General features: G+C 42.5%; 2 protein-coding genes across 3 annotated transcripts in view; both read left to right on the forward strand.

Annotated features, from left to right (window-relative positions):
* The first annotated feature begins 7,245 nt into the window (after positions 1-7,245).
* Positions 7,246-47,733, forward strand: LOC116942583 (uncharacterized protein C8orf34-like). Of its 2 annotated transcripts, XM_032954659.2 has the most exons (13): positions 7,247-7,525; positions 10,893-11,055; positions 13,191-13,322; positions 13,833-13,964; positions 17,278-17,306; positions 17,632-17,840; positions 24,017-24,201; positions 31,694-31,829; positions 37,567-37,637; positions 39,112-39,185; positions 40,878-40,923; positions 43,683-43,976; positions 44,559-47,733. In XM_032954659.2, the coding sequence occupies exons 1-13, from the start codon at positions 7,466-7,468 to the stop codon at positions 44,756-44,758; spliced, it is 1,731 nt and encodes a 576-aa protein (XP_032810550.1). In that variant the 5' UTR covers positions 7,247-7,465; the 3' UTR covers positions 44,759-47,733. The 2 variants fall into 2 exon arrangements, with proteins under 2 accessions (XP_032810551.1, XP_032810550.1); XM_032954660.2 differs by lacking the exon at positions 40,878-40,923 and having other exon boundaries at positions 7,246-7,525; positions 44,559-44,736.
* Positions 47,734-55,724: 7,991 nt separating this feature from the next.
* The window catches only part of LOC116942584 (scavenger receptor class A member 5-like), a 19,201-nt gene continuing 2,836 nt past the window's right edge, over positions 55,725-72,089 (forward strand). Inside the window, exons 1-10 of the mRNA XM_076067215.1 lie at positions 55,725-59,827; positions 60,051-60,127; positions 60,576-60,686; positions 61,715-61,852; positions 63,724-64,368; positions 65,402-65,491; positions 66,168-66,257; positions 67,580-67,651; positions 68,551-68,748; positions 69,313-72,089. The exon at positions 69,313-72,089 is cut by the window's right edge and continues 2,836 nt beyond it. Coding sequence (XP_075923330.1) covers positions 59,778-59,827; positions 60,051-60,127; positions 60,576-60,686; positions 61,715-61,852; positions 63,724-64,368; positions 65,402-65,491; positions 66,168-66,257; positions 67,580-67,651; positions 68,551-68,748; positions 69,313-69,449 — 1,608 coding nt within the window. The 5' untranslated portion in view covers positions 55,725-59,777 and the 3' untranslated portion in view covers positions 69,450-72,089. The remainder of the gene's footprint in view (positions 59,828-60,050; positions 60,128-60,575; positions 60,687-61,714; positions 61,853-63,723; positions 64,369-65,401; positions 65,492-66,167; positions 66,258-67,579; positions 67,652-68,550; positions 68,749-69,312) is intronic.

The following is a 72,089-nucleotide window of genomic DNA, read 5'->3' on the forward strand; positions in this document are numbered from 1 at the left end:
GCGATTTTCTGAGTTAAAAGTAAAATTCATTGCACCTAAATATTTGTATCTCATTTGCTGCCAAGGACGAGGAGAAACAATAACACCATTCTCAGTGTTCTCGCGGCTCAATTTGTTTCTAACGATCAGCTCGAGAGTTGAACGCTTCCTCACTCGTCCATCACATTGACTAATAACAAGAATCAGCACGGGGCTTGAGAGGTGAGTGAACGCGGAACATGGTATCATTAATAGAGAAAGTTCAGTTTTCTACGAGTAAATAGCGATGTCCCTTGTGTTTGTTGTTAAATAACACATTTCAGACAACACATGGCTAATCGCAAGCATACGTTTAAATTGCTGCAGAATTGAATGTTAGTTGTGAGCACCCTATGCTCGATCGCCACAGCCGATGCCACGGTGAGTGGATCCAGAGCTTTTGGGGACTGGAGATCGTGCATTAAGGTGAATCTGTAAAGCCGATGGTTTGACCATACTTCACCATGCTGGTGAGTACGGATTGGTGAAGGTAACAATTGTCTCGCCTCTCTAACCTGGTATGGGTGCTCAATATTTAACATAAGACGTTTCGGGCGCAACACAAGCGTCCGTCATCAGGTGGGAAAGCGACGGACGCTTGTGTTGTGCCCGAAACGTCGTTATTTATTATATTTTATACCCACGTGACTTTACCGAAAGAACCAAAGAGTATGGGTTCCTGCAGTCACGAAAGCTTCAAATCAAGACGGAATGGTTGACGTTTTACGTAATGGTCTCGTTCATTGCACATAAATAGAGAGAGCCAAGAAAATTCGTCGATAAGAGCTGGAGACTGCAATTCACAGCACGCGAGGCATGTTTAGAATTACATTTAAAAAATGCTTCCTGAAATACCGTTTGTAATAATTGGCAGATTAATAGATCTTGACTTAAAGCTTTCGTGACTGCAGGAATTCATATTCCTGGGTCTTTCGTTAAAGTCACCTATCTACGTGACTTTACCGAAAGACCCAAGAAGATTCATAATTACCTAATTAATATACATAAAGTAACAGGTAACTCCTTCAATTGCAAATGTATTGCAAAAAAAACACATTTGTACAGTATAGCGCTTCAGATCCTCAAGGGACTCACGCTTTTTCATCACGCCAGGGTAGTGCCCTGCTGAAGATAGTTGGAATAATGATCATCAATAAAATAATAGCAATCTTTATTTGAAGCTTTCGTGACTTCAGGAATCCATACTCTTTGGTTCTTTCGGTAAAGTCACGTAGGTATAAAATAAAATAAATCACGACGTTTCGGGTGCAACACAAGCGTCCGTCATCAGGTGGGAAAGCGATGGTCTGCTGCTGAGGCAGACTGTTTTAAAAGGTTTGAAATGGGTGTGGCCCAAGGGTTATAAAGAAGTGGCCGGGGCTAGTGATGCTAATGCGAGAGATTAGCATGTAACTGTAAGATAGAAGAGCAGCCTCCTAAACGAGGGCACGGAAGTGGCTATGTTAAGGTGAGGAATTAGCATGATGTTAATGTGAGAAATTAGCATGTAACTGTAGAAAAGAAGAAGAAAAAATTAATAGCACTTTGTCAATCAACTGCTGAATGAAAACTTCCCCATACATCACCACTCTGGTCGGCGTGGTTTGGCAGATTGTGGCCAAGGACTTTTTTTTCAGATTTCACTCGTACATTGATGTGAGCCATGGTCAGGAATCAAACTCCGGTTGCTGAGCTTGTAGTATTTGGTGTATGTACATTGAAATTCTTTCGCACCGTACGTAGCCAACCGTGCTAATCGTGGGTGCTAATCGGAGGCACCGCAGTGCATAAATTGCTGAGACATCAAACCACCCTATTTTAATTGCCACCATCGGCCGTTATTTATCCAATGCTTGGTGAAGGTCTCAGCAGATGTCTGTAATCTTTTGCATTTATGGAAAGCCACAATCCATCTTGCTTCTGCACATGAGTTGATCTCATCACTCCACCTCCACAGTGGTCGTCCTCTCAGGCTTGTTCTCTCCTGTAGCTGCCACTCCTTCACCAGTCCCACCTTATAGGTATTTATCCTCGTTAACAATGTATTCTGTCCAAGACCCTTCATTTTCTGAACAGTGAATATGGCATCTCCAACTCATGTTGTATGATCTATGTGTTCATACTCTTTGTTTTTGTCGGTAAAGTCACGTAGGTAAAATAAAATAAATGAAAACAACTAAATTAATCTTCTTTGGTTCTTTCGGTAAAGTCACGTAGAATGAGAATAAAATAATAAATTGATAAAATAAAATAACACAATAATATTTTATCAATTTATTATTTTATTCTCATTCTACGTGACTTTACCGAAAGAACCAAAGAAGATGAATCATTGCAGTCACGAAAGCTTTAAATTGATATTCAACTAAATTAAATCACGACGTTTCGGAGGCAACACAAGCTTCCGTATTCAGGTGGAAACCGTCACAGCAAAATTGCTGTATCAAGTGAAACAATTTTTTAATGCAGCAATTTTGCTGTGACTGTTTTCACCTGAAGAAGGAAGCTTGTGTTGCCTCCGAAACGTCGTGATTTAATTGAGTTGTTTTCATTTATTTTATTTTACCTACGTGACTTTACCGAAAAAAACAAAGAGTATGAATCATTGCAGTCACGAAAGCTTCAAATCTATAATCTATGTGTTTCTTTATGTATTTTATTGTACTTCCAAGCATGTACCTGTCCATATTTTTTTTGCACTCCTTCTAAACGTTTTGCGTAATTTTGTTTGTCAACATACGTGTTTCTCATCCGTTAATCATGGAGGGTAATGCACACTGATTGACTACTTTCTTCATTATCAATAAAACATTTTCCAAAAGTACCCCATACTGACCTGACAGTAGTTCATCATTACAATCCTTCCACCATAAATAATTGCCCTAAATACAAGGTTACATTTTCTGACACGATATACTACAGAATGTTGCTAGGCTGGCATGTAGTAGGGGATTATCGGTGCAAGGCACTACCACTATAGTATAAGGTACGCCCATCCATTATCCGATAAAATTGTACCATACATTCCTATAATCCCATGAACAGACTACAGACAACCCGAGGCATGATGGATGTGGCGTGTCAAAATAATTCCTTGGAGCAGCATTCCGGAATGTTCCAGCTGAAATTAGGCACTGCCAAAGTACGTATACGTTTTTGTGGTTTCCTATTCGTGTCCCTCCATTTATTTATTTTGTTGTGTTCAGGGAACTTGTTGAACATCACAATCGGAATATTTATTTATTCTGGAGGAATCCGATGAGCTTTAAATATATATTTATTCTCCTCACAAGCATCCTGTATCTTGAAGTAACATCTTGAAGCAGCGAAGCTAGCGGGAGAAGCAAAGTTAAGCGGCGCTTGCACTCGTGCTGGGAGGTTGTTTTAAGATGATCGCCCACAGCATCGCCAAGCTTTAGCACGTTGACGGGGCTTTCAATTAAAACATTCGTTTGAACGGGCGCATCCGTTGACATGTGGTCAGAGTGTAACGTCACTGTCTGCAGATATTAGGTGCTGGTATTATTCATTTGACATGTAATAGTCGCAAGGGTTGGCTCCGTACGGTGCAAAAGATGTTCTATACACAGTAGATTATCTATTATAATCGATGATCTACACACAGCCGATCATCGATTATCCGGCGGCTTCGGGGGGTAGGGAGCGTCGGATTTTCAAAAATCGCCGGATAATCACTACCGGTAACCATCGTTATTTAAAATAGCTTATTTTTGTACATTCTTGCGTTACGTTATGTTTTTAATTGTTGTTATATGGCGTTTTTAGAGTTTTAAATGTATTTACTATATGCAATTGACATAGATAAACATACAAAAAATAAATATCCTACTTTAAAAAGTTACTGTACTGTATCTCAAACACAACTGTCGGCAGTGGCAGAACATGCTTGTCAACAAGGACACTCAATTGATTTTGACAATGTTGCAGTGGTGTGTAAAACGAATTATTACTGGCAAAGACTAATTAGAGAATCCATTGAAATTGAGAGGAACAAGAATAACTTTAATCGCTCTGACAGCTACCGGCTTAGTGCGGCCTGGAAGCGTATTATTAAATAATACACATTACATTTAAAGAATTACTAATCTACAACTCATTACTAATCATAACCAATGACTGATTACTAATCGATTATATAATTACAATACCCCCCCCCCTCCGCCTCTAATCAATGCACCTGATATGAGTTAAGTGATGACGTCACCCTGCTGCTCTATATAAAAAACCGGGAGCAAGCGAGGGCTTTACCATTCTGGCGAATTGCTTGATGATGCTGGATGTATTTACCAGCGAAACGTCGTACTCAAACTGTAAATGTGGATTAACTCTTCAACACACCGGTGGGCTGAAGTAGTGAATTATTTGTCTTTTGTCAACGTGACACTTTTTTTGCTGATTGGCCGTGTCGGGTGGTGGAGGGTTACGACACATTTATAAATAAACGCGATCTAACCCAAAAACCTTTATTATGAATTACTGTACCGTACTTACAACTCAGATATCGAAGACTGCATGGGGTGATATATACCGTATGCGTGCAGTTCTTTCATTTTGTAAGTTGTATGTAGTGTATAATGTCCTGTGCATCAAACATTTATCACTGAAATCAAGCACAGCTACTTTTTTCGTCACGCACATGGTGCCGATCGCGAGACTGTTTGCAGCATTTGGAGTGGCTTTGCCGAATCGAACCACTGGATAATGTTGGAAACCGAATAATCGCGTGCCGGATAATAATCGATCAACATTAATTATCACCGATGATTGCATTGACAGCTCGTGTTTGCGCGATTTTTGGGAAGCTGCTTTCTGCGCTGTAGGTTAACATCCTCCACAGACGCATCCTCTTAATATCGTTGGCAGGATTATTGATCAATTACTTGTCACATACTTCCAGTCCCGAGGACATCTTCTCAGCTTTCGGCCGATGGGTTTGGTTCAAGGACTTCAAGGGCTTGAGTCTCATGATTTCAAGCTGGTCACGTGTCACTTGTCACAACGATAACATTCATAAAATGTCTAAATAGTGATCGATTGCTGATTTTTATTTGGGGAAAAAAATATGTTTTCCCAAGAATCTATATATATTTTTTCTCCTCTAGGTTAATTAGGTGCAAGTTATAAATTTTATTTCAGAGTGTTTCACACTTTTCATACTGCAATGTGAGCTTTTATCACTGTGGCTAATCAGCCAGCAAAGGTGACCCGGCATTGACTGGCTTTGGTACTAGTGTCCATCCACACAAAGTTCCTCGCTTTGGCCTTGCGTCTCTTGGCCTTGGCCTCTTGAGGCCTCGTTTTGAATCCAAGACTGCGTATTTGAGAGCTCTATACGCTTTGCAACAATGCACCGCACCTGCTACCGTGTAGCTCGTCACAGCTGTGCTGCATTACTCTCCGATGTGTTTTCTGATTGTGACCACGTGTCGTACAGCACGATGTCCGATTTTGAATATTTACTTACTTAAGCATCTGCCAGCATGTGGAGCGAAACGTCGGACGTCGCGCCCATCAACACGCGGTACGACCCGACAACACTACGGGTCAAGATGTACCATTGCGTGTGTTTGTTCTTAGACATCTCGCAATTCTGGGAGGGTTGCACATTTAATATGTTATGTTCTGCAGCCTCGAGACTTTCTGCTTTCATTTGAATCAGCCTCAACATTGAATATAGTCCCCGCATGAAATGTACATCAAAGCAGTGGTGTTACATATTTCGACATTCGTGTGAGACACTTGCAATTTCCATCGGTGTCTGAAATAGCTTCCTCGCCGTAGCCCCGGTACCCTTTTGTTACTCCTTGAAATCCACCCCGGGTGTGATGTGATAGCCGTCCGTAAGGTCAGCTTCTCTTTTAAAACAGTGCAGTCCGTTGGTTTGATTAATGCAAATAATCTCAGAAGACTTGCCACTAGCCAACCCCACCTCCGTACCCCTATAAAATATACAAACCCCTTCACTCTCGTCTTGAATGTTCCATTTGGTTTCAGTTTGGCACGTGGCCACAGAAGCGTCATGATCATCGGGTAAAGTGCACGCAGCGTCGGATGCGCAGTCGTATTGGCAAAAGCACTGACGGTGGTGTTTCAAGAGCTCCGGCGTCAGGAAGAAGGGGGGAAAAAGGAACGTAGCCCCCATTTCTGTCCGTAATTACTCTCCTTATGGGCTTGTGAGACCAAATTTGAAATAAATTGGGCCTCTGAGCAAAACCATCACCCCATTACCACGGTGTAATCTTGTTTTTTATCATCCCAGGGCTATTGAGTAATGCCGAGTTTGCACCTCCTGCTGTTTCCTGTTTGTTAACTCTGTCACACCAGAACCCACACACACAGTAGGAAATCAATGCATTTGTCAACAATACTTAGAATACTCACTGTGCTTATCTACTATGTTTACAATGCCGTAGTGTTTTTTTTAATATCAAGAGCTGCATCGAAAGCAATCTCTGTAAAATGAAACGTTCATTATATATTTTTGACTTGTGTCATTACACGTTCAATGAATATTCGCACAGTGAAGCAGCGAGTGGCTGGGAATATGGGCTGTATCTCTAGCGGGCTGCAGTACGTCAGGCTATTTATAGATCTGTATTCTTCCAGCAGAAAGCATGATCTACAGAAGTCGATGGAAGTGCTTCATTTATATGGCACTTTTGTCTTATTATTTTGGCCAAAAAAAATACATATATATGTACAGATGTATACATATATACGATGATAAAGATATTATTATCAAATATAATAATATTGTGATAGTCAAGGTATGGAACGTGGGGATGCCCGCTGTGTAAGATATAGAAGTGAAATAGTTCTGTGTTCAGGCGCGATGTGGATTATTGCATCGCAAGATCATGCAAGGCAGTGGTATCTCGGGAAAGTCTTCATCCAGCAGTGGTTTGACCATCGCTGATATCATTGATAACAATAATGACGATGGCAACGACAAAATATGTACACGTGCAGCATCAATGTCAAAATCGTATTTGCCGAACGGATGTCATAGTCATATGCACTCGTCTAATGAATAATAAATGAATAAATAACGCATAAACATATTCTTGAGCAGTGGAACACATTGCTCATAGGAAATTGTATTGGCATCTGGATAAATGATGTTCTTCTAAGCGCAGCATGCTTAATGAGCACATCACCTAAAGGTACCCCAACCCCTCCCCACCCCTTCAACAGTCCGGCAGCTGCAATCTTCATTACCAGCTCCGCCCGAGCGGGGCGTCTGTGCGCGCGCGTGTGTATGTGGGGCTGCGAGCGCGGTGCTGTTTGCATCTCTCAGGATGAACGTGCAGCAGCAACGGCAGCAGCAGTAGCCGATGCTTCTGTGTGTTTGAGCCCCAGTGATTCCGCACCCAGCCCTCCCCCCCCCCCCATCAAATGCAGGTGATCGCGAGAGTTGTCGGAAGAGATGTCACAGGAAAGGTTGCGAGCGTACTTGCAAAGGCACAGGATCGGATCGCTGTTTGAGGTATGGTCGCATAATCTGTCTGGTTTACCGGCGGAGCGTCGCATCCTACTGTGACTGTGCGTGCGTGTCTGTTTCATTATTATACAGGAATTATTATTGTCAAATAATGAACGCTTTTTTTTGGTGGCATATATTATCTGTATTATTGCCGGTCGGTACAAGACACACAGAGATATACACTGTGTTGCTTGCAGGCATGATTGCAGAGTGTTTAACTATTCAATGCAGTTTTTTTTTCCCTTTGTGATTTTTTTGTAAATTTGCGGCTTATCAAATGCAACTTTTGCTTCGGGTTTTGTTTTAATTTGAATGCGTTGTGAGGCCTTACTTTGAATTAAAGAAAAACTGGCTACGTTTTAAACGCCACGACTCCTTAAAAAGATGAAGAAATTCGTACGATTTCCGCCAAAAGCCACCATAAATAATGTACCATTGTTTGAAAGGCGCTTGCCTTATGCATGGCATTAAGGCAACACGGTTGTGCCAAAAGCCATCGCATTCGGTTTAGTGTACATTGCGCATTAATTTAAGCGTGCGGTTTTGTGTTTTAAAGAGTCGAGGTGAACGTTACGAATACTGCGAAATTGAGATGATTGATGGGTGGCGTTGTCACGTCTCAAATGGCCATAACATCCTCCCATTCACATGAAATGAGCGGCGCGGACTTGAGTTTTTCCATTGTCACTTTGGTTCCGCCGTCGCTTGCACATCGCGCTCTCGCACACTTTGTAACATGGGCATCCTGCGGTCAACAACTGGGTGCGAAGTGGCGGAAGGTGATGCTACGGCATGACGGACATTGGCAGAGGTGGTGTGTCACTCACGTGGAGGTGTGATGAGTGTGTGTGTGTGTGTATTTTGTTGTAAAATGTTTCTGCGTGGCTATTGCCCGTTGCGTTTCAAGGTGGCCGTGCAAGGAGGAACGATATCAATTACACGGTCGTCCAAACAGATTCTCAACGTGACAAGGTTCTCATTCGAGGTTAAAATATGTCGATCTGTGTCATTGATTAACCATCCGTTTCACCAAATTACAACTTTACCAATACGTAATTACGCCATGTTATGTATGAAACCCCCTCCGAAAAAAAACCCATCATTATTCAAATGTATCTGGCACCATTTTATGAAAGAAAGGTCAAACATTGACCTTGGGAAAAAAAGATTCAAATAATGGAACTTTTGTAATTTTTAAGAAAAACGTGTACTTTTTAGTCAAAGTGCAGTTAGGTTATGGTAATCATACCACACATTAAACCAAGTAAAGTTAAAATGTAAGTAACTAAATCCACATATACTTATAATTCGTTCAAGTTTGTTGTTGTTGTACTTACTAATCATTTACAGCACTTTGTCAATTCACTGCTGGATGAAGGCCCTCGCCATGCCATATTGGGCATGGCGGTCCTTCAAGCAAACTTCACCCAGCTGGTCGATACGACTTGGTGACGTAAGGGGGTTCAGATGCCCCTCCCACGTGCCCCCACCCCCCTAGAAACTACCCTTCTACCGATCCCCAACCATTAAAAAATATTTTCAAATGCCACATCCTTCATTGAGTTGCGTTGCATTACAATCCGATGTCAACTCATGATGTCCACAAACGGCAAATAATGCTTCACTTCTCCAAAATATTTCATATCATATAATTGTGTATCACTTTGTATAGTTTATTGTAAAACATAACTATAAAATACAAGCTTTGCTTTCACAAGCGCTTTTCATCAACATCGCATTTTCCTAAATGCAATTGCCCTCACCTAACGGTGAATTTATCAAGATAAATGTCTAAATTTTAAAATACTGCTCCACCAAATACCAAACCAGTTTCATACTGAGCGAAGTCTAAATTGCAACAGCATGGGTTGTGTTTCTAATTTCTGCTCAGGTCGACTCCGGGATTTGCGGAATTTTTAAATGTTGAGCGAAACATTGGTGTATCGCTGCATGTCGAAGACCAGTGCCTGTCCACTGGAATGTAAAATTAATGCGGATTTTCGACCAACGGTGTGTGCATGCTAATGTCCCACAAGGATACCGCAGATTTCACAATGATAAGCAGTACGTGAGACAGACTTAACACGTTTCAGCATCATTTAAAAGATGCCCTTTGTTGAAACTGAGATGGCAGCATTGAACTGTGCTACACACCTTTGCCCAAATGCAGCACGACAAATGTTGACACTCAGTTCAGATGTTTCCATTCTTCCTCTAGACTCTGAGTCGTTGTCTATAGAAGTCTATATGCATTGTGTGTGGTGTGTGTCCTAGGCAAAGGTAAACTTAATTATGATGGTATTTTAAAAGTCTGCATAGCGCAACACTAATCATTCATCAGCGTGGATACTATGCATCCTTTGGAGCTTTGAAGTTATCTGCATATTGGGGTTTGCCTTTAAGCGTTAAATATTTTCACAGAAAACTTTTATGGCCACCATTGATAATATAGTTGTAAAGTAAACTTAGATTTGTGCATTTCTTATTCATATAAATATTATGCATTATGCTGATACTGCACATTTGTGTGTGTGTAGGAAGTGTGTTTATGTCTTGCCAATATAATAACATGTACCATTTATTATATAGATACACATGTTTATCAACTATATATTTATACTAATAGGAAAATGCCATATTTCCATTACTTCCTTGTATGTAAAGCACGTATTAACAATGTGTGGCCTTTTTTGTGGTTCTGAACAATTTTTTTTACAAAATGGTTTTCACATAAAATGTTCTCACGTGTGAGAAAATCGGTGGAGTATATTGTATTGATTGCCTCAAAGCCATTCAAATAGAAATATACACTCGCTTATTACACACAATGGACCGTTCCACAACGTGCCCTGTGACTTTTTCATCCCAAGGTGATGGCCCGTAACAGAAAGTGGAGCGTCTATGAATAATTTCTACGATTGTCAAACTGCACATCTTCTCTAGGGAACGCATGCTTGTTGTGTTCGGGCTTTTTCTGTGTGTCCGAAGCAGACTTGTGAAAACCATTATCGTGGCTTTATTTGGACATTGGCCAGAGCATGTATACTTGAGCTGTTAGCCAGTATATGGCATGCACACTGCCTGCGAAATCCAACTTAAGACGTAATATAACCCTCTTTGGACATTTTACAACAGCTTCCTGGCGATGTTATTTGTTTTTGAATGAAAAAGAACCCAGTGCATCACTAAAATTATATTGTCCAAATCACTTGTAACAATATTACATTAAAAAGTGGCTTTATTTTGAAACCAAAAATACCTTTGGTTTTGTTTATGGATGGTGTGGAGGGGTTAGGTTAGAATTGAACCAGACATGTTCTGTATTGATGGAACAGCTGGCGAGAATAACTCTGAATCTGACTGACTCCAGGACATGATGACGATGTTGATCACGGAGACTCCGGAGGAGCCCATCCCGTGCCTGATCGAGCACCTGGAAGGCAGGCAACACAAGAGGACGTTCACAGAGGAGTCTCCACGCCGAGACCTGGCTGGATTTGCTGCTCTCTGGGCCGAAAACAGCCGCCTGCCAGGCAATCAGTGCTTATCATATCACGTCTCTGTGCACTACTTCACAACAGTGCCTGTATTCATGTGTACCCATACAGCTGGATTCACGTAATTTACCACTTAGAGAGGTGAGCTCTGCAATGGCTTGCTCACACCATTGGCTGGTGGAAGGGCCTCCACTAGGAGGAACTCATTGAGAGCTTTCATCTTCTTTGGTTCTTTCGGTAAAGTCACGTAGAATGAGAATAAAATAATAAATTGATAAAATAAAATAACACAATAATATTCTCACGACGTTTCGGCCACAACACAAGCGGCCTTCATCAGGTGAAGGGGGCGAGACTGTCACTCCAGCGCTGTCCTACCAGACAGTCTCGCCCCCTTCACCTGATGAAGGCCGCTTGTGTTGTGGCCGAAACGTCGTGAGAATATTATTGTGTTATTTATTTTATCAATTTATTATTTTATTCTCATTCTACGTGACTTTACCGAAAGAACCAAAGAAGATGAATCATTGCAGTCACGAAAGCTTTAAATCGGGAATTCATTGAGAGCTCCCTGTAAGAGGGTAGTTTGGCCTACTCTTCCACCCTGTGGCCCAGATGTCTTGGAAGATGTGATGTGAGATGTTAACTCCCTCGCCTGGCATGCAGGAGGTCGTGGGTTTGATTCCGACCCTGACGCCTGTATATTTGGAGTTTGCGTGTCTCTCTCTAATCATCATCATAACGGTGGCCAGGAGATGTTAACTCCCTCGCCTGGTATAGAGGAGGTCGTGGGTTTGATCACGACCCTGACGCCTGTATATTTGGAGTTTGCATGTCTCCCTCCCCGTGGTCACGTGGATTTTTCTCCGGGTCCTCGCGTTTTTTTCCCCATCCACATTTAGAAATATTCGTTTCATAAACAGTATTTGGCTGCTATAATTTTGCACGTGATAAGCCACGTCGTTGAGCTATCGTTTGTGGCCAGGACTCTTCTGAAATGCAAATTAGTTAGTTAGTTTAAAAAAATACTAAGTTAATTTCCCCCCTTCGTAAAGTCCTGCCGTACCGAATTCAAGATGCTTTTGGTGGTGCTTCTCTCCCCCTCCGTTTACGATTGGTGCATTGTACTGGGCTCGCGTTCTGTTGCAAGACGAAAACACTTTATTTTTTCAAACTACCACGCCAAGGGATCAAAACAGCAACCTCTGCATTGCAGGTCCAGTGTGCTCACCATTACACAATGGTAGTGCTAGCTCTAATGCCCAAACATAATAGTGTATCCCCACTTTATTGTGCTATAATGAAATGTCTCTATCCTTCTGCTTTTCAAAGATAAACAATTAAAGGTTCACAAAACCTCGCATGTTGTCGGGGTCAAGCTAACATTTAATTACTTTAAAAAAATGGAGAAAACGTTGCATAAGTCACGTGTGCGCATTAATATTTCATCGGCACCGTTATTATTATGCATACATCAAACACCCCATGGTGCTTGCTATGAACGAGCAGGGGGGCATGAACTCCAGAGGCAGTTGTAAGCTCTCGTTTGCCTTGCAAAAGGTTCTTTCCTGTGTCTTCCTGCTTTCGGAGTGAATTTTTGAGAACCAATAAAATATTTAATAACATGTCGCGTTGAGCCGTAATTTGTATTTATGATGCCAAGATAATTCTAAAACGTAACTTTTAATTTGCAAATCTGATTAGTTGGCTTTTTGTGTACATTTCAAGAAAAAAGCCACTGTTTTCTCTGCTCAAACGAACACGGAGGCAGAGATCATCTCTCGTTTACAGCCCTGAGCCAGTGGTGGAAATTCCACATTACCTGTGGCAGGGGAAAGCCTTTCCGTAAGACAACCGCTCTCAATTGCCCCAGCGCAATGTGGCTCCTAATTTTTTCGTATAAACACCTGATGAATAAAGTGCCGTAGTCGAGTCCCAATCGCAAACCCTTCCCGTTACCGCTCAGACACGTGACCTGGTGTGTATGACTGCCTGATAATTAATTAAACGTCTTAAAGGAAAAACGAGAAACTAAAAGTTATCTTAGCCTGAATTTTGCACACTGATTTGCAGTACAGAGTAAGGAATATTTGTTTTACTCGGAGATAATTCAAGTGAACGTGATTGAAGGCGTTGAAATATTGACTCAAATTACTTTTTTTTTCTTCCAGAGAGCAGCCCGAAAGGAAATCCGTTCAGAACGTACGTGACGCTGTGTGTGGACCACACGAAAAAACCCAGAAAGTCCAAGAGTGAACTTGCCGTGTCCTGCCTAAGTCCTGCCTCTTCAGAAGCCAGACCAAGTCAGCACATTCCGTTTCATATCTGATGGTTGTTTCTGTAATTTACTTTAATAAAGTACACGATCCTTGTATGCCAGATTTTCATAGCGCTGGCAAATTGCGTAAATGGGTAAAAACACGTGACAACATCACCCCTGTGCCGAAACTCTTGCCGACTATGCGCGCCTGTAAAATATAGTGGCTGTTGATAGCCTTTTCCCGATAAGAATGGCACGATTACCAAATGTACTCATGTTATACTTATCTTTTATATCTCAGCTATAAAGCAGGCCATTACGCGGGATGTCAGTTATTGTATCTTTTATTCCTCTTCATGCCAGAGTTATGCACAAATGTGTATAGCTGCATTCGTGCTCGTGCACGAATTGTCAACTGCAGTATCACAATACGAAAAAAAAAACGGACAAAAAATCGTCTCTTTTCGGTTTAATTCCCATTCACACATTTAATGATGCATGTGTGCGCGCGCGCGTGCGTGTGCGTGCGTGTGTGCGTGCTTCTTATCCGTAGTGTCCCAGTCTCTGGAGCCATCGTCCTGGGATTGCAGCGCTGCAAATGAAGGGGACATGGCCTTCACTGAGCTGCGGCGTCTTCTGAGAGAGTGCCAGTGGCTGGACAAGACCCTCCGAGAGCACACCTCAGGTCAGCGCCAGCATTGACCGTGTTAAAAGGGGAGGGGGGTCCGTACACACACACACACACTTGGGGGGGAGGGGTGGTCACGGCACAGTCATTGTCAAATAAACATACGAAAGCACACCTGTGGTCAGCGTCAGCAGCATGAACAACGAAATGTTACAGTGTCAGATTCACATTGTGCATCACACTATGTAGATAATATGGAATCCTAATTATCCCTGGTACACCGCATCAGGACATGTACGCATGTATGTTGAATTTCGTTCGCACCGTACGTAGCCAAACGTGATAATCGGAGGTGCGGGGGAAGGACAACAGACTAAACATAAAAAAGCAGTTGTAAAGAAATGAGTTTTCAATCTCGATGATTTGAAAGTGCGTAGCTCCAGTGGCTTCCTAATATGGGACTGAAGAGCGTTCCAGACGGCCGCAAACGACGGGGGGTGAGGGGAGGGAGGTTGCTGCTTCTTGGATGCTGCTTCACTGAACTGGAGCTCGTAATCACTTGAACGCCGTGCAGTTGACACTGTTGTGGTTTAGGTCTAGACTGACGACGTACTTGTTCTATCAGGCCAGGGACACCGAGGAGTTGGCAAAAGGAGCCGTTTGTTCTAAATCCCACACAAGCGGTATTCTTCCCCGGGAACTCCAACTCCACCAACCCTCTGGGCGGCTCTGTCGAATAACGACATCCACTGAATAATTTCCCACGCTGTGAGCACTGCGTTTGTGCACAACACACTCTTCTCAATTTTCCTTTCATTATAAAGCTTTCGGAGATGCGGCTGCATATAGATGCTACATATATGAAAACAATAGAGATGAGTAACGATGTGGTCTGCTTTGGGCTATGGGGAATTCTGGTTTGCTGAACTGCCGAGCTTTGAAAAAAGAGCTAGCAAATGGTGGTAAATATTATCCCGTATTTTTTTGTTTACGTTCATAATTAGAAATTGTAAGGGGGTGTTGAGCCTTCAGCAGGGGTGGGGGCTCCTCCAGCCCCCCTCCGACGCAGGGAGCGGGGGGCTGGGGGGCGGGCAGTCAGAGTACCTTTCTTCATCATGAATAAATGCAAAACTCCATGGGGCAGGGGAGAGCAGGATTATTAAATGAGAGCAGATCGGAGGCATGAGAGGACACGTGCTTTGGACGACCATAGGTTGTACTTTTGCAGGGCTCGCATATACTCCATTAAATAATCAATACGTACACATTATTTATAACCAGGTGAACCTCTATTGGTATGCATTATTTACTTGGCAATTTAGATTATGCATGCAATGAAGGGGCAATTACGTAATGCATGGAATGTGCCCACGATGCCAATATTCCGCTTTAAAAATTTTGAGATTGCTCTCCACTTTATAGCTGACAGCACATGTCGGTAATGCCTCAAAAGTGTAGCACTCAGAAATTAGTATGACTTGAAATGCTATGAAGTATACACATTTAAACGGGAATCTACAGTATTTCAAACATATTTTCAAGGTTTGTAATATTGTCCTTTGTGGCAATTTCAAACGTACTTTTTTTTCACACGTGATAGTAATTAATGCGCTCTAAATGTTCCCATTTTACCGTTACCATTGGGCGCATTTCTTTCTTGAATAGCCACACAAATATATATATAACGTACAACCTCCTTATGGACAAGCTGTCCCCACTGAGAGTGATGTATGACTGCAAAAAATGTGGAGTCTTATTTTGTGTGTGTGGGGGGGGTGCTAGTATTGTTTAATCATGATAGAAAGCCCTTTGAAGTAAAGCAACTGTCATGGAAAATACTCCGAAGGAAAGCGTGTGTGCAGGAAAAGCTGTATCTATAAACTCCAAGAAATATTTAATTATTTCAATCTTTATAGGTAACGGTGGCATCTGATGAATAAATCATGCTGCACACAACAACTCGCTTCACTTTTGCAAATAACACACACACACAAATTATACGTGTCTCGCGAAAACAAAAACGAGAGCACTTTTCTCCGAGTACGTTGTTAATCATATGTGAACATCTATTTTCGGGGTGGATGGGGTTATTGTGCAAGGATACCTGGTGCTCTGTGTAAATATTTCCCTTGCATCGGAAAGCAAAACTTGAGTGTGGGAATGCAGTGTCGTGGTTATTACTTTAAAGTGTGAAATATTAGCGGTCGGAATTCGCACGGGGGTCACGATAAGTGAAGATGCCACGAACTTAAACAGCCCCTTGGCAGTTTAAATAGACCGCTTGCTTTTATTTTCTTTAAGGAATATTAATATTGTACACACTATGGTCTACCTCTTCAGGCTCCAGAGCATCATTTCCATTAAACCTTGACCATTGCCTTTACACCGGCATCTATTAAACTAAACTATCTTTAACATGGGACCTTCTTTGCCAGTACCAAAATATGATAATAGGTTTTCCCCTTTTTTCTGGCAAAAAAACAGTTTGTGTTAAGATGTTAAAACACCAAACTGAAACCTTTTTCAAGGAATCATGTCTGCATTAACCACAATGCTTGTGGTCAGAATGCAAACAAAAAACACACTCTGATAATATAATGCATTGTCCTTGAAACGGATTGGTCCACACCAGAGACAGCTTTATTTTGAGCCTCGTCTTAAACGGTGTCAGACCAGAGGACGCCGTTTGAGACGATGCTCAAAAGAAAGCTGTCTCTGGTATGGACCAATCAGTTTCAAGGACAATGCATATATTATCAGAATACGTTTTTTGTTTACATTACGACCACAAGCATTGTGGTTAATACAGACATGATTCCTTGTAAAAGGTTTCAGTTTGGTGTTTTAACATCTTAACACAAACTGTTTTTTTGCCAAGAAAGAAGGGAAAAAACCCTATGAAACTAAACTAGAGTATATTTATTTTACCAGGTAAGGTCCACTGAGCTATGTAGCTCTTTTTTCAGAAGCAACCTGGCCAAATGATAGCTCAATCAAGTGATAGCTCAATCAAGTGATAGCTCAATCAAGTGATAGCTCAATCAAGTGATAGCTCAATCAAGTGCATTATTGTGTGGAAATCTATAGAAGCCAAATAATATCAAAGCAGTGCTCTTTCCCATCTCCCTCTGTCTGACACTGTCTTCCAACCCGTGCAGTGTTTCATGTTTGACATCCAGTCACATTGTGGTCATCATCGTCATCATTTCAAAATTATTTGCATAACCTCATGTGACATACCTATATTGTCATGTGACATTGGCACAATATGCATTCATATTATGGATACGTTTTACATGAAACTTGTTTTTTTTCTCAGACATCGTGAAGATATCATAAAATATAATCATGAAGTGTTTATATTTTACAGGAATTATTGCAGATGACACCGTTGGAAAGGTACGCGTTCCATATCAATTTCCTGCAATTATCGTAAAAGATTGCAACTCGCACAAACTGGCTCTTATTCTAAAAAAAAAACCCAATATAAGAGATTGGCGATGTGCTGTTAAAGAAGCAAGCAAAGTGTTCAGAAAAAAAAATACTTTAAATACTCCGTCGTAATGTGCGTGCCGCGTGCTGCTGACTCCTGCAACCGCGCGCCTTACAGCGTGGGCGATATTGATCGTGGAGCCTGCAGCCTCCTGAGGCTGCCTCGACCCTCATTCTGTCCCCATGCGGTCAGAATGAGCTCTCTTTGTGGGGGGCTATTGCTGCTCGTCAGGTGTCTGATTATGGCGAGAGGAGGAGGAGCCCCGAGGGGACGACAGCCGAGCCGGGTCCGAGGGTGGCACGGGGACGCCCACCCCGCAGGGGAGGGCGAGTGCAGGACGGGGTGGGGGCGGACCTGCTCGCTGCCGAAGTGTTGCTCCTGCCGACACGCAAGCAGGGAGGCCTCGGGGGGGAGCCCGACGCGCAAGCCCCCAACATAGGGTGAGGTCCGGGTTGTTGCCCGTGAGTTGCTTTCGGCGCGAAGTCCCGACGTTTCACAGCCTCTCACCGCAATTGAATGTACGCGTTGTTTTTGGGAGCTCCTCTCTGTGCGCTTCTCTCTGTCTGAAGTGATTTTCCCGATGAGGCTCGCAGCACGTTCAGCGAAACGTCGGATGTCATTGCAAACAACAACAACAACACGTGGTATTACCCTTGGAATTGCATTTGATGTATATCCTCATCTGTTTATATATGAGTACTACAGTCAACCGATTGCCTGTTTAACATGTAATTGTTCCATAGTTTAGCTTTGTCGTTTGTGTAATAATTAATCCATATAAATTGAATAATTCAAGTAAAATCTTACTTCTAATACTTGCTATTCGATGCACGTATGATGAGTCAATTCCGTTTTAGGGAAGTTCAGAACCAGGCTTGGTGAAGATAATAATAGTGCTGATTTTTCTAAAATATTGAAGTAAGGATATTCGCACACAATGTACAAAGCTTCTTGAATACATTCTTCTAAAGTAAATGGAGAAAAGGGGATTTAATGCAAACACGGATTATAAAAACAATGCTGGGATACACACAAAGGAAAAAAAGAGGTGCCTGTTTGACATGTTCAATGGCTAAAAATGATAACAAAGGACAAATGAAATCCTTGCAACTGCTGAGACCCAAGTCTTTGTCCCCCGCCAAGATATCTGCATGAAAAGAAATGAGGATTAGCTTTCCAGCATAATGGAAATATATATAGGAAAAATAAGGCTCAAGGTTCAGCCCTGCAAATTCTTGCTCATGCCAATGCTGACAGAAGGCACTCCACTCGAGGGAGCTCTAAAGAGTCCCCTGTAGAGAGGGAATTTTGTCTACTGTTGCACGCTGTGCAGACGTCTTAGAAGTGGGAGGCACCCACACTTTACCCCAGTGTCCGATGTGCTGATTGACTAACTCTGGTTTACCCATCCGTACTGCGGCGTGAAAGACAGGTTGAAGGATTTGACAAACTAACAAAAAGGCCACCGTTTCAATTACTACACTCAGAAGAAAAAAATTACCCCCCCCTCCAAAAAAACAAACAAACAATTTCAACACTTTTGCTCAAGATAAGCTTCAGATAGCGCATGAATTGGCTTGCGGGAAGCAATTACCACGTGGTCCCCACACAAAACCCCCCTTTGGGAGCCCTGCTGACCGTGATTGACAGCTCTGACTCCGGCGCTTGCGCTCACGAGTCTCTGAACGACGTAAAGCGCGCAAGTGCGGAGCTGCTTCGCCGAAGCTGGCGACGGAGCAGGCGAAGCGTGCCGGCTAGCGCTTGATTGGATTGTATTGGTGTTGCGATCGGTGTTAGTTGAAGGAACTGGCCCCCAACAACCAGCGACGGACTGGGACTAAAAATTGCACCAGGCATTTGTAAACACACCGGGCCCAAATTTGCTGTGCGATCTCATTGGTACCATTTGGGATGGTCCCACAAAACAAATGTGCCTGAGAGGAAGAATCTTTGGGGCTGCCGAAAGTGGGGACTTTAATGCCAACTGAGAGCGTAAAGAAGCAAAGAAGCGCGCACATCAGAGGTAATACAATATTTTTTATTTTTTTTACTTTGATCACATTTGCAATTGCCCGGACTGCTGCCCTAGAGCCAGTCCGGGCCTGCCCACAAACATTCCAAGTGACACGGATAGCGACAAACCATGCTTTGACATCGGCTATCTACGTGGTTGGATACATACGGCTCGTAAGAAGCTCAGCATACATACATACAAATGGGTATCCATCAAATTAAATGAATTTGTCAACTCCTGGTAGTCAATCCGTCCGCTTGTTGTCTGGAAGTCATTATCGACCTTCAGTGATTCCTGTGGCAGATCGTATTCCCTGGTCTCATGCCCTTGGCTTTCCTCCTTCAACCTTGCCATTTTGTCCCCAGGTAAGCTTCTCTACTCCATCATCCAGTCACTATCTAGTTTCAGAGTAACCTCAAGCTCATTTCCATTCAATTATATGCTCGCATGACCAATTTCTCCAGGTTCTCTGTGACTCTTCCAGTTACATACACAACACAGTTACTGAAATTGATTACGTTGCATACGCACTCTGGGTCTCTTACTTGCCGTACCAGTTTGCGTTCAGGTTTCCTCTTCTTTCAGTCCAAGAACTCCAAAGCAAATGCCTCCAGGAGCACAATTCAAATAATTAGTATTTCTACAATTCTCTTTTAATAAGTGATCAGGGTCTCACTACCTGCGTATTCCGTGTGAAGCCTTTGACCAAATCACCCATGACGTTGCCCAATCTCATGAGATCTGGGAAGCTAAGCAGGTGTGAATCTGGATAGCGCCTGGGTAGTTCTTTGATGACCCATCTCCATGTATGAAACAGGTGCTGTACGCTGCTGTGGAGATTGATTGTCAACAGAGCACAGTGCAGCAAATGACATTGTTGTACTGTTCTATGCTCCGCCATCTAAGATCCTGTGTTCGCCAAGCTAAAATGACCAGAGTGTTGAAGTATTGTCAAATCACCCCCAATCAACAGGCCCTCATCCAGTAGTGGTTAGAAAAAGATCTGAATGTGATTCATTTCACAATCAGTAATAAGTACCTCGCGTATACATTCGCAGTATGTTATCTTATAGTGTTGCAGCAGCAGCAATTCATTTCAATGCTGTTTTATGTGCATGTGTGTGCGGAAGGAGAAAGGACGACGAGTTAAGTGCGTGTGTGGGAGTGGGATGAATTGTGGCATTGTAGGGCCATGAGAGATGGTGACGGTGAAAAGTCTTTCATCCAGCAGTTGATAGACAATGGCTGACAATGACGACGATGCACATTAATTTAATGAATATATAAACGCACTGCACGTTTATGCACAGAAATCATTTTTGCGTAAGTAATCGTGGAAAGAAATTCATCTGAATCATGCATAAATCAGTGTATGCTATTTAAAAAAAAAGAAATGCACTTTATTGTTGTGGACATTTTTCATGACCTCATATCAAATTCATACATTTTATAATTTCTGTATTAATAATTACGCAAGCTACTTTGATAAGCACATTTTACTGTATTTGCTAAATTATTTATTTAAGAAGAAGAGACAAAATCAATAACTGGATCGTAGAACTTAATATTTTGTCCGGTAAATATTTTATCTTTATTTGTATTGCTGTTTTCCTAGGCCCGTCAGATTGATTCCAATCAGTATCGTAGTTTGTGCCGCAAATGTCAATGTTAAAGAAACCCTTGTTTTTATTTTTGTTATCATTATTATCAACTAGCAGCGTGCTTACAAAACAGTGAAGTTCTTGCTGTCATGTAAGCGTGTTGGCAGCTTCTCAGAAATGTGTGCTGTAGGGGCAATTTGCTTTACCACTGCATGACCAACCAACATACATTTTTTTTTAGCGCATTCTTGTGTAATCTTGCAAACATTGTCTATGTAACATTTAACCAGATGCTACTATCGTCTGGAATTTTAATGTACACCACTGGCATAGGCTGTCCACGAGGTTTTAGTCTGGCCATGTAAAACCCCATGAAAGAAGAAGAAATAATAATGATGTACGACCCTCTGTCGACCCACTGCTGGATGAAGTCATCTCACTGCTGTGTCACTGCCGTGTCAGGCATGGCGGTTGCTCGGCCATACTTCACCACGCTCGTCGGTGCGAGTTGTGGTGAGGGAGGTAGGGCACCAGTTCAGATATCAATAAAATTTGGCGTGGCCAGGGGTTGAACTCATGTTATCAAGCTAGTGCTTATGTAATGCTGTGCAATGCCGCTCCAAAACAGGTGCTGGATGTGTGAGTGTTTACCCTTTTTAGTAGGCACGAAGCATTTGCAACCTTGATCGCATGAAAGCAAAAAAATATCCTCAACAACAGAACATAACAGGAATCCCAGCATGTTTTGCATGTTGAGATTAGATCCTATCAAGTGTTTATTCAGTGGGTGGATTTACACTTTTTTTCCCCAAAGGATGGATGAAAGCCTCTTTAATCTAAAATAGTTTTTATTCTACACCCCACCTTTAGCATTATTAGAAGCTAAAACCTTTTCCCCCCCATTTAATTTTATATCACACACATGATGTACCGAATTGTGTCAGAGGTGAACACTGAAGGCAGTTGGTTAAAAAAAAAACAACATTGAATTTTCCATTTCAAACTGGTTATTAATTACAGCCGTAAAAAGAAGCTTTCTGTTACTAATATGGGCTCTTAAAAATGTCAGGTTTCCATTACCCCAAAAAGGCTCTAACACTGCCACATTGGCTGCAAAATGTTTGCCCTTAACATAGAACTCTGGGATCATTCATCAGGCTCCCGCTGTGCAGTGGACCTGTGCTGATGAACGGCAAGGTATTGGTCAACAGAAGCGCTCATTCCCATGTATGGCGATGATTAACAGCAGCTAAGGCACGTGACCCAAAAGATGATGCATATCGTCGAGAATTGAATCCAATGCACTGAACTTGCATCATGTATATATATACACCCCTCATCAGCGCATTATAAATGTGTACGGTTGTCCCTTGGACACTGCTGCGAGGTTTGCAGAAAATGTCGAGCAGTTAACGCGTGAAGTTTCAACAATGCCCTCTTGTTGAGGAGTGTAACGATGTGACCATTAATATCGATCTCAAACAGGCAACGAGGCGATGTTCATCATCTCCTCGTTACCAGTCTGGGCTCGTTGTAGGATATTCCACATTCCTGTGTTGAGGACGGGTCTATTAATATGGACAATCCCGCACAATGCGGTACTTGTTTAATTGACCCCAGAGGGATGGTGAGCCAAGTCAAGCCCCCCCCCTACCCACCTCCAAGTATAAATTTTAACTCGCAACCTTACTATTGCGAGCCAACTATTCCCTTTGCTGTATTCATCAAGCTGAAGGCACGCATGTGTTCGCGAGTTAAAGAGTCGATGTTGTTAATGTCTCATACGGTTGCACGCCGTGCACATTCACCACAGCGCGAAACAAAAGAATGAAATCGAATGGCAACGGAATTGCGCACAGTCACACTGCACCGCTCCCATTATTAACCCTCCGTATTCGGCTAAGGTTCGTGATGTAAAAACAACTTGGAGGTGTTACTGTTGCACGCGAAAGGATCATTAGTTGTGATGCCCGGTAGAGTATTTGCTTTTTAAGCCTTAAGTTTAAAACGACAATATTCCTTGGTATTCGCAGTCGGCTATAATCCCACATCAACAACAAAAATCAAGTAATTTACAAGCAACGTTGTCAGGGGGTTTACGTAAATGTCTCTATTTAATCTTGACTTAAAGCTTTCGTGACTGCAGAAATTCATATTCTTTGGGTCTTTCAGTAATGTCACGTAGATGGTTCAAATAAAATAACAAAAAAAACTACCACGTTTTGATCACAACACAAGTGATCGTCATCAGGAGGAAAGACGCTCGCTTGTGTTGTGATCGAAACGTCGTAGTTTTTGGATATTTTCTTTGAACCATCTACGTCACTTCACCGAAAGACGCAAAGAATATGGATATCTCTATTTAATCTTGATTTGAAGCTTTTCGTGACTGCAGGAATCCATACTCTTTGGTTCTTTCGGTAAAGTCACGTAGGTATAATAATAATGATAGATCCCGACGTTTCGATCGCAACACAAGCAATCGTCATCAGGTGGGACAACCACAGCAAGAAAAAAACTGCTTGCTTTGGCTGTCCCACATGATGACGACTGCTTGTGTTGCGATCGAAACGTCGGGATCGATTATTTTTCTACCTACGTGACTTTACCGAAAGAACCAAATAATATTTTGATTTAAAGCTTTCGTGACTGCAGGGATTCATATTCTTGGTTCTTTCGGTAAAGTCACGTAGAAGGGAAACAGTAAAATAATAAAAATATAAAACAATAAAATTCTCACGACGTTTCGACTGCAACACAAGCAATCATCATCAGGTGTGAAAACCACACCTGATGATGATTGCGATGATGGTTGCTTGTGTTACAGTCGAAACGTCGTGATAATTTTATTGTTTTATATTTTTTTATTATTATTTTACTGTTTCCCTTCTACGTGGTGACTTTACCGAAAGAATCAAGAATATAAACCAAAGAATATCTCTATTTAGTTTATTTTCACTCTCACTCTTTTCTTTCCGCCACGCGCTTCCAATGAACACAGGCAGCGGAGAGTGAATGCAGCCACAGGCGCGTGGGCTCAGCGCGAGCAACACAAACTGCGTCTGGCGGCGATGTTGGCCGTTCCCCGCGGCCACCGCACATGGGACGGGGCCCCTCACGACGACGAGGACGACGAGGTGGAGGACGAGGTGACCGAGCACCTGGACGACGCGGTGGAGTTGCTCGGTACGAACATTTGAACCTCGTGGCGGGTAAGGTGCCGTCCATAAATGACGTCACGGGATTTTGGACGATTTTTGACACCCCCCCCCCACCCCCCCGTCGTCACACGGCGTCACAAAAAGTCAGACCCCCGCTCAAATATGACGTCACAAAGCTCTGCCCCCCGCCCAAAAATAAAACACGCTTCAAATCGCTTTAAACTATTGTCATTGTAGTGCGTATTTAATGTGGCGCTGCACTCTGATGTTGTAGGAGAAACATTTATGAAAAAGTCTATTTAATTGATGTGACGTCACATTTCTCAAACCCGGACCCCCCCTCGTCACACATCGTCACAAATGTCTGACCCCCCCCCCCAGGTGCGTGACGTCATTTATGGACGGCCCCTAACCCCTGGGGTGCCATAGTTATCCCGGCTCTCGCGGAATAACCGTGATGCCCGTCATGATTACTATTACACGCTTTCATTTAACTCACTCTGTCTGTTGTTATTGTCGTTGTTGTATCCTCAAATCTTGTAACTCAATTTTAACCCACTTTCCAATGTGGTATCGACTGCAAACTTGGTAAACGTATGTCATACTGATGACAATACTATATTCTATCGTAAAAAATACAAAGTAAATATTTTTAAACATTATTTTGTATATGTTATGTTTCGGCTTGTGTATAATTGCCCACGCTCAAACTGACGTTGGCTGTAATTGCCCACGGGTCCCCTTACGTTGTGGCAAGCCTCGGGGCCACTTCCTGGAGTCGTGGAGTTCTTCCATTACTAGTACGGTCCATTTCATTAAAGCGTGTTTAAAAAAAAAAAGTTTTTAAAAACATTACTTATTTTAGTCTGTTGATGGCCGGCGATGCGGCAATCGACTCATCTCGACGAGCTGTACTCACGATGCACCGCTACGGTGCGTACTGCGAGCGTTCGGGGGTTGAACATAATTCACCAAGCTGCTTCGTGCGGGCTGGTGTAAAGCTGTCCCCCAGCACCCATTTACGTATCGTATGTAAGCGTTTGCAGTCTATCAGACGTTGGCCAAGAATCAAACTTAGCCAGATCGTAGCCACGACACGACAGCCGCTTCCAATTCCAAATATGTCAAATTAAAATCACGAATAAATCATGAATAATACGAAGAAAGCAATCGATCGCATATCTATTTTCTTGGCATCTCGCTTTCATATCACACTACTACATCTCTGCTTTTGTCTACGTTTCTTAAATCTTACTATCTCTTGTCTACATATATATTTTTTTTATATCATCTCACTATTGAAGTCGGTCCCACATTTTTTTTTTCTGAGAGCTCCCAACGGGACCAGCACCACCACCGGACATAACTCAACCAAGTCATGCAGAAAACGTGTTCTGGCTAGGTGGGGTGAGATCTGAGGGCTGTATAAATCATTGATTAAGCCAGTGCTTACTGGATCGTTGTGAATAATTCGGCATAGAGTAAACGTTTGGGAAAAATAATATAAATATATCCATGTTTTGCCGGAGGAAACCACCTGTCAAATTATTCAGTGGCAAATATATTGGCATTGAGATTTATGTTTCAGGGCACTTCAGAAACTTATATCAGCAAGCCCCTGCAAGTAAAGCGGTGGTGCGTGTGTGACATCCAAAGTACCGCAATGTAGGTTGACAGTTACCATGATTAATTTGCGATCTGATCCCTCAAGCAACACTTCTCTACATCAGAGTCATCATTGGCCACGGTCAATCCTCTGCTGGATGAAGGCTTCCATAAGGTGCCACCCACCTCTCATGATCTCGCAATGCTCCAATGCATCCCGCACATTAACTGATTTCATCATTCGGTCTCCTCGGTTGACGTCTTGCCCGATACAATTCGTTCCTTAGCTGCTACTCTTATTATTTTGACCACCGTTTATTATTCCATCCACCGACGTGTCCTGCCAAAGACCACTGGATTTGGTGAATAGTTTGAATTATGTGATTAACCTGCATACGTTCTCTAATCCACGTGTTCCTCTTTCTCTCTCTAAATGTGGGTTTGCCAAGGTGGCGAGTGATGTTAACTACCTCGCTTGGTATACAGGAAGGTTGTAGGTTCGATCCCGACCCTGACGCTTGTATATTTGGAGCTTGCAGGTTCTCCCCGTGGTCACGTGGACTTTCCTCTGGGTCCTCCGGTTTTTTCCCTTCACATTTAGAAACATGCGTTTAGAGCAGTGGTTCTTAACCTGGGTTCGATCGAACCCCAGGGGTTCGGTGAGCCGATCTCAGGGGTTCGGCAGAGCCCCCGCCACGGAGGTCCGGACACACTTGAATTATTGTGTAAATTTGTGATGACACACACGGCCCGCTTGGCCATCACTGGCTGCAGATGATCATGCTACACTGCTTGGCCAATCAGCGCTGCGGGGAATTTAGTGCGTACTCAGTAGTCAACGTGTGACTGTTGTTGTCGTACGTCGTGTGATTTCTTTAATATTTTATCCATACTAACTATGTCGGGCAAAAGAAGAAAGTGGTCGGACGAATATGTACAACATGGATTCTCATGTATCACGGAACGTGATGGGAGTGAGCGTCCTATCTGCATGATTTGCAACGCCAAGTTGAGCAACTCTAGTCTTGCACCGGCAAAACTAAAGGAACACTTCTTGAAGCTGCATGGAGACGGGGAATACAAGAACACAACACTTGCTGAATTCAGGGTGAAGAGAGCCAGATTCGATGAAAGGGCCACTCTGCCTGCTCTTGGATTTGTACCTGTTAACAAACCGATCCTGACAGCATCGTACGAAGTTGCTTACCTGATCGCAAAGCAGGGCAAGCCACACACCATTGGTGAAACACTTGTGAAACCAGCTGCATTAAAGATGGCGAATCTGATACTCGGAACAGCGGCCGAAGGTAAATTATCCCAAATTCCCCTTTCAAATGACACCGTCAGTGACAGAATAGAAGACATGAGTAAAGACATCTTGGCTCAAGTAGTCGCGGATCTGATTTCAAGCCCGGCAAAATTCAGCCTTCAACTCGACGAAACCACAGACGTTTCTGATCTAAGCCAGCTTGCTGTTTTTGTACGCTATGTGAAAGACGACATGATAAAAGAAGAGTTTTTATTTTGTAAGCCTCTTACAACAACAACGAAGGCAGCCGATGTGAAGAAGCTTGTGGATGACTTCTTCAGAGACAACAATCTTTCATGGGATATGGTTTCTGCAGTTTGTACGGACGGAGCTCCAGTCATGCTGGGAAGAAAGTCTGGTTTTGGTGCGCTAGTAAAGGCCGATGCACCACACATCATTGTGACGCATTGTATTCTGCACAGGCATGCGTTGGCAACAAAAACCTTACCTCCAAAAATGGCAGAAGTATTAAAAACTGTGGTGGAATGTGTGAACTATGTGCGAAAAAGTGTTCTGAGGCACCGCATCTTCAGTGAGCTGTGTAAAGAAATGGGCTCTGAATTTGAGGTACTTCTGCTCCATTCTAATATTCGGTGGTTATCCCAGGGACAGGTGCTGAATCGTGTTTTTGCCATGCGTGTGGAATTAGCCCTGTTTTTGCAGGAGCACCAACACTGCCATGCAGATTGCTTCAAAAATCCTGAGTTCATTCTCATTTTAGCGTACATGGCTGATATATTCGCAGCTCTCAATCATCTCAATCAGCAGATGCAGGGTGGTGGAGTCAATATCATGGAAGCGGAAGAACACCTGAAGGCTTTTCAAAAAAAGCTACCGTTATGGAAACGACGAACAGAGAACAATAACTTCGCAAACTTCCCGCTTCTGGACGACTGTGCAAGTAAGATCGAAGATGTGTCTGGAATCGGAGATATTTCTGTATCCACGGAACTGAAGCAAACAATTGCCACGCACTTAGATGAGCTTGCAAAGTCTCTCGACGGATATTTCCCTACAAGAGAGTCATATCCAGCATGGGTGAGACAGCCGTTCACGTTTGCTGTTGAAACAGCAGATGTCAATGATGAATTCCTCGACGAAATCATTGAAATTCAGCAGAGCCAGGTTCAACAGCAACTCTTCAGAACAACAACGCTCTCAACGTTTTGGTGTCGACAAATGAACAAGTATCCAGTTATTGCTAAGAAAGCCCTGTATTTTTTTATACCATTTGTTACAACATATCTTTGTGAGCAATCCTTTTCGAGGATGCTGGACATAAAAACGAAGAAAAGGAACAGACTTTGCTGTGGAAATGACATGAGAGTGGCACTTGCCAAGGTGAAGCCACGCATATCTGAACTGATCTCTCAAAGGCAACAGCAGAAGTCACATTGATTTCCAGGTATGTAATTTGTTGTGAGTTTATGCATTGTGTTGGTTTTATTCTTTGAACAAGGTAATGTTCATGCACGGCTCATTTTGTGTACCAGTAAAAAACATATCTATGTCTTGAATTTGAAAAAAATCACATTTTATTTTTCACTAAAGAGGGGTTCGGTGAATGCGCATATGAAACTGGTGGGGTTCGGTACCTCCAACAAGGTTAAGAACCACTGGTTTAGAGTATTTGGCTGCTATACATTTCTACGCGATGATAAGCCTTTTCGTTGAGCTATCATTTGTGCAGATCGCTTCTGAAAAAGAGCTATAGGGCTCAGTGGGCCTTACCTGGTAAATTAAACAATAGATTCCAAGCATTGATCGCTCTGTGCTTTTTTGTTAAATTTTCAGTTTTGTTAAATATTTTTCGTTCATGACCATGTTGCTCAACCATATGTCCTAGCAGGTAGTTTGCCCTGATTTAAAATTGTTCTTGAAGCACATTGCTGTGATACTTTGTATAATCAAGTTCGGCTTTTCAAAAAAACACGCCAACATGCTCTTATCCACCTTTTTTATATACTTTGTTTTAAGTCCTCCTTCCATAGCTGTTCCAGGTACACAAACTGTTTTCCCGTTTTGTCTCTTGATACATATCGCCAATGCTTCCCTACACACCTAAAAAAAATATATAAAGCTCCCAGACCATATTAAATATTTCTAGATATCGTCAAAGAAGTGGGACCTGCTTTTGGAATAAGATACAGTGAGCCTATTCACTGAATGTTTCGCTTGGAAATGCATTGAGAGGCAGAACGATGGCCAGTGGTCAGGACTGAGAATGGAGTTGCAGCCAGTAGGTGGATACATTCCCAGCAGGATGACCGCTGTGGAGACGTAACGGCAAGATGAGCCGACGCGGAGACGCTCGATGAATTGTTTAATTACGAGACAAATGGCAGATGGCGAAGAGAGGCCTTCATCCACAAGTGGATAGATTGTGGCTACTGATGATGAAGAACGTTTCAAACGCCTTTAAAAATTTACGGTTACAAAAATGCCATGATATACATTGTCAATGAATGGCATAATTTCAAACTACATAGCCTTCTTGCAACTATCGTCTGTCTGAAGCCACGTGGCGTTGATTTTGTATCTGGAGAGTTACATGTGCCCGTGTGTTTATGTTTCTTTTTATGGTACGTCTTAAAATGTGAAATACAAGCGTCTAACCTCGTTTTATTCCCACACCAGACAACGAGATTATTCCGTCAGCTTTTGCCCCATGTGTTTCTGCCCGTCATTGTCAAGCCCTTCAGTGTTAAAAGTTGCACGACCTTTAAGAAAAGTGACCGCAGGAAAATACATTTTCACACGAAAGAATTGCACAACAGTTTTACGGCAAATGATGCCAGAAATACACCACACTCGTATTTTCGATGTTAAGGATTTCAATGGACTTATTTTAAGATTGATTTTAATGCTTAGTAACAAAGTGAGCAAAATGTATCCATTGTGCACTCGTGTGCATGTGTATGCGGAGCGGTAGTGTAGCGGTAGTGTGCCGCGCGATGAACCCAGCGACCTGAGTTCACAACCCCTAGGTCGACTCAGCCTCAAATGAGTGCGGTGTTGATCACTTGCCCAAACCGCCTGTTGGAGTGGTGGCGCAGTGGTTCACTCACTGTGCCACGAACCCGGTCAACTGAGTTGCATTCCTGGCCCACAGCGAACATCGGTGGCGAGTGATCTCAGAACCAATTCTGGGGGGGGGGGGCGGGGGTGGCACCATCTGAGGGGCATCCACCAACCCATCCCTACGTCCACTCAGCCTCAATAAACGTGCGGTGCAGTAATGTAAACGTCAGCACTGGGGAGACAAAGGTGGTCGGGTGTTGTATAAGTCACACCCCACCCCCTCGTGTGTGCTGCCTCTTACCCCTGCTCTGGTATATCAAAGCCCTGAGCCATTTGAAGCTTTTCAACAAGTGTCTCTCGCAAACAACAATAACAGATCATTTGAGGGTGGATGATGCACAGCTGCTACAACGCGCACACAGCGCAAACACATCCGTGGAGCATTTCATAGCTTTGACAATAACATATTGTAAAACGCTGTATTTGAAGATTTAGTTTTCAAACAAAAGCCCTTGACAGTATAAATCATTACAACGTTGAATTCACGGTTGCTTATACGTAAACACATTCATATATCCACACCATCGCACACGTAATGTATTTCCCAAGCAGCCATTGTGCATATAGACGGCGGAAGAAGCACATAAGTACAGCCTCTGGGAGTAATGTCAGGAGGTGTGCTTATTTGCGACATGTGCTTATATCAGAAATTCACCTTTGCATTCTCCCCACCAGTGCACTAAAAGCATGTGTTGCTTATAGCATAACTGAGCTTAAATAAGCTATGCTGATATCGTCTGCAGTATATTATGTATTTAAAAGGGTCCATTGACGTTCATAAGATAAGCAGGCGCTACACTGGACGAGCAATTCTAAAGGTCCTAATCACGCTGGCCCCTGTCCAGTCGTGAATATAAATCGGTGCATGACAGTAAGTGGATTGGCAGGTGGCATGTGGTGGGATAAATTGCTGGTATTCTCACTTTCTTCCGAGATGTCTGGCGAGCGTGGAAGAGTAGGCCAAAAATACCATCTGGAGGGGGATTCTCTAGAGCTTCCTCTGGCGGAGGCCCTGCCAGCTGTGGCATAGCAAGAAATTGCAGGGCTGCGCCTTTACCTCTGCTACCTACACGATGCCGCTAATTTGACTCGTACACATTTGTTATGATTGATATCCTGCATTGTCTTGTTGCGGCCTTGGATTATTGTTGTTGTTTTGCTGCGTTGCCCAAGCTTGCATTTGCTGTTGACGGATCGGCAGGAATTCACGTACGAGTGAAATGTGTACTTCTATACTTTATATTTGTTTAGTGATATGGTTGGCTCGCTTACCTTTTATCTCTCTTGCTCTCATATCGTGCATTGCGTTGTTTGTTGTTGCAACTTGCTGACACCCGGCGCCTTGCTGGACGTCTGTGAAGAAGTGTTACGAAGCTCATCGGATTCCTCCGGTCTCAATAAAGACTCTGATTCTGACGGCCGATATATATACACACACACAAGAAAGTGTCCACCGGCACGCATTTACAGTCTACAAGCAGATTTTGTTATATCTCTCCTCTGCAATTAATCTCTTTGACAGAGGATGAGGAGGATCTGAGAAGGGAAGGGGTTTTTTCTCCGCGGAGGTCAGTCTTCAGAATCAGCAGGGGACGCATGCTTCGCTCAGCTGAACCACAAGCCAAGGTCGGACTCAACATCTGCTCGCGTTGTGCCAGGTATAGTATGCATCCGTGCGTGTGCAAATTCACTCGGCGTTGTTCTCCGATGTCTTTTCGGATTTGTGCAGCGTATTGTTCAGTCGTGATGCTCGACGGCAGTTTGGCACCCTGGCCGGAGCTGATGAGTCTCTGCAGCACGTGGTACAACTGCAAAACACGTTGCGGTGCTGTAGAGCGTAAACATTTGCCCTGTCCAATGGCATTGCCCACCAAGTTGTAACGGAGGTCGTGTCATTCGTTAGAGGCAGTACTTGACCTACTCACAGCTAACGAAAACATCACAACCCTACAGGCTTAATTCTCAGGCAGTGCTCTCTTGAACGGTTCCTCGGGCAAGGATTAAAATAGGGAAACAATCATTGTATTATCACGCTGCTTGGTCCTGGAATGAATTCCGAACGATTTTAAAACTGAATAAGAGGGTACCACTGTCCGATTACAAAGCTCTGATAGGTGAAAATGTCTTTGACCATTGTAATTGTTCTTAATTATTAATGAGCCTAAAAAATGTCTGTGTAACGCGCGTGACGTCACTTCACGTCGACCAGCCCCCCTCATTAATAATCATGAACAGGTGACGTCACTGCGCATCAAGAAGGTGGAGTGGAAACAAAAATGTGTCGACGCAAATTAGCTTTCATTTTGACTTTTCTTTATGGAAAGTAAAGCTACTAAAGAAGTCAAAGCAGCAACGAATATAACGAGCCAAAAAGGCTTCGTGTGTCCCGCGCGTGACGTCACTCCACATGAGGCCCCCCTCACTAATAATCATGAGCGGATGACGTCACTCCACATGGAGCTCCCCCCTAATCAATAATCATGAGCTGATGACGTCACACATGTAGACCCCCCCCCTTTATTAATAATCATGAGCGGTAACACAAAAAAAGTTACTAAAAATGTAAAATAATTAAAATATAATAAACTGCCAGTATGTTCACCGAGGTTAAGAACCAGGCTACAGTCTACATTATAGACTGCCAGTACACTCACTCAGATTAATAACCATTGCTACAGTCTTCCTTATAGGCTGCCAGTACACTCACCAAACTTAATAACCAGGCTACAGTCCACATTATAGACTCAGATTAAGAACCAGGCTACAGTCTACATTAGTGTTTTTATGCACTTTATTTTTATTATTATTTTTCCATCTACGTGATTTTACCTAAAGAAACAAAGAATACGAATTCCTGCTGTCACGAAAGTTTTAAGTCAAAATGTAATCATGAGCCGGTCATTATTTTCGATTGAATATTTAAGATTAACTGCTATCCTGTACTATTTGGTATTGTTTGTGTGTAGTGTTGTAAAGACGAGTAAACTTCTTAGGAGGCACACTGTTTATTATAACTGTTCCTTACACAATCCTTAACACACACAGAGGGATATTCGGTCCCCTCACCCGATACCCTAGGGAGGTACAGCCTCCTAATTTGGCGGGACTTGCACGTCTACCGCTAACCTCCTAGCTTGGCGGGACTTGCACGTCTACCGCTAACCTCGTTGATACCTAAGGAGGTACAGCCTCCGGACTTGGCGGGACTTACACGTCTACCACTATCCTAGCCTAGAGTCCTCCGGCTTGGACCTAGGGGAGGCTATCTGACCCACCGCTGGCCCGGTGGGTCCTGACCACTGGGTATGCCGAGCCTTAGCCCTCAAAAGGGCTGGAAGGCCGGGTCCAGGGTCCTAGCTAGTCTTCAGCCCAATCTTCCGTCTTCGTGTAGGGAGAGAACTCCCCTAGCTCTGTTGGGTCACCCTTCTTATACTCGTTCGTGGCCAGGTATAACCAATCACATATTCCCACGTGGAACTGGCTGATTGGTTCTCCCTAAACTGTGGCTACGATCCACTTCACCTCGTCTGACCCCAACCGTTATGTACACAGAGGTAACGCTGCACTGCCCCCTTGATACCTGGTGGCAATGCAGGTTACTGAATAGTGCGTAGTTAACACCTCTACATGTGTATGATGGTGAGCGGGCCTGGGTAAAACTTCGTGGCCGGGAGTCAGAGTCATTCCCTGTACACCTTGGGGTGCGACAGGGATGTCCTCTGGCCCCCACATTATTTAACATATATTTTGACCACGTAGTTCGTGAAGCCTTCAATAGCTGTACTGGAGGAATTTCCATTTGGTACAGATATGATGGGAGGCTGATCGATGCCCGGGAGCGGTCAAGGGATGGCTCCCTATTGCTCAACCACGTTATGTATGCCGATGATCTGGTAATTGCTGCTCACTCAGAGGAGGAGTTGGAGGCGCTGCTGCTGAACCTGGAGCTTGCCACAAAGAGGTGGGGCCTTACCATCAGCCCCACCAAAACTAAGCACCTGCCTGGGTATTTTGTACCATCGGACATTCCACCCCCACAACTCCCAATTGGTGATAGGGCAGTTGGGGAGAGAGTGGAGAGTTTCCCATACCTTGGCAGTGTGCTCATGACCGGCTCTGATTTAGCAGCAGAGGTCTCACTCTGAATCAGTCGAGCAGCATTATCTTTTCATCGGTTGCGTAACGCTGTGTGGAGCTACCTGGTCTATCACTCCGCACGAAGCTTCAGGTCTTCTCGGCCAAGGTCATTCCCTCCCTTCTCTATGCTTGCGAAACGTGGACCCCCATAATGGAACATCTTCGCCGGTTATAAACATTTAGGCTGGCCTGCCTACGATCCATCCTGGGTTTTCCAGGGAAAATTGTGTGAGGAGCTTACAAATTCTTGAAAGATGTGGACAAAGTCCCATCGGTGAACTCCTCTGGCAGGCAAGGCTGCGTTGGCTGGGTCATGTAGCCCGCATGCCCAGCCACCGCATGCCTAAACAGCTTTTGTTCGGCCGGATCGAGGGGGCTAAATGGGCGCGGCACGGGCTAGAGAAGAGATGGAGTGATGTGGTACAGGAGGACGTGGAGCTGAGTGGACTTGCCGATGACTGGTACCAGCGGTGTCAAGATCGGTCTCTGTGGAGGAGGCTCGTGAAGGACGCTACTGGGCAGTTGGAGGCAGTCGCCCTCCAACAAAAACGGAGGGTGGAGGAGCGACGCTCACAACAACGAGTGGAGCGCCAGGTGGCTAAAGCACAGCAGGTTGGCACAGTAGGGGGCACAGGTGGTGCATCAACCAGTCGTCTCAGTCAGTCAACCCGTGGCACCTGGGTCTGCCCCGTGACCTCCTGCCAGCAGACGTTCGACACTTCACGTGACCTCAAGGTGCACATAGCCTGGCACAAGCGTTGTGGTGACGTCACCGCCACTTAGTGGCGAATGGCGGTTGTTGTTGTGTGTGTGTGGTGATTTTTTTTGCTGACTTCTTGCCAGGTCCCCCTAGCAAAATAGGCTTTTAACTTCAAGGGAGTTTTTTTTTACCTAGTTAAATAACCGTGAAATAAAATATAGTTTAATCTAGATTTGCAGTTTTCGTGACTGCAGGAATCCATACTCTTTGGTTCTTTCGGTAAAGTCACGTAATTTATTTTATTTTATACCTACGTGACTTTACCGAAAGAACCAAAGAGTATAAAATATATTTTTGTTACGTTTAATTTTGAACCCTACTTGTTTACATGTTTTCATGGTTGGCAGGATATGCGTTACTTGAATGTGTTGGTTTTCACATGTTTTAATTAAAATGATAATTTAATACGAGATCACCATTTTAAAAAATACGTTGCATTTTCTTATCGTCAAAAAAATTACGGTAAAAAAGCATTATCCTCTCCTTTTTATATGCTAAATATCACAATGCTACAATAAAAGCCACCGAAGAGCTTTTTATTTTAAAAGTACCCACGCTCGGATGCATGTTTTGCATCTATTTTCAGTCAACATTGTCGTTTGGGGCAATAATAAAATAATTTTAAGAAGATTACTCGAAACACCAAAATTGCATTAGAGCCCTTTGATGAAGGCTTAACCGTGACAGCTCACAACAGTACCGTGAATTTGCAGAGAGCGAAATGTAATGCGGAATTACATGAATCCAATGGCATTTCTGGGTCAATTCCCACATGGATTCACGGATATGTTTGCTTGCTCCTTTGACGTTATTCTCCATCAATAATTCAGTAACGTTTATAAATTAGTGATTGTGTCCAGGTCACATTGGTAATTCATTTTTTGTTTTCACTAAACCGCAGTGTCAAAACCACTGGGAATTATATTTGCACAAGTTAGACAATGTTTTGGATTCTACATGTTTGACTGCTATTATCGCATTTTGATGTGACGAGCTGCGTTGGAGTAGCGTAAACACGTTACGCATACATAGTCGACAATACAACTAAATGTAAATTTGTTTACGTAAATTTCAATTAAGCAAAGGCGCAGACCCACAATTGCTCGCTCACGCCACTGTTGGCAGAAGGGCCTCCACTCGACTGAGCTCTAGACAGCTCCCTATAGAGGGTATTTCGCCTCCTCTCACACACCTGGCCAGACTTCTTGCAAGAGGACGGAGTAGCCACACTTGACCCCACTACACGCAACCTTCCATCTATATTGTGTATCCATTTATAGTGCTGGGTGGACGGAGGCAGTGGGGCTGGGGGGTTTAAGAAACCTGCCGCACTATGATAGCTGCCTCACCGGGCGGTCGAATCGAGTTTAGTGTACTAACCATGACACCATGGCTGCATCCCTCATCTAACCGCATGGTTTATTATTTATTTCCGAATGGGTAACCTGAAAGTTGTCTTCATGGTAGAGTTTAGCAGAGATGAAAATGGATACACGTTACACAATGGGGCTTGGCAAGAGCTGAAGAGGCCTACATTAAGCGTATCGTGTGGCTGAGTGAACACTTGAAGGGAAAATGTAAACTATGTTCGTAAATGACAGGCATGGAAAATAAAAAGTAGAGTGAATTGTTTAGAATTATTACCTATAAATGCCATGCAATGTCTTAAAACTAGGAAGACATTTAATCTTGAAGAGATTCATGCGTCTTTATTTTCCTACCATCCGGTTTAAACCAAACATGTTTTCAACCATCAGTTTTATCTCAATTTGCAGTCAAAATGTGGACGTTAATTCTCGTTTATTGTTAACGTAATGTGTCCATTTATCTTAGTGGACTCCTGATGTATCAAACGATTGCAGTTTATTTTGTTTACAAAAGAGCTGGCAACCATGCTTTGGGCATCTTAGTCCATTAATAGTGAAAAAGAGTTTACACTCTACACTGACAATGATAGCAATAAATATAGCCCATAAAAACCCATCACTGCTCTCTACCTTATATAGAGCTGAGATTCATAATGGCGATAAGAATGCCATGATGAAAAATAAATGCAATGGATGGAACATCTTCATAAATTTTAAGACAAATTGTGGATAACGTTTATTAATGACATTTCAGTGTTGTTATTTTAATATATTTAAACCTAATAGCATGAGTAAAGCAACACTGATCAATTTCGTTATCTGTAAAATGTTTCCATTCTAAAATGCTTTTAAAACAATTTGAATGGCCTTACGACAGCCATTGTTATATACAGGTAGTCGATATTCATTTAAAATATTACTGTGCACTCAATACTCATGTACAAAAGCACTATCAAATTTCAAATGTGGTCTTCACGGATTACGGCTGCAAAAAATGACGTGTTACATTACCATACCTGTTTGCGAGTTTAAAGAGTACAGTCATACGTTGCTTATTTGAAAATCATAGCTTGGATATGTATTTTACATTATGCTCCTGTTCTGTCCTCGGAATATATATTTTGCGGTCAGGCTACAGGGAGTGGATGACCAAAAAGAAGACGCAGAAACCTCTTTTCCAGGTCCTGCTTCGTTCATAGAGAGTAAGTTTGCATCGTACGCAGAATTACAAGACGGTTGATTGCCAGAAACAGAAAACAAAGCTTCTTAACCAAATGTCAAACAACATCAATAATAGAGGTTGTTTTGGGGTTAGATCGCGTAAATATATGTGTGTCGTTAAACCCGCCACCACCCGACACAGCCAATTAGTGAGGTTTGTCACGTAAACAAAACGTGCAAATTCGTTACTAGTACAGCACACCGGTGTGTTGGAAAGTAAATCAGAAATATTTACAATTTGAGTTCGACGTTTCACCAGTTATTACAACTAGCATTATCAGGCGACAGCCAGGTTTGTGGAGAAATATTCCTGTTCTGTTCTTAAATAGAGGTATGAATGTGATGTCGTCACCTGTGAACGAAACGAATCAATACTACTGGTATTGGACCGTCTTCATAGCACGTAAAATGTGTGTGCTGTGAAGAAGGGCCCGCAATGTCGCCTATTATTATATTTCTCTTTTGAGGCAGTCTTATTGACAAAAGTGTAGATTTTTTTGCGTGCTAATTGTGCTTGTTGTACTCCTGCAAATGCAGAATCAACAAAATCATTGTATTATTACTACAGTATATATATATTTTGTATAAAATTAGGATTTTATGAAAACGACAACTTAGGCCCGTAACAACGCCTTAGGTGATAGAATAGCCGGAGGCGGACAAACTCGGGGCCCTCGGACGCGACCAGTCTATATAAGATGGGTGGCGGGGGGGGGGTATTGTATTTATAGTATAGTATTTAAAAAACAAAATATGTGTGAGTCTGTGCATATTTCGATTTTTCTAGTGAAAGCGTTTGTCACCAACTGCTCATATTGTAGTGCGTTGTGTGGGTGATAAACACACAATATTAACTCTTTCCAAGTAAAAAAAAAAATCAGTAATCAGCCTTGGCACGGCTTTCACATCCAGCTTCCATGTTATATTCAGATTATCTGGGCCCATGAGATTTGTGTGGATGAAACTATATGGACAATGATGTGTTTAAACCGTTATACCCTATACTCTTTGGTTCTTTCGGTAAAATCACGTAGGTAGAAAAAATAATAGATCACAACGTTTCGATCGCTCAACAAGCGACCGTCTTCAGGTGAGAGAATCAGACTGCTGTGGACGAGGCATTATATACCCTATTTATTCCAATGCCTCTATTTCACGGTGTTTTTTTTATTTTTGTTTTATTGAGGACTTGAAGCAATATGGCATCCTCCGCTGAACAGATGCAAGTTGTGTGAAATAGCCTCTTTGGCATTTGAAGTCTCAGCAAGATTTACATTGGCATGAAAAAAACTGTCACGGGCTCGTAAGCTGTCACAGTGCTCCAAATGCTTTGAGTTAGGAATCCCCGATTTTAATGGGTACCAGTGCATGAGTGGGGTGGCATGAATGTTTGAAATAAGTGAGATCTTTTGGTAAGGGCACCATTCTGGAAAACTTTGAACTGCTTTGTTACAGAATCGGTCTCACTTGAGCTTGCGGAGGGCACTCTTAAAGATACAGAAACACAGCATCCAACGAGCAGCACACAGGTACTTGCTGACAATTTATTTCAGAATGTTTGTTCTTACATTATCGGCTTTTTTTATGTTACCCAACATCTGTTTTGCAATAATTAAAATCCAAAACGTTGTTTATCACCTAGTTTGCGTGCTGGAAATTACACAGTTTTATTGATTACCTATTTTCCCAGCTGTTCAGCACAGCGTTTCAATTGCAAAATGCCATCGGTGTGCGATGAAAGTATTTTTTACTCATGTCTGCCTTAAAATAAACCTTGTTTTTACATCCTACAGTTAATCTCATATTTCCGTTTGCCATGATTTCACTGGTGGCAGAGAACCGGACTTGTTTGTTTCCTTTATTATTTCATTGACTACATTTGATATATATAGATGGCCCGTATAATCCCTTGGTGTGGCCGTGCATGAGTAATTATCAGGCTGTTTGACCACATGAGTGTTGCAGTACAGTACAGACAGATAATCTTCCACAGCCACGTTTTAAGTTGCCTGACTGGATGAACTGAATTAATTGGCAACCAGATTTTAACATGAACATTTTCATCATTTTAGGTGTGTAATTTCGGCATTACAACTGACACTTGTAAATGCTGCAATCGCTATGACAAGTCAATCAGAATTGGAAATGTAAATATAATAACGTTGAAACATGAAATACGGATAATTGTGACATTTAATCATAATAAAAAGTGAAGCGTGGGTTACTCGGAGTGATCTTTACAGGACTAACAATTGCTCTAATAGTAGAATTATAAAAGCGCCTGTTTACATGAAATGCATCCAGGGATTCCAGGCGGACTTCCGCTTGGCGAGATGTTAACTACCTCGCCTGGCATACAGGAGGTCGTGGGTTCGATCCCAACCCTGACGCCTGTATATTTGGAGTTTGCATGTTCTCCCTGTGTTTGCATGGATTTTTATCCGGGTCCTCCGGTTTGTCCCTCCACATTTAGAAATATGCGTTTGGAGTATTTGGCTGCTATACATTTCCACATGATAAGCCACTTCATCAGGTTATCATTTGTGGCCAGTTCGCTTCTGAAAAAGAGCGATATAACTGGGTGGGCTTTATCTGGTAAAATAAAAATAATAGTTATCACATTTGTTTGTCTGGTTCATTTTCATTGGGAAGCTTACAAATTCGGAAAAGTGTATTTGTTACATATATAGAAAAAAAATCCTCTTACAAAACCACCCTAAATACATTTGATCTCATCTAATATGAGAAATTTGGATGGCTGATCACCAAGGTGGAGATGTAAGTGTGAGTGGTGCCCCCTCTTAGGAATGGGTTTTCTCCGGTTCTATGCGGCGGTTTTGAGCCACATTCCAAACCTTTATTCGTGGTGTATTGGGCAATGATCATGAGGCAGAGCTCTCCTGAAAAAGAGTTCAGATTTCTTCAGGTAAAAACTTTGCATTTATATGTTTAAAAATTTAACAAAAAGACATGTAGCAAATAGCATGTCAAATATGTGTGCAAACAACTCATCGGGCATGAATTCAGTGAATGATGGATAAAATGTCATAATTTGAGTCACTGTCAGAATGTATATTCAGAATCTATACATTTTAAACGTGGGTTTGTAAGTCCAATATGGTACTATGGGTCTGTAAAATATTTATACCGATATTGTGTGGCATATAATTACGTGGAGGCAATGGGGCTTTTAAGACAACATAAAAACCATTGAATTGCAGTTATGCCCAGCCAGACCTGTTCCCGTTTCCAAAAGTCATCTAACCGGTAAGCGGTTTACACATTTCAATTTTCTTTTTGACACTGCATTCATTCAAAATCTCAATTCATGCTTTTTTTCAAATGTCTGATGAGGCAATGCATTGGCAACGAATAGCAGCGACTTATCTAATTGGGGAAAGTGACAACTGTGTAATTATCCAACCATTACTTGGTCATATTGAATGATTATAAAAAAGGCGTTAAGACGTTCAAACACCAAATAGACACCAATTACTAGGCATCGTATATGCACAACCACGAATAATTGTGGTAAATGCAAATATACATTTTTATTCTATATTATTATACTGGCGAAAGGATTCCATAGTTATAACCAGTCATATCCGCTTACCAATTCTGCCATGTAATGTCTATCTATTTTAACCGTGGTAATATTTTTAGGAAATATGCACAGCTGCAATATATATAGACCACTTATTGTATAACCACTTATTTGCGATTAATTTGTTACTCAAATCAATATGCAACAATTGCAATGCATAAACATTTGATTTAAGCACAAGCTTCAATATGGATTGGAGAAATACACAGGGTAAAATCAATAATTTAATTATATAGTTAAGAACGATAATCAATCAATTGGCACGTAGTGATACTCATACCTTTATAAACTAGATAATTTTGTAGGAGGGCGGAGGGACAACAACAATTGGACATATGTGAAAAAGAGCTTCATAGCTCATCGAATTCCATCGGTATAAATACATATTCTGATTCAATAATAAATTACCACGGTAGTTTGATGCCAAAATTATTGAGTTTTTTTATTTATACCGGAGGAATTCTATTAGCAATGAAGCTCTTTTTCACATATGTCCAATTGTCGTTATCCCTCCACCATCTTACAAGATTATCAAGTTTATAAAGATATGAGTATCACGACCTGCCAATTGATTGATTAGCGTTCTGACCAATTAACCTACTCTTCACCAGTGGCTTAAATATTTTCATGACGACATTCATCATCAACTATTAACACACGATGGCGTTTTGCTCAACATGCTTTGAGCTTCCTCAAAGCATGAAAAGTCTTACGCCATTGGTGAAGAGGAGGTCGAAGGTCAGACATCAATCAGTACATTGGCCACGTATTTAAATAATATCTTGTTAAATGTGACGTACGTAGCCAACCGCGTTAAACGGAGGTGCTTATGGGTAGTTACATATAATTACATAGAATGAGAGAAACGGTTTAGCTATGTCAATAAAATTAGTCAAACATAAGCTTGGTCGTGCGCAGACTTTATTGCAAGAGCCTCATCCCAAGAAAGACTGATGTTTGCCATGGCGTTAGCGATGCACATCAAATTGAGATTTGACAGATGACCTTGGTGTTTGCAAACATCTCGAGTGCGATCATTTCAGAAGCCGCTGTTAAAAAAAAAAACTGTCAAAATGTACAGATGTACAAAAGCATATGCGAGGAACATGTTGCCACGATTTCAACTGCTTATCCCATCAGGTGGCTCATGGGTAGGTCGAGCGGCTCGCAAATCAGAAGGTTGCAAGTTTCCATTTTGGGGTGGATAAACTTGCTACCACTTTGTGAGAAAGTCAACGGCCGTTGACCTCTGTGTAAAATCGCTCAAACCATATTTATGCGGAAATTCCATCGCAGGCTCAGTACTTTAAGCAGAAAGTGAGTGTCATTCATGCTCATTTGAGCAGGAAAGCACTTTGATTTTGACTTTCACCACGCAGTTCAAACTGCTGTCTAATTACAATTATTTAATAATGCATGATACCACGACAGACACCCTGTATTACAAATTAACAATTTGATTTCGTTACAAATATTAAATATAGGCGTAATTTTTGTTTTACTGAATATTTAAATATTATGAAATAACAAAAACATTCTCTGGAACACAATTTCTACTTGTTCAGTGGCAATGTCAAGGGATAATGATTAAATATGAGAAACACAAAACGGCGTTGTAATTTTGGGTTCAGGGAGCTTGTGGGACTATGATCAGACTAAGGCTGTGTGTAACAAGACAGACTCATGTATCATCTCTTAATTGTCTAATAGCTATGATCACTCTGTGTGCTCTGCACACAACCTCAGCAATGCTGTTATCGCAATGCCAATGGAGCTGTTATCGCAATGCCAAAAAGTACATTTCGAATAAATCTCTCAGTGATCACAATACAGACAAATTGTCTGCAGATGATTATACATGTATGTGCTTAGTGTGCAAGGGAGGCTATAAGGCATAAATAAGGCAGCCTGTAAGTTAACATGTTCTATAAATCTACCAAAACATGCACAAAATGCATTATGATCACATTGTGTATGAATGTTCATGACCTTATATATTAAAGCCTAAATCATTGCAATTAGATGCAATAATGAGTTAATTAAATAAATAAATAGGTGGAGGAATGCAATTGCTAGCAGGAAAGCCTCCTCTCATGGGAGATCTGAAAGAGAGACCCTTAAGATAAATACTTAAATAACAAAGCAGCTAAATTCAGAAATTTGTCGTGTTCAATGTCGAACTAAATTTAACTTTCTTGCATCGAAGATGTTTGCATTTCGCCCGGTGGGGGTTGATAGTCATAGTGTCTCGTAAACGCCGCTTACAATCACGGGCACGACGCTTTTGCGCCTTGCAGAATCGCGATCTATTTCCACGGCGCAAATATACAACCGTAAATATATAAAATGCTCAAGGCCGTGTTATCCAACGTTCATATCTCGACGGCTAAGAGGGATCGAGCTCTCCTTCTCTGCCGAGCAGGCCAAGCCAACTTCGTCCGCTTTGCCCGAGGAGGAGGTGGGGAGGAGATCCCAACGGGAATCGCTGCCCGGCCAAAACCCCGAGCCGCAGCTGCCACGCAGCAGCGGCAGCAGCAGCAGCAGCAGCGGCGGCGGCGGCAAACCGCAAGGGTCGAGCAGACAGCAGGCCAAGTCGGCCCCCTTCCCACACTCGCCAGGAGCGCCAGCGAGCCGAGCCGCTTCATCGCGCATCCCTGTCGTGAGCCACTCGCCGAGGACGCTCCCGGAAAGTTCCAGCGCAAAGCCGCGGGCGAAGGTGCGCGCCGTGCCTAGGTGTCAAATGCTGCAACGAGTTTCAAAGGGAACGCGCCGAGAGCGGTCTGGGGTTTGGAACAAACAAACAAACAAATAAATAAAAAAAGTGGCCCAGCCCTTTTGTGCGTTGTGCAACAATAAAAAAAACTGCCGGAGTTTTGTGGTGCTCCTGTTTTAGGTTTCCCGTAAAAAAACGAATTCAGGCAGCAGTGATACGGAGCAGGACAATTTGTCCATGGTTTGCTGATGGTTTTTGAAAATTGCTCATCATTTACAGATTTCAATGCTCACAAAATAATTTGTCAACAAGGATGTTTTTGTTGTTGTTATTGCTTTAGTCCGCAATGACTACGAGTGGATGAAAATGAATCAAGACCAAAGCACGTGCTTAGATCTTTCGTTATGCACTCAGATTTAATTACCTACTGCCAAAGATATATTTTGAGTTTGCAATTGCAATATTTATATAGCCATATCTCGCATCTCTGCTTTAAATGTGCATGTGTCAGCTGTGTTTTTTTTTCGGTTTATCTCTGATTGCGATGGTGACAACTGTAATTCTTCTTCGTTCTTATGTCATCAGATGCCCACAGGACAGCAGCAAAGGTAGCAGCAGTGGATTGTGCCCAGATCCATAAAGACCTTCACAGGAAGCCTCCTCGACCCAGGCTTCCATCAATACTGGATAAGAACCACGTGCTCATTGTATCGACATCTTGGCAGCAGATGCGTGGCACAACTGTGCCTTTCTATTTTGGCGCTTCCTTTGAGAAATGGCTGTAGGATTTTTTTTTAAAATCTCGTTTTCCTTTTTGTTTTTGATATACAATAACGAAAGGTAATGTGTGTTATCTAATATGAACAAATGGCGAAAATCTCGAATGAAATGAGACAAAATACTCGGTACGCAATAAGAACAAATTTGTTTCTGTAAAAAAATAAGTTACGTAAAATTGTAGTCTGACAAAATATCATATGCATGATGCATTATAAATGGTATACTTTACGAACAATGTCTGACCCATGTGCATCATTGTGTGGGTGTATGAAGCTTACTCGTTAAACGTTATTATTATTTTCGGTTTTATTGTTGTATAAAATACATACTTTTACTGACACGTATTATTATGAATGCAATAACATTACTAATTATGCAGTCACTTTGTTAAAAAAATGATTCGGCTGAATATAGTTGATCAAATCCACGGATTTGTAAAGAATTTGCTTCTGGAATTCTATTACATTTTGCAATATATTACATTGTGTGTTGATGCTGATTTTCGTGCACGGCAGTTGTACAATTATAGAATAACCTGACCACAAAACTATTATCCTAACATAAAATAAACAGTAGATGGCTTCAGTGATATTCTACCCTGGTAAATATATAATTAAGATAATACTCTAATGAAAGTGCAGAAGGCTAAAAAATTACTACGTTTTTATGAGGAAGGTATACCAGGAAAAAAAACATTGAGTGTTGTATTTCTTAATGGGGAAAAAAGAACACTTAGTGTGCTATTATTTGTACCCAAATCATGTGTAATGTATACAGTGAGGGAAAAATGTATTTGATCCCCTGCTGATTTTGTACGTTTGCCCACTGACAAAGAAATCATCAGTCTATAATTTTAATGGTAGGTTTATTTAAACAGTGAGAGACAGAATAACAACAAAAAAATCCAGAAAAACGCATGTCAAAAATGTTATAAATTGATTTGCATTTTAATGAGGGAAATAAGTATTTGACCCCTCTTCAAAACATGACTTAGTACTTGGTGGCAAAACCCTTGTTGGCAATCACAGAGGTCAGACGTTTCTTGTAGTTGGCCACCAGGTTTGCACACGTCTCAGGAGGGATTTTGTCCCACTCCGCTTTGCAGATCTTCTCCAAGTCATTAAGGTTTCGAGGCTGACGTTTGGCAACTCGAACCTTCAGCTCCCTCCACAGATTTTCTATGGGATTAAGGTCTGGAGACTGGCTAGGCCACTCTAGGACCTTAATGTGCTTCTTCTTGAGCCACTCCTTTGTTGCCTTGGCCGTGTGTTTTGGGTCATTGTCATGCTGGAATACCCATCCACGACCCATTTTCAATGCCCTGGCTGAGGGAAGGAGGTTCTCACCCAAGATTTGACGGTACATGGCCCCGTCCATCGTCCCTTTGATGCGGTGAAGTTGTCCTGTCCCCTTAGCAGAAAAACACCCCCAAAGCATAATGTTTCCACCTCCATGTTTGACGATGGGGATGGTGTTCTTGGGGTCATAGGCAGCATTCCTCCTCCTCCAAACACGGCGAGTTGAGTTGATGCCAAAGAGCTCCATTTTGGTCTCATCTGACCACAACACTTTCACCCAGTTGTCCTCTGAATCATTCAGATGTTCATTGGCAAACTTCAGACGGGCATGTATATGTGCTTTCTTGAGCAGGGGGACCTTGCGGGCGCTGCAGGATTTCAGTCCTTCACGGCGTAGTGTGTTACCAATTGTTTTCTTGGTGACTATGGTCCCAGCTGCCTTGAGATCATTGACAAGATCCTCCCGTGTAGTTCTGGGCTGATTCCTCACCGTTCTCATGATCATTGCAACTCCACGAGGTGATAGCTTGCATGGAGCCCCAGGCCGAGGGATATTGACAGTTCTTTTGTGTTTCTTCCATTTGCGAATAATCACACCAACTGTTGTCACCTTCTCACCAAGTTGCTTGGCAATGGTCTTGTAGCCCATTCCAGCCTTGTGTAGGTCTACAATCTTGTCCCTGACATCCTTGGAGAGCTCTTTGGTCTTGGCCATGGTGGAGAGTTTGTAATCTGATTGATTGATTGATTGCTTCTGTGGACAGGTGTCTTTTATACAGGTAACAAGCTGAGATTAGGAGCATTCCCTTTAATAGTGTGCTCCTAATCTCAGCTCGTTGCCTGTATTAAAGACACCTTGGAGCCAGAAATCTTTCTGATTGAGAGGGGGTCAAATACTTATTTCCCTCATTAAAATGCAAATCAATTTATAAAAATTTTGGCATGCGTTTTTCTGGATTTTCTTGTTGTTATTCTGTCTCTCACTGTTCAAATAAACCTACCATTAAAATTATAGACTGATCATTTCTTTGTCAGTGGGCAAACGTACAAAATCAGCAGGGGATCAAATACTTTTTTCCCTCACTGTACAGCTCTATATGCCATATATATTACAGTATATGTAAACATACAGACCATACATTGAAAATATGGATTTTAATGCCAACATTTTATTCGGAAAGCTCGAATATTATATGCTAACATTGCATTTTGCACATATTTATCTGCAGTTTAATAATTATGATAATCTTTGCCATTGCAATGGTCAACGTAAGCAGCATGCACATACACTACGCATGTGTATATTATATAACATGTCCAGTCAAGGTTGTTCCATGCTAATATCCACATTGTTGCAAATAGGGCAATGTGTTACAATAGAGTGAGGCTAAATAAATACAAGCGTGTTGTGTAATGCATGGCACAATTCCTTTATATTGCATATTACTTACTTGCCGAGTCAAAACAGATTTATTCGAAACCTACCCTAAGGAAATGAAAAATATACAGTCTATTCCGGACAGGTGTAATAATATGGACTACTTTCAACGGAACAAGCCACAGCATTTTTCATATTTATGAAGGGGGCACAAACAAAGAATCCTCCTCTGTAAAGCATTAGCTGGAGGATATTAGCATTTTCATAAGAAACTATAAAAATAAATATGGGTTTATGAAAAGTTCAGCGTATACCGTGTCATAATGCTCATTCCTACTGACCACTTTATTTTAAAACTGATCTTGACCATCTATTCAATACGTGTTAGACAGGTTGCAAATTGTTATGCATGTTCAGTTACATTTGAACTTGGAAATATATTTTTTATTTCCCCCTCCCCCCTACCCCAATTTCATTCAAATTATGCTCTTGGTGTTCAGATAAAGTATACCCAACCAGGACTCTCACAGAAGGCTGAGGCGCCCCCATTCTAAATTATGTATGTTTAAAGTATAGAAAAAAATGTTTGTAGAATATCTAACACCAGTGGCGTCCGCAGCCTTTGGAGCCATCCATTTAGTACGTACGCATGGGGGGGTTAACCCAAACAAGTATACTTGCGTATGGGGGGTCTACTGACAATGTACGTACGCATAGGATACGGGGGGGGGGGGGGGTGAAGCCTCGATAATAATGTGTCTACATTGGCCTTCAAATTAGTTCAATAGTCCGGCGGTGGACTATCTGTTTGCTTAAACACGTTAATATTACTCCTTGGTTCTTTCGGTAAAGTCACGTAGATAAAAATAAAGTTAATGAAATCACGACGTTTCGGAGGCAACACAGATGGGGGGGGGAGCGGCGCCGGGCGGGGGAGAGTGTGATGGGAGACAAATTTGCACGATTGAAACATTGTACGTCAAATATCCTGGTGATGGTAGTGTGTAGGGCTAGGAGTAAAAGACCGGAGATATGGATATGAATATAAATCCTAAGGCAGTTAACGTTTAACTTGGTTAATAACATCTTTCCAATGATTGCTCAATTTGAATCCATCCTCTCGGTTGAAGTTATGTCTATGTTTGTATATCTGTATGGCTTCATGTACAAATCTTTGGTGGTATCCAGATGGCTTGCAGAGCACCTTGGTATCGGAGAAGACAATATCATGAGAACCCACCGCGTTATAGCAATGATCAGCCACGGCAGAATAATTCGTCCTACCGTGTTTCAAATCTGACTTTTGCTCGCGAATGCGGTCAGATACATGTCGTTTCGTTTCCCCAATGTAACAATCACCACAAATGCAACTCAGTTTATAGACACCAGGGTACTGTAAGTCAGGGATGATATCCTTTACGGATGGGATCAGATCACGTATTTTGTGTACTGTACTGAATCGGACCTGGATCTTGTGTTTGTTTAGAATTTTGGAAATCTTTTTGGTAACGCCTGCTATGTATGGTAACATGATGGTTTTGATAGGAGTCTCAAGAGGTTGTTTCTCCATGGTAGGAGAAACAGCTTTGCGGATAGTACGGTCCGAGTATCCATTCATCTAAAGAGCCAGGAGTACGTGTTTCAATTCACTGGCCAGGTGGTGTTTGTCAGAGATGCAGTGGGCCCTATGGTGTAGTGTTTTGATAAGGGAATTCTTCTGTGCCGGATGGTGGTGGGAATCAGGCTTCAGATACGAGTCTGTGTGGGTGGCCTTCCTGTAGACAAAATGTCCCAAAGAGCCATTGGACCTCCTCTCAAACAGAACATCCAAGAATGGTAGCTTGTCATCCTTCTCCACTTCCATGGTGAATTTGATGGATGGGTGTTTGGAGTTAATGTGGTCGAGAAATTGGTTCAATGCTGGTAGGCCATGTGGCCAAATGACGAACACGTTAAGATTATTAATCCTCGATAATTTCTGCGTGGATTAAATATCAGCCATTCTATAGGATTCGGGGGGAGGGGGTGCGTCAAGCGTATGTACGCTGGTGGGGTGGGGGGTGTAAAAAGTCCGCGTGCGTACAGGGAGGGGGGAGGGGTCAAGTTTTGGCAGATTTTTGCGTACCTACTAAATGGATGGCCCCTATTAACGTACACATACTGACTGAGCGCTAGACCAGAATGCATGATCGCACTGCAGGCTGACTCCCCTGTTATTACCTCCCGTGGCCACTAGTCCATTCACACCATAGGTTGACTCTACTGTCATTACACAGGTAAGTACTTTAGTAGAACCCCTCTCAACGTGCACCCCTGTTAACGACTAACCGCTTAACGACGGGCCTCCATAGAGCCCAGTATGTAGTGTATAGTAGTGTAGTGTATAGTAGTGTCGAGTAGAACTCCTTCTTAATGACCACTCCTGTGAACGACTAATTGCTTAACGACGGGCCTCCATAGAGCCCAGTATGTAGTGTATAGTGGTGTAGTGTATAGTGTAGTGTATAGTAGTGTAGAGTAGAACCCCTTCTTAACGACCACCCCTGTTAACGACTAACCGCTTAACGACGGGCCTCCATAGAGCCCAGTATGTAGTGTATAGTAGTGTAGTGTATAGTGTAGTGTATAGTAGTGTCGAGTAGAACCCCTTCTTAACGACCACCCCTGTGAACGACTAACTGCTTAACGACGGGCCTCCATAGAGCCCAGTATGTAGTGTATAGTGGTGTAGTGTATAGTGTAGTGTATAGTAGTGTAGAGTAGAACCCCTTCTTAACGACCACCCCTGTGAACGACTAACTGCTTAACGACGGGCCTCCATAGAGCCCAGTATGTAGTGTATAGTGGTGTAGTGTATAGTGTAGTGTATAGTAGTGTAGAGTAGAACCCCTTCTTAACGACCACCCCTGTGAACGACTAACTGCTTAACAACGGGCCTCCATAGAGCCCAGTATGTAGTGTATAGTGGTGTAGTGTATAGTGTAGTGTATAGTAGTGTAGAGTAGAACCCCTTCTTAACGACCACCCCTGTGAACGACTAACTGCTTAACGACGGGCCTCCATAGAGCCCAGTATGTAGTGTATAGTGGTGTAGTGTATAGTGTAGTGTATAGTAGTGTAGAGTAGAACCCCTTCTTAACGACCACCCCTGTGAACGACTAACTGCTTAACAACGGGCCTCCATAGAGCCCAGTATGTAGTGTATAGTGGTGTAGTGTATAGTGTAGTGTATAGTAGTGTAGAGTAGAACCCCTTCTTAACGACCACCCCTGTGAACGACTAACTGCTTAACGACGGGCCTCCATAGAGCCCAGTATGTAGTGTATAGTGTAGTGTATAGTAGTGTAGAGTAGAACCCCTTCTTAACGACCACCCCTGTGAACGACTAACTGCTTAACGACGGGCCTTCATAGGGATGCGCGATGTTGTAGGTACAGTAGATATTAATTAATGCATTTATAAACACATTTTCTTTTAATATGTATTAATGTTTGTTAGTATCTCTATGCATTCATATCCATCGTTTAAATATTTAGGGTGCAAAATGGAAACTTTCGATGCTATCGGAACGACTTAAGTTTTTAACATGTATTTCCTATACTCGCTTAACGACTAAATCGCTTAACGACTACTGGTGGAACCAATTATCATCGTTAAGAGGGGCTCTACTGTATTGTTACATGCTTTTTTTAATGATCTTGTTATATTTATCGTAAGGAACATCACAATGCCACCAAAAGCAACATCCAAGTTAACGTTTAGCCAACGTTGGCATTGGTACAACGCTGCATGTTTACTGGAGTGTGATGAGCCAACATACCCCACAAGCCAACGACATGCACGAAACAGCCTCTGTGTACGATGCACACTGCATAATGCATAAAACACACTACACAATGTTTCATATGCAGCGCACGCAACTATAACTACCCGGGGGTACAAGATTCGCAGCAGGACTAGTTACACGATGCACCTTGCACAACGTTCAACACTGGGGGTGAGCAAAATCCAGCAATACATCGGCAATGACGCTGTTTCGCTTTCGATAAATTAATGTGTTGACATCGATGTTTATTACACCGATAATGATTAATATCAGAACATCGGTGTTTTTACATAAAATGATAGTGCTTAAGCACTTTGATTAATATTCTTGGTTCTTTCGGTAAAGTTACGTAGGCAGAAAAAAAAATTTAAATTAAACATTCAAATTATACGAGCAAAGAACCCACGACGTTTCGATCGCAATACAAGCGGTCTGCATCAGGCGGAGAGAAAAGAGGGGGCAAGCCTCCAAATGCAACTCCTTATAAGGGTTTCCAAAGTGAGTGGGCGGGGGACAGGAGCTGGGAGGAGGAGGACTGCGTGGCGTAAGTCAGCCAGTGCTAATGTAGGAGTAGACAATGGGGGAGTAGACAATGGGGGAGTAGACAATGGGGGAGTAGACAATGGGGGAGTAGACAATAGGGGGAGGAGGAAGATGAACAACAAAATAACCCCCTGGTCCATCTTCAAACGTTGTTGGCGGGGGCAGTGTATACCATAGGCAGGGTTAAATTTCATATTGTGTGATGTTGGTTGAGTACTGACCCTACAGAAAAACAGCTCTGCGCTTTTCCATTATTGTACAATATTATAAATAACTACATTTTTTTTCCAACACATTTTTTTTGAAAAGTAGACTTTAGATTACTGTTGAGTTGTGAGCCATAAACAACAACACCCCTGTGCCATTACATTATTTCTATTGACTTATGAATAAATATATCGGGGGATTTTTATGAATAAATGAAAACCCCCCGATATATTTACATTTGTCTTCATTTTAAATAGTTAATTAGAAATCAACTATTTTATTTTATCAGGTAAAGCCCACTGAGCTGTTAGATATATTTTTTTCAGGGGTGACCTGGCCACACATGATAGCTCATATTGTCAAGATGTGAGAATTTAATGTAGCAGCCAAATAATCTGAAGACATGTTTCTAAACGTGGAGGTAAAAAACTGGATGAGCCGGAGAAAATAAAAACATCCACCACGCGGACTCCATATATTCAACAGGCATCATCAGGGTCTTGGATCGAACCCACGCATCCTGAATACCAGGCAAGGAAATAACATAATTGTTTTCACTGAGTGTTCTAAATACTGATGCATTTCTCACCAATGTCCCATCCCTATTCAACACACAATGTGCACTACACAACGCGATGCACCTTTCCACTGAATGCGTTGTGTACAGACAAGGACCTCACAGAAATGCTCAAAAAATCTGCAAACCTGTTCCTGGGGGTCGGAGATTGGATCACCATTCTTTCTCCTAATAATGGTAATGGGTGTGGCGCTACAAGTTACTTTTTTATGGCATTAAAGAGTGATTTGTGATTGCGGGCCACTGAGGCAGATGCCATCTCTTCAGCAACCCATAATCACCACCCATCCTTGCCGCGCCTCACGGCTCTTCGAACCTCTGAGCAAAGGCTGCGGTAAGCCTCCTCATTCTCTGACGTGGGATGCTGTATATGATGAAAGTGGACCTGTCGCTTTTTCTCAGCCAGCCTGAACACATCCACTGTCAGCCAGGGTCTCTGGGGAGGTTTGGACCATGTACCCAACGTAGTCATTGCAGCTGCATGAGTCAGTCCTAAACCTCGCCCATTTCCCCTCGAAATTAGGAGTGGGGACGAAGCCAAACCCAGCCACAAGTGATTATTAAATTCTTGCTTGCAACTTTCATCAGCTAGCTGAGACCAGGCCACTATGGATATGAATGGGGTCCTGAGTATACACCCAATTCCGGAGTGGAAGAATGGCAGGAGCATCTTGCAGATGACAAGTCGATGGTCAGTAGGCAGATCAGCTCCATGGTAGGTCCTGGTGTCTAGAACATGGACCCGCATCCGCTTGTCCGTCACTATGTAGTCCAGCAGATGTTCTTGCTTGGACCCGGCATGCATCCATGATGTGGTGTGGATGCGCCGATGCCGGAACAGCGTGTTGGGCTGCACAAAAATCTAGCAGCCTCCTGCCATTGTTATTGAGCTGATCTGGCCCATGCCTTCCAATCACTCCAGACCAGGTGCCAGCATCATGACCAACTCGGGCATTAAAGTCACCCAACAGGATGACTCTATCCCGAGGGTTCACTTTAGCTAGCACTTGTGACAGGAGGTCATCGGAGGAATCTGACTCATTGGGCTTTGCCTGCATCCCTCCACGGATGTTCGTCTTCAGTGCAGGCATAAGTAACCGACCACCACTCCTCGCCTCTGATTGATGGGAAGGTGAGCCCAAAGTAGCCTGGGGCTTACAGCTTCCCACCCCTCACTGCCACACTCCCACACCCCTTCATTATTTTGCTCAGAAGAAGAGCCACTCCCTGTTGTTTGGCGGTCTCCTGCCCCGAGTAGAGGACTGTCGAACCCTCATGGTGGCAGGAGCCAGAGCCTGAATACCACATAGATCCAGGCGGTACCAGTCCAGCTCTCGACAAAGGAGTGGCAGCCTCTCCACCGCAGTGAGCATTTGAACATGCCGCCTGGCCACCCACAGTGGTTTTTTGCCACTGCGGGTGGAGGAACCCCGAGGGTAATGATTCAATCTCCTGGCTCCGCAAAATAGGGTTTGGCCAGGGGACGTCATGGACGCCTGTCCAGTCGGCACAAGCGTAATTATATTTACATTACGTGATATCGTGGTAATTTATTTGAGCCCCCATTTGGCCGCTGTGGTGGCTACAAATGCCATGAGGGGAATGGCCAATCTAAATTGGCCCTCTCCCCATGGCACTGCTTACCACAGCGTTGCCGCCCGGCACCAACAATGAGGTCGGGGGTTGTTTTGCCGGTTCACACACAAACACATACACACACGCAAGTCTGCTTTATTTTATATATAGCTAAGTTACCCAGCTTCGCACGGGTCACAGCAATCAAATGTAAAGGGTAATATCTTGCCTGCTGTCGTCGAATAATTGAAAGCTGCAAATGTGTGTATTATGTATTTGTGTATTGGTTTGTGATGGGGTTTTTTGATAATCTGATCAAAAAATTTCATTCGTTACCCTTGGGGAACTTTAGAATATGCAATGTTGGATGCATTGTCATCTGGTGTCAATATGAAAAGGTTTTTCATGTTGCAAACTCTGGAGCAACCAACATAGAGTTGGCCATGAAAGAAGGGTGGGCTGATTTTGAATGATTGACCCTGTGGCTTGTTGAAGGCATTTAAATTGAAAGGGCAGGTCAGAAGGGATAACAAGGAATGCGTGGAATGAAAACAGGTACATTGCTAAACATTTGCCTTGTTGACTACAATGCATCAAAACTTATTTTTTTTTGGGTCGGAAGACTAACCAGCAAATCACGACGATCGTGTAGTTTTTGGCCTTCCACCAGGCCCGGGATAGCAAACCGTGTCTCGTTCTGCCATAGCGTGGTTAGCTGGGCAATCGAGACCCCAGTGAAGATTGTGTAATGTTGCGGAACAAATAGTGTTGCTCCCAAAATAACGTCTGGGACTCAGTTGGCCTCACTACACTTGCAAAAAAGGTCCCATGTTGTAGCTGCTCTCTCCGAGCTATAAATGCCCTGACAGTGCATTGTCTTTGTACTGTCCGTCTTTTGGCGTTCTATGGTCTAAGACTTAGTGAGACTAGGCCCTAAAGAAGGCTGTCTATGGTGTAGACCAATGCGTACATTTTCTTGGTTCTTTCGGTAAAGTCAAGTAGATAGAAAATAAAAAAATAATAAAATTAAAAATTAATTGAGAAATAATAAAAGTAAAAACCCGCAACGTTTCGATCGCAACACAAGCGGTCTTCATCAGGCGGAGAGAAAAGAGGGGGCAAGTCTTGTGTTCTATCTACGTGACTTTACTGAAAGAACCAATCATTGGAATTGCTGCAGACACGAACGTTTTATGTCAAAATTGAATGCGTACATTATTATCAGAGCATGTTTTTGTTTGCATGTTCACCATAAGTACGCGTGGTTAATGCAGACATGGTTCCTTGCAAATGGTTTATAATTTGGTATTAGAACATCTTAATACCTCCTGTTTTATTGCCAGAAAGGGTAAAACCTATTCTTTTAAAAATAAAAATAATTCCCTAATGTGTTCGTGCGTGTGGCATACCGGAAGTAGTGAGATTGCCGCGGCCTTTGGTGCACATGTCGAGATAGTGGCGGGCGGGGGGGGGGAGTTGGACTGTGTAGGTGTTAATAAAGGTGAGCAGGTAAGGTAAAACAAATAGTGCGAAAAACACACACTAAGTCACCCGTGCCTTAGTGTGTGTTTTGTCTCTGTTTCTCTATTCATCTGTCCCCTATTCAACCTCTCCCTCCGTCACTATTCCTCCCCTCCCTCCAATATATCTCACCCACTTCCGTCCCCGCTATCTCTCTCCCTATTTCTCCCACCCTCTACTTATCTCATCGTCTCCCATTAAACCTCTCTTGTCCATCCCCAATCTTCTTTCTCCTCTTTCCTCTCCATTGCAGGCGCCCTTTCCCTCTCTTCCTGCCCCTCTCCTCTCCATTAATCTTCATCTCCTCCTCCCTCCTCTATCTCCCTTCCTCACTTCCCACGGGATCCACCAACGTTCGTATGTAATATTATACCCACCAAATGAACGTCTACTATCAATTTGTAAACCCTGCCTAGTAGGAACTGGAAACATAATGAAGCCACATTGTCAAAACTATTAATCAAACACGTGTTTTAGACAGTTGTAAACGGTGATTGATCAATAAATGATTTGGCTGCGTAGCTTGGACCGTTTTGGTTTTGACAAACATGCTCCTCGTGGAAACTTTTTTTTCCAAACACACAAAGAATGTAGTACTTTTGAAAAATCAATCTCGATGATTAAAAGCAGCGCACCAATGCGCCTCAAGGAAAAACGTTCTCCTCTTCTTTGGTTATTTCGGTAAAGTCACGTAGAATGAGAATAAAATAATAAAATAACACAATAAAATTGTCACGACGTTTCGGCCACAACAAAAAATGCAGCCTTCTTCAGGTGAAAGAACAGAACTGTCGGGACGACAGAGCTTCAATTAACGCTGCTAAGATTCGCAGCGTCTTTTTAAGCTCGGTGAGAGGCGCGGCGAGCCTTGACAAAGGAGTTTACATATCAGAGCAGGAGAATTTAGCATTGAAATAGTCGAGGGATTAGCTTGTGACAGAAATAGCTGTGTTAAAGTCAAAGTTTACGTATCCACAGAAGCTTTTAGTATATGGACGCTAAAGGCCTCCAATTACCAACTATTATAAAGTAAACCATAGCGTCTTTTAAGTTCGGTAAGAAGCGTGAAGAGCCTTTCTACGTGACTTTACCGAAAGAACCAAAGAAGATGCATCCTTGCAGTCACGAAAGCTTTAAATCGAAACTTTCTCCTGTTCGTGGATATCACCGTTTAATAACATGGAAAGAACACGTGGACACGAACAAAAGACTGATGAAACAAAGCTGACAATTTTTCGATTTAAAAATAAAACATAATAAATTAAAATTCTCACCAAGTTTTGCAGAGAAGAAATTATCGAGAATTATGCCAAGAGATGGGAAGAGGAACACATGGATCAGAGAACAGACACAACTCTTAGCTATCATATTAACTGTTAAAGTAAGCGAGTTTGGACAGGACAGATCGCTAGAGATGATAAGTGATGGCTGACATTGGAATGTCAGCTTCAAAAGGAAAGCAGCCATAGGTGAAGTAATGAAATAAGATCATATTCGGGAACGAATTGGGGTGTTGCATCGCAAGGCCATCGATTAAAAAGGGAGGCGATTATCCAGCAGTAGTTAGGTCACGGCTGAGCATGGTGATGAATAATGGCTGAAAATAATTGGAAACCACACGTGTTTTTATCATTGCATTATATAAATATTTGTCGTGGGTTTTAACAGGACATTTGCTTGACGAGGGAATACGGCTTTCTGATGAATACGACTGGTGGTGGAATGGCGACCATAGGAGAGATCACACCATGCGAAGCAATGAAATCAGCTCGTATTCTTGCGTGAAATAGATTATGGCATTGCAGGACACTGAGGGATGGTGATGGCATAACGGGAGGCCTTCACTCAGTCGCGAACAGACAAGGGCTGCTGATGATGATGATAAATCTGCACGTGCGCGCATGTTCATTGAGCATTAAAGGGCCACACATTAATTCCTAGCACGAGTTTATATAAAGGTGCAGACCAGAAAGCGCTTTCTCATGCCACTGCTGGCAGAAGGGACTTTACTATAGGGACCTCCAAAGAGCCCCTCTTAAGGGGATGTGCTGGCGAGGTGTCTAGGAGATGTAAGAGGGTGTTTTTGTTCGTTGACTGTTGCACGCTGTGCAGACGAAGTCTTGGAAGAGGTGGGAGCACACCACTTTACCCTACCACACTCGATCTTCTGATTGTGACGTACCAAATCTTGATTTGAAGCTTTCGTGACTGCAGGAATCCATGCTCTTTGGTTCTTTCGGTAAAGTCACGTAGGCATAGAATAAAATACATTTATTTTATTTTTAAATACATTTATGTAACGTACCCGTTCATACTGCTGGCTGAAAAGAGGTGGATACATTTTTGCGACATTTTGCCCACCCTTTCAACTGCCGCGGCAGGAAATCGAATTGGACCAAGATCGCAAGTTCAGTTCTGGATTTCAGGTTACGTTGGCTTTCCCGTTGGAGCACGGTGGCATCCCTCAGTGAGTCAAAGTAGCAGATAGAAGAGAGCGCAGTGATGTGATACAGCATGGAAACTTGACAGGTACTGTTGAGGATCGCAATACATTTTCTTTGGAGAATCTGGGGTGTGGGCTCCTGTCATTCAAGCGGGTAACTGACGCACCCAACGTGTCATCAATGGTGCCGTGTGGAGAGATTCAGCTGCTGGCACATTTCCAGTGACAGACGCAAGGAACTTACGCCTCAAGACAGGGCCACCTGCCAGAAGGCCGACCTGTGTACACAAGTTAACTGCTTTAGAGACAGCCTGTCCTGGGTCACAACTTCACATTTTACTACATTGCGATGGAGTTTATAAGTTTGGGACTCTTAAATTTTTTTTGTAAAAAGTCAAAATATGTATTTGTCATTTAAACGGTGCTCATGTCACGTTTTACAACCCTGAGCCAGTGGTGGAAATGCCTAATTACCTAGGGTGAGGGCGAGTGTTGATTTTCCCACAGTGGTTCTCATTTTATTTTTTCTCTAGGAATAATATTCATCCTCGCAACGGCTTTATGGCAGGTCATCGAACAAAGACGACCACTGCATTGTGTTCTTCCAGACGCGCTTCTGTGGCCGTCGGGAACGCTCTTCCTTTCGATATCAGGAAGCCATTGGAGCAATGCACTTTTGAATGTAGATTGAAAACTAATTTCTTAAGGATTGCTTCTTGTGTTTAGTTTGTTGTCCTTCCCCCGCGCTTCCGATTATCAAGGTTGGCTACTCACGATGCGAAATAAGTTCAATATAAATACATGTAAAGAGCAATACATGGATCAGAGGAACCATGGAAATGAGAGATATCTTTTCAACTGCTATGAAAGTGGGTTTGGGCAGGACACATTTCTTCAAGGGAAAATGCATTGATAAGACTGTTGCGACTGTTGTATTAGCGGGGTTGGCTACGTACGGTGCGAAAGAAGTTCAACATACGTATGTAGCCAATCGTGCTAATCAGAGGTGCTAGGGACGGAAAAGGAAACCGATCACTCACTCACCCACTCACCGACTCGCTCACTCACCCACTCACCGACTCGCTCACCCACAAACTCACACACACACACCCAATCAATCTATGTATGTATGTATGTTGAACTTCTTTCGCACCGTACGTCGCCAACCCTACTGATCAGAATACGAGCTAAAGGAGATCATACACTAGATCGGATTTCTAACGCGGAGGTGTCAAAGAGCGAGGTGGGTCTTTGTTGTTTATGACAACAGCATGGGGAGCCCTTCACCGTTGGAGAGAAATGGGCTGATGATGTGCTTATTAATCAAACTGCATGTTGTAATTCACACCACCACTCCCAAGATAGTTGGGGGAAAAAATGTAGTTCAAGTTACAACCAGTTTGGAGTTTGAAAAACTAAAATTCGTTTATATGTAGCCCGAGGTAGTATCTCGACAAAAAAGTAGGGTGTAATAGACCCGTGTGTTTGCTGTCATCCTTGCAGTTCTCCTGGCTTTGTGAAAAGCATTTCTTGAGCGAGATTCGAGCAACGCAAATGCTGCCTTTACACCTGCACTTTGTACCGTGAACACTCGCCAACCCTTCATTTACACGCTTAAGTGAAGATAACATTTGTTATGGCATTGGGTTACATCGCATGTGTTGCTACTTTTTTTCGCATTACAGAAGTGTGTTTGTAAAACCGAGGTAAGCAGACCATTTTTGTTACAAAAATAATTTAAAGAATGCTTTACCCCCCCCCCCGCCCGCATCATATGTAATAATGTGGAAGCTCTAGGCACAGTCGATGCGTGATTTTTGTGATGATAAACAGCCACGCACGAATTAAAAGCGGAGTGTTTTTTTTCTTCTTCCATGAAATTAATTACGTGTTTTCAACACTCCACGCTGTTCCTGTGGTTTTGGTCAGAGGTGTTTTAACGAAGAAGGTTGTGTCCCGTGTCAGCCCTCGCATCTCCCACTTCGACGGCACCGCCTTCCGCGCAGGTAATTATTATTAGTGTTCGTGACAGGACGCCTTAAGAACGTTTGCGCTATGAATAATCTAATAATAAAAAACAAGTTTATTTACTGTATTGTTTTATTTTAATGTTAACATAGTTTCAAGTAATAGTAGCAGTAGTAGTAATAATATCGTCATCATCATAGGCCTTTGTGTCTCGAGAGACAATTATTTTTTTGCGCCTTACGAGGTCAGCTGTAGGTTTTGCAGAGCCTAGAATGACTTAGTATCGTAGTAGTAAGTCGTAATAATACGACTACTATTACGATTAAAGGTACCTGTTTCTAAAAATATATATGTTTAATGCTTCAACAGTTTTGTCTGCCATGGGAAAATATTATTAATTGCTGTTGCTTAAAGAAAAGTTAAATGCGTTTGATGGTACTCGCTTGTAAATAGCCACAGGACCGTCTAGTTACCGTCTCGTTCCAGGACCCATGGCTACCTGGCAGAAACTCCAGAGCAGAACATCTGAGCCCCTTGAAGAAGACGCAAGTGGGTCCAATGGCCACATTTCGGAATCAACCGCTGGTCTGGTGCTAGGTAAAGAGCACGACACTTTGCCATTCCTTCGTTTTCCGTATGCGAACGAGCGGTGTTCAATGACACACTCGTAAAATACTGCTGCGTTATGTCCTCACACTTGTGTTGCTCTCGGGATATACCGTAAGTTGAACAGCATTCGGTACAACATGCGGTAAAACCCATGAACCAAATCGGTAGAGCTGTTCATTCACACGTACATTAATTTAGTGTGCGATCCTATCATGCCAGCCAACGTGGACATGTTCTTTAATTGTCTCCTGATTTTGTTGTATAAATTAACAACAACCTAATACTGTTTGCAAGTAACATTTCAAGGATGTTTCGCAAGCCTCGGCGTGTATGCCCTATTGTCGCAGTTGTTTTCTCACGAAAAATGTGGCTCTGTTGCTTAATGCCAAAGGTTATTTGTTAATGACTATACAAGAACTAAAGTCGCGTGCCTTAGGAACATCACAGTGTGACACAGGAACATAACTGCCGAATTTAGACTCACGAAACATTTGTGAATGTGTAAACACTACCATAAAATGTATTCAACCTTGCAATGGTAGTGTTTTTATGCTAGATAGTACAACATCGAATATATATGTGAAACGTTCTATGATCGTGGCCATAAATCCAGTAAAACTTAATATATCATCCCATCACTTATCTCACCTGACCAGTAAGCCACACACGTGTTCACAAATTAGACCTTTTAAATACAGTCGTGTGTTTTTTTTTTCTCTTACATAAATTCGATTAATTCTAGGGTACAGTAAAGCATTTTCCAATGTTGAAAGCAGTTTGTTCTTTGTCTTATAGAGCAACCTAATTTGTGCATTGGGTGTAACTTTCATTCCATATACATTTTCAGACATCCGAACTTTTCTCATATATCTACCTGTAATTCATCCCCCGTCGAGTCAGATACGCGACGTTTACTGTCACGGGCATAATTCCCCCAGAAATGTCCAATGCTCAATGAGTCTTTGTTGTTGTTGTATACAAGTTATTTTGCTTGCACCTATCCATTGTTTCCAAAGGCTCCAGCATGAGAATAAGTCCGACTCCGAAACGTGGGTCTTGGCCAGGATTCCTCTCCAGCCCAATTGCAATGAAGAGAGCGATCGTTGTGTTGTACATTCTCTTTGCCGTGCATTTTATACTGTGGGCAATGACAGGTAGGCATTTTGTTATTCCTATTGTACCATCACTGAATAGTATTGTAGACAATCTACATGACTTTGAAGGTGAATCAAGAGCATGGTTCAAATGTGTATTCGTTGTCATCAACTTAATAGCATCAATTGTTCTGCACTGTTTTTGCTTTGAACGGCTTATCATCAAAATCCTGTAATGTAACCAGATATGAGCCCCAACAGACTTATATTAGTCGTTTTCTTGAATTTCATTTGGACTTTACACCCTGTAAATGCTGACAATGTGTTTTTTTTACGGCGAAGACACTCGACTAGCAATCCAGAGGTCGCCAGTTTTCATTACCTGGACAGCAGTTGAAGCTGATTCTTAAATACCCCGGCCTCTACCCACCCAGCAATAAGACTTGGCACACCGCAGTTAGTTGATTAACAGGTTCAAATTGTCTGGCAAGCGCGAAAGAGTAGGGCAAAAAAACCCCTCTGTAGCCGCTCGCTAGGAACATCCTTGAGTAGAGGCCCTTCTGCCAAAAGTGGTGTGGGCAAGCAATTGCAGAGCAGCGCCACGTTTGCCTTAATAGAGGTTTATTTGAGTGAGATCACGTAAATATAAGTGTGTCGTTAAACCCGCCACCACTCGACACGGCCAATTAGTAAGGTTTGTCACGTAAACAATAACGTGTCCATTAGGTACTCGTTCACACCGGTGTGTTGGAGAGTAATCCCACAACATTTACAATTCGAGTACGACATTACAACCAACTTAATCAGGTAATAGCCAGAATTGTTTGCCTTCCTCAAAATACCAATATGAAAACACCTGATAACTCGCACAAACTCTTTATATGTATCCACTTTTGTTGATAGTATATGAATGAAGTGGGTGAGTTAAATATTACATTTATTTTGTGGCCATTTGTGGGGAGGTGATACAAAAAAATTATTAAAAGTGGACTTAAGTATTTCCATGAAACCATGCGTTGGCAGAATGTAGTCTTTTTCCAGGAACACCTCACAAATGTTAATGCCCTTGAGTGGAAATTTGGGGTATGGGGTGTTGCTTCGGTTACTCTGCACCTTCACTTTGATTTTGTGGGGATCTGATATCAATCATGTCCATGAGATGGCTTCTTATGAGCAACACATCTTGAGTAGTTATTTGTTTCTAAATTATTAGATTTTCTTGCCATTGTATGGACATTCTCAAAACCACACTGTCAAAACATTCCCGTGAATAAAGTTAGGATACATATGAGTGACATAAATTTCATTTTAGCAATTTGTTTTAATTTATTGATGAATGTGAGTTTGTTGTTGTTTTGTGTTTCCCATGATAGAATGCATGTTTTGATTTTAATCACAGCACTTTGCTCTTCAATGGAACAAAAAATATCTCTGTTGAACTTGATGCAATTGAAAAGTATGAATTTTTTTGCATTATTATTTTATATACAGGGTGGCTCAAAAGACAGGAGACACAGAGTTATTTAGTTTTAACACTGGCGTTACACAATTTTCATTGTTTATTCTTTAGGTTAAAATTTTATTTTTTATCATGATTAATATCTTTTTTTCTTCTTCCTGTAGAGTCACCTCAAATCCATTTTTAGGTGACTTGAGAAAAAATATAATGTATTAATGTTAAAATTTGACACCTGGAATCTTTAAAGAAGTCCTAAATTAATTTCAAGAGGATGTATCCATGCATTCATATTCATGGACGTCAGTTTGAATAATGGTTAAAATAAATGAAATAAATATAATAACCCTAATTGCCCTGATTTTTGGGCCACCCTCTGTTAGCCTTGTTTAGGAAATTAAAACAAAAGAGAGAAAGTAAATGCTTATCAATACCAGAATGATGTATACGATTTTCTTTGCTTCCACCAAAACAGCAGTGTCCCAGAGTATGAGGCAAGGCAATGAAGCCAAAACAGTTGAAACTGATGCCAATGGTCTTCAAAAAAACATGACATTGCCGTCTGAAAAATACCAACAGTTGCCTGCAGGAGTGATTGATGAGACTGAAACTGATACATTTGAGTCACGTAGCCAGAATGTGTATCATCAACACTCAGATGTCCAAAGCCTCTTCTCTTTCACCGAGGAGTTGAATTCAACGGTTCTGCTCTTGCTATCTCAGCTCAAAACCCTGAATGATAAAACGGAGAACCTCTCAGACATTACCACAGTTCAAATGAACATGAACACTGCCATAACAGAGCAGAGTAAGATGCACATCCATCAATTGCAGGATAGGCTTGAGGGGGTGGAGATGCTCCTGCAGCAGCTGATGAGTGCTGTCCAGCGACTGAACCAGTCTTATCAGGCAGATATTGCCTCCTACGGAAATGACATGCTCACTTTGAATTCTATGGTGGCTAACGTGACCTACCAATCCATGGAGATGAAGCAGACTCAAGAGGACATGCAGAGGCAGCTGAAGAATGAGATGGAAATTCTCAAGAAAGTGACGGAGGACGTGCGACTGAATAACTGGGAGCACAGCATCCAATTACAGAACATTACCATATTGACAGGTGGGACAAAGAATACAGAGCATCCACAGATAAATGTATGTAAACGTATGATGCGTATTAAAAAAGGGAAGGCTATTGAGGTGGCTGGCTGGCTTGTAGGTAAGAGCGCTGAGCTGGCTCTGCTAAGATCCTGAGTTTGGGGCGCCACGGTGGAGAGATGTTAACAACCTCGCCTGGTATTCAGGAGGTCGTGGGTTCGATCTCGACCCTGATGCCTGTATATTTGGAGTTTGCATGATCTCGCGTGGAGTTTTCCCTAAACGTTTACAAAGCATGCATGTCGAGTGTTTGGCTGCCATACATTTCGACATAAGCCATTTGGTAGAGTTATCGTTTGTAGTCAGGCCACTTCTGAAAATGAGCTGTATAGCTCAGTGCCCCTTACCTGGTAAAATAAAGCAATGTGATTGTTTCGTCAACAGTTGAATCTGTGCAGTCGCCAGTGATTAAACCAGATTCTCAAGAGTAGTGAGTTGATGGTCTCAACACAGTCGCCAATACCTTTACAAAAAAGAATCATACTAAATTAAAATTTGCTTTCGATTTGGTACCTGCTATAAGAATTAACATTAAATTTCGATTTAAAGCTTTCGTGACTGCAGGGATTCATCTTCTTGGTTCATACGGTAAAGTCACGTAGAATTGAAATAAAATAATAAAAATAAAACATAATAAAATAAAAATAAAAAATGTCAATTCTACATGACTTTACCGAAAGAACCAAGAAGAAGAATTAACATTATTTGTTGTGCTGTCATGCGGCAATCTATTCTTAGATTGTATCAGAAAGGTTTGTGTGTAAGTTTTAAAATGTCCTCTGTGAACAATCTCCTGCGCAGCCATTCTACCACACACGTGGGATTTTTTTTAATGCAAGATATCCTTAATGAATTATTTGCCCCATGACCCGATGCCATTAGCAAAATTATAATTAATTCGTAAAAAAAAGCCTAAAAAAGCCTTTTTTTTACGTGGGAGAATTATTTTTCCAGAGTGTCCGCCGGATAAAAAATGTTTTCTCCTCCTTTACAAGGTCCTCCTGGGCCAAAGGGGAACCAAGGCGACATGGGGCACACAGGTGTACCTGGCATGCCTGGCTCAAAGGGTGAAAGAGGATTTACAGGTGTTGTTAATTGCACGCACATTGCCACTTACACTGAACTTTACACCCACAGGAGAGACTGTGTGTGTGTTTGTTGGCATGCTACAGGGTGGCGAAGTGGTACCTAGGTTAAATTCATGTTCTGGATGGGTTTCTTCCGGATTATTTGGTTTCCTCCCAAAGTAAAAAAATACACATTTGGTCAAACATCTCAACATGGAACCCTCCTGAAATGGTTTATTCAGACTGAGTTGGGCTTTTCTGGGTAAAGAAGTAATTACGATTATGCAAAAATCAAAATTAAGTTGATGTCTTTAACATGAACTCATCATATTCACCCTCGCATAATGTATGAGGTATTCGCATGTAGAGACATTGATAGCAACAATTAAAAAACAGTGAAAAATTGTAACTGCGGATGGTACATTGATTGGAGGAATACAACATGCCAATGTGTTTAAATATTACTACCTCAGCCCATTTCTATGGCTTACGATGCAAATTATGTAACTGCAACCTTGACTCGGTACAAAAGCCAATATATTTTCTTCTGCAACCGGTTTAGAGGATGAAAATGAAATTGTTCTCACTTCCACCGATGTTGCTGTGTGTTTTCTGTGCACCCTGCCTGTTAATGCATATTCTTTCCTATCTCTCTCTCTTTCTCTCTCCTTTCCTGCCACCCCTCTCTTTCAAGGTTTCCTTGGGCTTGCTGGACAGAAGGGATATCCAGGAGAAAAGGGGGACATGGGACCCAGAGGGCCGTCTGGACTTCCAGGAACACACGGTTGGTCGCTTGTTCTGTCTTTGTACAACGAACTCAAATAGTGCAGAGCACTGGTTCCCAACCTGCGATCTGCTCCCCGCTGGTGGTCTGCAAGGTCATGGGAAGTGTGCCATAAAACGCTTGCAGATACAATATATTATTTTTCACCAAACACTAGACGCTCTATTTGGTCGGTGATCCACAAAACACATTTGAGAGTTTACAGTGGACCAGAGTTCCACAATGGCTGGTAACCACTGGTTTTGATCAACTATAACTATCACAGCCCTTAGTCATATCATCCGGAAATATTTAAAAGTCTGGTTAACTTCTTAGGACTTAGTAGGTTGTTGCATGTTCCTGCAATTGTCTAGGATTAAATGTAAAGTATGAAATGTGTGGTATGCACAGCAGACCATTTCGCAATCAGTTATCAAAAATAGTTCGCATAGAGTTGCCATGTGCATCACATGTAATTATTGCAACAATTAGCCAATTTCCTTCTGGACTTACCTAACAGCCAGAATAATGTTCATGTTATTTGTAAGATTGATGTCCATTACTTACCAGCGGCTTTTGGATAACCATCGAACAAAGACGGCCACTGCATCGCACCCTTTAAAACTTGTTTCTGTGGCCGTCTGGAATACTCTTCCTTCCGATATTAGAAAGCCACTGTAGCTAGACACTTTAAAATCATCTAGATTGTAAACTCATTTATTTGGACCTGCTTTTTGTGTTTAATTTGTTCTCCTTCCCCCGCACATCCAATGAGCATGGTTGGCTATGTACGGTGTGAGAGAAGCTCAACATACATACCAGGAAATAGCCATCTGTTGAACCAAATAACGTCTATTACTTAACCAGATAAAAGGTGTGGATGCAGCCCTGAAATGGCTTGATCATGCCACTGCTGGTGAAAGGGTCTCCACTCGTGGGAGCTCTAAAGGGCCTGTCTAGAGAGTATTTAGCTTACTCTTTCATTCATTCATTCAATTAATGTTTTGAGTAAAAACGTATCCCCTACTAATCAAGACACATATAAAAATATATCAAAATGAGAGGACATACTCAAGGAAAAGCTAAAAGGCAAAAAAAAACAGTCTTGCAGAGTTCACACTGGTCCAAACATCTTGGAAGGGGTGGAAGTACTCACACTTTACCCCACCACACGCAACCTTCCAATCAACTGAGTAGACAGAGGCGAGGGTATTTAAGAAAACGATCAGGTTGTATGCAACTGCCACTGCGAGTGATTCAACTGTCGACATCTGGATTGCAAATCCAGTGTCCTGATCTCATGAGATGGGGAGAGGAAGCTCTGAAGTATTTCTGCACTCCAGGTGTCCGGGCAGAAAAGGGCATGAGTGGAGAGAAAGGAGAGAAAGGTGACAAAGGTGACAAAGGTGATCCAGGTAATTTTAATTACTATCACTGTTTACAAATATTGCATTAAGTAATTGGCCATTGATTTTACATTTGCTATGGTTTTGTGTGTGCTATTTATGGATTTACATACATCCGTAGTGACTCAATCGGAGACACTAAGAGTTGGAGGCACTCTGTTTATTAACACGCACCAACGGGTTAACACTTCCAAATAATCCGTCTATAGTTGACTACGGTTCCCAGTCAGGACAGTTGTTAGGCTGCCTGACTGGCGACGCCGAGACGGCGGTGAAAACTTCAGCAGCACTTCAGGGATCCCACTCCAAACGACAGCCCCGAGGTCCCCTTGCAGGGCCCCTCTTATACTGTCAGCGTGGCCTGGCTCCGCCCCCAGCCACGCCCCCTTTCTAGAACCTACCCACGGGTTCCTGGTGTGTCCCTTCCGTGACCTTTCCCCTAAATCCCCCTCTGGTGTATCACGTGGCCTGCTGCTGTCAGGGCTGCTGTAAGCTGCAGATCACCTTCCCCGCCAGCAGCCAGCACTATGCTGCTACATAGCTAATTCTATGTCACAAGACATCCATCAACAGCAAACATAGAGCAAATTACAAAAAAAATGGGTGGAGAGATACGTGTTTAGAGTTGCATGGAGAGGCACGTGGATTTCCGAACTCTTCTGATGATCGATGGGATTATTTGACGAATTGGATAACACCGCAGCCATATCCCACTGGGCATGGCTTGTTGTGGGTTCCTCCCTTCGAGAGGCTGGATGTTGGCTAAGCCCCCCATTGTTTAAAGGGGCACAAGTAATCGATCCAACAAAATGTAGCCGATTAAAATGTGTTGTGGTCAATTTGACTTCATGGACTTATTGTCCCGGCTCAAGTTGAAATGCTTGCGACGGTTTTTCTGTACCCTGCAGACGACGTCCGAGTGCCCGTGGTGAGGCTTGTTGGTGGAAGAAGGTCCAATGAGGGGAGAGTGGAGGTGTTGCACGATGGGCAGTGGGGCACCATCTGTAACGACAACTGGAATGTGCAGAATGCGAATGTTGTTTGCAAAATGTTGGGCTACAAAAGTGCCTCTGCATCAGCTACCATTGTGAGCCCGTATGGCCAAGGTACGTTCAGTTTGGTACTTGCGCAATAATAGGGCACGCAGGCGCGTGTGTGTTTTTGTGCGCCGCGGTGGGAAGCCTCGAAATCAGTGGTTCTTCACCTGGGGTGCACGCACACACTGGGGGTGGGAGATGCCCTTTCTGGGAGTGTTAGGCATGCCAGAAAACACAAATCAAGCACGGGCACGGAAGCACAAATACTTTGTTCAATCAAACCTACATATTTATTAATATTATACATTTTTTTACGATTAAGAACCGAAAGATTTGCAGGCTGCATTAAAGGTTAAAAACCACTGCTCTAAATTATTACTTGGTGCTGTGTGTAAACATTGGTACTTAGGAGACAAAATTCGTGGTGCTAGCTACACCACCCCATCGTGTACCATTCCATCCTGAATATTTGCTCACGTACAGCGCTTGTCCCAACATGTTTTGTATGCAAGTTTGAAAGTCTGTGCTGATAAATCGCGATACTACTCATTACAATAACTGCTGTTTAAACAGTCAAATCGTGGATATAATTAGTTTGAAATGACACCAATTACTGTTGCTTTCTCTGTCCAGGGAGTGGCCCCATCTGGATGGATGAGGTTGAGTGCAGTTCCACTGAGACTGACATCAGGAAGTGCAAGTTTATCGGTTGGGGAAACCACAACTGCCAACATAGCGAAGATGTTGGTGTGGCCTGTGTTCCATTGTGATGCAAATCACAACTTCTACTTTGGTGCTCAGCAATGGCGTAGTAACTACGTTATCAGTGACGTAGTAACGACATCATCAGTGGCGTAGTAGCTACATCATCAGTCGCGTAGTAACTACGTTATCAGTGGGGTAGTAACTACATCATCAGTGGCGTAGTAACTACATTATCAGTGGCGTAGTAACTACATCATCAGTGGCGTAGTAACTACATCATCAGTGGTGTAGTGACTACATAATCAGTGGTGTAGTAACTACATTATCAGTGACGTAGTAACGACATCATCAGTGGCGTAGTAGCTACATCATCAGTGGCGTAGTAACTACATCATCAGTGGCGTAGTAACTACATCATCAGTGGCGTAGTAACTACGTTATCAGTGACGTAGTAACTACATCATCAGTGGCGTAGTAACTACATCATCAGTGGCGTGATAACTACATTATCAGTGGCGTAGTAACTACGTTATCAGTGGTGTAGTAACTACATTATCAGTGGTGTAGTAACTACATTATTAGTGGTGTAGTAACAACATTATCAGTGGCGTAGTAACTACATTATCAGTGGTGTAGTAACTACATCATCAATGACGTAGTAACGACATCATTAGTGGCGTAGTAACTACATTATCAGTGGCATAATAACTACATTATCAGTGGCGTAGTAACTACATTATCAGTGGCATAGTAACTACATTAACAGTGGTGTAGTAACTACATTTTCAGTGGCGTAGTAACTACATTAGCAGTGGCGTAGTAACTACATTATCAGTGGCGTAGTAACTACATGAGCAGTGGCGTAGTAACTACATTATCAGTGGTGTAGTAACTACATCATCAGTGTCGTAGTAACCACATTATCAGTGGTGTAGTAACTACATTATCAGTGGCGTAGTAACTACATTAGCAGTGGCGTAGTAACTACATTATCAGTGGTGTAGTAACTACATCATCAGTGTCGTAGTAACCACATTAGCAGTGGCGTAGTAACTACATTATCAGTGGCGTAGTAACTACATTTTCAGTGGCGTAGTAACTACATTAGCAGTGGCGTAGTAACTACATTATCAGTGGTGTAGTAACTACATTATCAGTGGCGTAGTAACTACATTATCAGTGGCGTAGTAACTAAATTAGCAGTGGCATAATAACTACATTATCAGTGGCGTAGTAACTACATTAACAGTGGCGTAGTAACTACATTTTCAGTGGCGTAGTAACTACATTTTCAGTTGCGTAGTAACTACATCATCAGTGGCGTAGTCACTACATTATCAGTGGCGTAGTCACTACATTATCAGTGGCGTAGTAACTGCATTAGAAGTGGCGTAGTAACTAAATTTTCAGTGGCGTAGTAACTACATTATCAGTGGCGTAGTAACTACATTATCAGCTCAGGGGTAGGGGAATTGGTCTGGTGGGGCCCCAACCTTAGATGTGTCTCACACGGTTACACCGCGGCTATATGTTGTGGCTCCTCTCGTCTAATCACATCATTACGCTCACGGTCTCGAACATTTAATGCTGTAGGGGCACTCCATCTTCGCAAAATACGGCCACTACAGCTCTGCTTGTCTACTCGGTTACAATAAGATAACAACGACATAGAAACAAACGTGTGATGCGCAATTTGCAGAAGCCAAACATTGGCCCTCGAATTGAATTTAAATAAAACGCGCAACGAAAATGAAAGCATTTCCATCAAAAATAAATTAAAACCGCGTTTTAAATAAATGTTGTTCTTTTACACTGTTGTTGAAAACATAATCCCGTGGTAGATGTCAAGGGGGTCCCAACTTGTAACATTGGCCCTGGTGCCAAGGCACCTCCTGCCCCACGCAAGTTACACTCCTGGTGCTCGTCCTGAACAGCAGGTCCTTGGCTGTGACCTTCTACACCCTCCTTTGATTTCTGCCCCTTCATCATTTCAACAACGAACCATTTATTCAGCTCCCCCAACATCACAATTCACACGGAGGAATGTTATAAAATGACTAAAATATAATACACCCATAAGGTAATTTGAACACGCAAGTTTCCGCAGCCTACTTTTAAGGTTTCACGTTGAGAAAATAGCAGGCCAAGTAAGCATATTGAGTGCGGTTGTCCAGGTTGCGCTGTGTTCATAATTTCTCCTCTCAAGATTTTGCCACACACAAGACTTGCGGGAATCTTCAAGAGTTGGAATCGTGAAGATGTTAAAAACGAACCTTTTTATTTTACCAGGTAAGGCCCACCGAGCTACACAGCTCTTTCGCAGAAGCACCCTGGCCACAAGTAATAGCTCAACGAAGTGGCTTATCACGTGGACATGTATAGTACCCACATACTCTGAACGTGTGTTTATGAATGTGGAGGGCAAAATCCACGGGAGAACATGCAAACTCCAAACAGACGAGCGTCAGGGTCTCGATCGATTCAACGACATCCTGTATACCAGGATGTCGTTGAGAACTAACCGGCTTAAATCCGAGTAACATCCAGGAGCTGATGAGATTGGACGCTTACAGGGGGATTTGGTCATATCCAATAGCAATATTTTAACAATGAGAGTCAAGTAAAATAATTATTCGATATACACGAAAACGTAACGAAATACACAATTGTCATTTCAGGGCAATATGTATTCGTAGTTGCCAAAA

This window comes from Petromyzon marinus, chromosome 15 (assembly GCF_048934315.1).
Source record: "Petromyzon marinus isolate PM22_M1 ecotype Great Lakes invasive population chromosome 15, UKy_Petmar_22M1.pri1.0, whole genome shotgun sequence".
NCBI lineage: Eukaryota > Metazoa > Chordata > Hyperoartia > Petromyzontiformes > Petromyzontidae > Petromyzon > Petromyzon marinus.

What these genes read in the sequence shown, in the direction of transcription:
- LOC116942583 (XM_032954659.2), top strand. Translation starts at nt 7,466, where the DNA reads ATGTCACAGGAAAGGTTGCGAGCGTACTTGCAAAGGCACAGGATCGGA. An exon ending in GGATCGGATCGCTGTTTGAG is followed by an intron (nt 7,526 to 10,892) that starts GTATGGTCGCAT and finishes GACTGACTCCAG; the next exon opens with GACATGATGACGATGTTGAT. An exon ending in CTCTTCAGAAGCCAGACCAA is followed by an intron (nt 13,323 to 13,832) that starts GTCAGCACATTC and finishes TCTTATCCGTAG; the next exon opens with TGTCCCAGTCTCTGGAGCCA.